Here is a 63,066-nt window from a genome sequence, read left to right as displayed (position 1 = left end):
CCCCCGGCGAAACTTTCGGCGAAATTTCGAGAATTTTCGAAAATTTCGCCGAAATTATCTTGAAAATTTAACAAATAGAGGTTTCGATTTCGACACCCCTAAAAAATCGAAATTTTCGCCGAAAATTTTGAATTTAACACCTTGGATATGGATGCTTTGCCTATCTTATTTTATTGAATTTTAACTTCAATATTTCTATTACAATTTTAATAATTGACTTCTATTTTTTAGTTTATTTTAAATTATAAAGGAAAATTTTGGAATTTCTAATACACTATTAATCGCTAAAAATAAGCCAAAATATATAATCTATTCCGATAATGCATAAGTTGGAATGAGAAAAATTTATCTATAACAGGGATATGAACTGAATTGACATTTTAAAAAATAAATTATGATTTAAAATTAAAAAAAGTGTTATATAATAAAATATAAAAATATAAATATTATTATATTATTAAATTAAAATATTAAATTAGTCATATCACTATTACAAAAAATTTATCCCAATTGCAACTTTTTGGAATGTGTTTTTGTTGGTTAAAAAACCCCTTTACTTTGGCCAAAAACAACAAAAGAACCCCTTTACTTATCGAGTAGGGGCAATTATGGAAATTGGGCACATTGGGTATAGCGTGAAAAGGCAGTGGACTGTGGGACCCACCGATAGAGGGCAGCACTAAAACAAGTCAATGGTTACAATTGCGCGTCGAGTGCGAAGTATTTCTTTGTTTCATTCGTTGGTTGAATTTGAAGTCAAAAGTGGAAGTGGTCCTTCCAAGTCGTAACTCATAAGCTCAGCAGCTCAGAAAGGAAATTACACTTAAAAGTCAAAACCCATTTTTTTCTGACATATAACTGAATAAGTGTACAATAAAAAATGGGTCTTTTCACTCTTTTGTCATGACAGACCTCAATGAATCGTCTCTCTCTCTCTCTCTCTCTCTCTCTCTCTCTCTCTCTCTCTCTCTCTCTCTCTCTCTCTCTCTCTCTCTCTCTCTCTCTCTCTCTCTCTCTCTCTCTCTCTCTCTCATCTCTTTCTTTCTATCTGCCCCTTCCTCATTGGACCACTAGGGTGGCCAGCGATCCCATCTACAAACCAGATTGGAGGCCGGCTAGCTAGGTTGGGTGGAGGTGGGGTAGCTGTTGGGTTTTGCATTTTTTATTTATTATTATATTAATTTTCATTAAGAGTATATATAATAGGTAAGTTGAGGGAAAAAATGAATTTGAAAGTAATGAAAATAGTTTAGGGTGGAGTTTTATGTGCATGTGGAGTTTTAAATGAATCGAATTTTATAAGATTCAACTGTTTAGTTATTATTGTTAAAACTTAAAACTTCAATTGAAAATTATAATATATATATATAAGGGAAAAAGATTATGGGTCCTAATATTGTGTTCCCTAATATGTGCCCTAATGACTTGGAAGTTAATGTGGTTAAATTATTTGTACACCTCACTACTAATTTGCCACGTCACATTAATTAGTTAACACATCATTCGAACAAAAAGACTATTATACCCATTACAAATCAACCACTAATCAAACAGTCCCTCTCATATTCTCAATTCAATTCTCCTTTTTTCCGAATTTATTTCTCCCATTTCAATCCTAGATAGATCTAACTAAAACAAAAAATTCAAAGACAAGAAAAACAAAAACATAAAGCTCCAAATCCATCGTAACAATGGTGGAGGAGGACAATGCAAAGGGTATTGAGACTGCGTTTCGCCACCGTCCAAAGATCTACACAGTGTACAAGTCTTGTCAATACTCAACTCATGCTCTCTATGTGTTCTCGATCAATCTCCAATGGACTTGATTTTTCATAATTCACATATTTGTCAGATCCCACACTCTTAACCAAGGCAATATGAGAAGTTTGAATCAAATACAAACTCAACCATCCAAAATTCTGTATAAACGTCTTTCATTCATTGTATAATTAATTATCTCCTATTTTAATTAGAGGCATCATCTAAGACATTAACTAAACACCATGAAGCATGAAATTACAATTTTCTTTATACTGTTGTTCTCTTGTTTAATCACAACATCTCAATCTTTTTGTTTTTTTGGTGAACCACAACATCTCAATCTAGACCTCCTGTTTGGTTTTTGGTGATTTAAGGGTGGATTCAAGCAATAGAAACAACCTCCTATCGGTTGATTTCTTTGTTTTTTTTTGTTATAATTTAGATTTAGTACATATAACAAAGGGATAAAATCAAATAAAAGTATCAAATGGGTAAAATAGGTTTTGCAAAATCTATGTGTCAAGTAAATAATGACATAGATTTAATAATTAATTAGGATGATAATTTCATGTGATTAGGGTACAAAAATTAAGACGCTCTAGCATTGCCCTATGTATAATTGAAGAATACATTCATAATAAATAATAGACATTTATCACCATCACCGTAGGCGGGCTGGTTTTGAATTTAAAAATATATATGTGGATATCCTACCGACAACTCAATTTATTACCTAATAAAAAAACTACTCAAGTTATTCCAATTTCCATTCATTCTTATCCTCAAGATAAATCTCTCTCTCATTTGTGGGGTAGCATCCACTAAATATCTCTCTCATACTGTCATAATGACGGTATCATTCCAATTTTATCAGATGTCCCTGAATGGACCTGTGATTATCACGGTAGTAGTACATTGATCATTAGGGTTCATCGTTGACTGAATTTAAAGGTGTTTAAAGACTTGGTGCTAGAGTTAGAACACATTTTTCAAATTTTTTGAAGGTTCTATGTTTAATGTTTGTGTGAATTGTGACTTAAAAATATAATTTGTGTTAACAAAATAGAAAATAAGTTTGGATTTAGGAGTAAACAAGGTTGTAATTTGTGGTTTATTGATAAAGAATTCCTTAATTTTTTAAAATTTTACTTAATGATAAAAATAAGAGCAAATTATAATTTATACCTCTGAAATTTGGAGTGTTTCACAACTTGTATTCTATAACAATAATGTTAGTTGTCCCACATTTTTTTTCCCACATTTGTATCCCACATGATGTGTCATTACTTTACTGGAAGAGTATTTCCTTTTTCTTTTTTAGGTTTTATTTTTTAATTTGTAGTGTCCAATGTATGAATGACATGTAAGATGGTATGAAATTGTGGTATAAAAATGTGGTAAGTATAGCATTACTGATTCTATAATTTCAATTTTTTTAATTTAGTACCTAATATTTTGATTTACTTATAATTTTGTCTAATTATACATTAATTGAGGAATTGTCAGTTGTGGGTCTTTCATTTTTGTCGACCTGTAAGGCTAAATGACCTCTATGCGTATGTAATTTCAGTACATCAAATTGATATGAATTTTAAGAGGTCATTCAAACAAAAAATATTCATATCAAACAGCTAAAGTACTTCTTATGGGGCAACTTGAGAGGTCGTTTAGCCTTACAAGTCAGCAAAAATGTTGGACCCACAACTGCCATGTACGTCATCAATAAATGTTTGATTAGACAATCAAACAACGACAATAGTCATCGTAAGTAATCGAAACGTTAGATACTAAATTGTAAAAATTGAAACGATAGAGTGCAAGTTGTGAAATACCCCAAACTTCAGAGGTGTACAATAAGTTGCAATTTGCTCTAAAAATAAACTACCATTCTCCCCTTCATCTAGGGATGGGTATTTTTAGTAGACAAATAGAGTTTTAAATCGGACCAAACTGATCGGTCCAATTTTTTTATTTTTTTTTTCAAACTTTGACATAAACACCGAACCGAACCGGCTTGAATATCTCAAACTGTCAGTTTTGACTGAATTGAACTAATTAGCTTCCTTAAAAACTAAAAAGAAGAAGTCACATGTCATTTACCTATTGGTTGTAGCACAAACATACTATGGTGCTCCCCATATTAGATCTTTCTTAACCCTAATACCATCTTCTTCTTCCCTAGTTGCCGCTGACTAGGGGTGGGCAAAAACCGTCAAACTGTTCAAACCGGTCGGACCAAATTTGAAAAAATGGTTTGGTTTGGAACCAGTCAACAAAAAGTCAACATTTTGGAGAAACTGGACCGGACCGATTTGGTTTTGGTTGAGTTTTTCACAAACTGCCTAGACCGGACCGAACCAGATATATGCAATTTATTATTAATTTAAATATTTTTATTACACACAAATAGTTTAATTGAAGATATTTAACATATGGTTTGATAAAATTAAAAAAAAGGTTTAATGAATAATCTTATATTTAACTAATAATTTTTGTTTAATTGTTTGTTAAAACAAATGGTTGAATTGAATCTTTTAATAATTTAGTTTCCATTTTTTCTTTAAACACACCTATAATTGTATAATAATTTAACTAATATACCTATCATTATTTATGTATATATAATTATGTATACATTAACTAGTTAGTAGTTATATAAACTAGTTAATGTAGTTAGTAACTTAGTAATTACATAAACTAGCTAGTTAGTAATTATATAAAGTTATAAGCTTAAATTGTTAATACTCTAATCCTAATGTCTTTTTTAGTTTGGCCAATCCCTAATCCAAATGTATTTTTTTTATTTGGCCAAACCCCAATTCTAAATTCCTAATGTATTTTTTTTTATTTGGTCAAACTGTCAAACCAAACCGGTTATTAATGGTTTTGTTTACAACTTATTTTTGTGTCAAACCGGACTGAACTAAACCGTTCAATTTTATTGGTTTGGTTTTTGGTTTGATGCTTAAACCGGACCGCGCCCACCCCTACCACTGACCCCTTATTCTTCCCCCTTCTCATTTGCTCCCTGTCACACTCTCTATCTCTCTCTCTCTCTCTTCTCGTTGTAGATTTTGTCTTCCTCGACACATAAATCTCAAGATCCCAGTGCTAAACCATTCTTTGAATGAAACTAAATTGACTAGTCAGCGTACAAAACTTGTCGGTCTTGGCTTTGTCGGCGTCGGTGTCAGTGGCAGTTCTCGTTTATGGCGTACTGCCAAGGTCGGTTTGGTATCACCTCCCTTCATCTCTTTCATCATCTTCTCACTCTCTTTATTAAAACAAAAAACAAAAACATGATTGAGTTTTTTAGTTTTTATTGGCTATGTTTGAGAGTAAGAAGAAAAACAATATGATAAAACTGTCAATTATATTCTAGTCAAAGAAAGAATAGAACAACAAATTATAATGAGACTTAATGCGTCAGATAAACAACGGTTTAGCCTAAATCTGACAAGAAAATTAACTTTATCCGATTTAATTTATCAATGGATTCTTAATAACTAAATCTATATCCAATGCTTTGAACTATCAGATATCTTATTCGAAAATATTTTATTCATATTAAATAATTTAATGTATAAAAAATCAAATTATTTTATATATATGTATAAAATATATGTAATAAATATAGAAAAATAAGTTATATATTATATTAAATCAGATTGGATTATTATCATATCAAATCTACTAAAATTCATATTTATTCTGTTAATTTAACGGGTTATCGCATTATCAAATTAAATCACCAAATCCATCTCCTATTAATTACACCGAATTCAGATGGGTAATAGCTTGCGGGGGAGTACCCCCTGCGCCCCCCTTTCCCCGTTGTCCATTAAAGATTGAAGTATACCGTTCGACTCCTTTCGAGGGAGTCTCACTCTCATTCTGTGTTCTATTCAAGCTAAAAGGAAGGGGAAGTTTATCATAAGTGATCAGTGAATCGGGAGATGTTTCGGCTTATATTCCTACAAATGTAATTTCCATTACAGATGGACAAATATTCTTATCTGCCGATTTATTCAATGCTGGAATCAGACCAGCCATTAATGTGGGTATTTCTGTTTCCAGAGTAGGATCCGCAGCTCAAATTAAAGCCATGAAACAAGTAGCTGGCAAATCAAAATTGGAATTGGCACAATTTGCAGAATTAGAAGCCTTTGCACAATTCGCTTCTGATCTCGATAAAGCTACTCAGAATCAATTGGCAAGAGGTCAACGATTACGCGAGTTGCTCAAACAATCTCAATCAGCCCCTCTTGGGGTGGAAGAACAGATACTAACTATTTATACTGGAACGAACGGTTATCTTGATTCATTAGAAATTGGACAGGTAAGGAAATTTCTTGTTGAGTTACGTACTTACTTAAAAACGTATAAACCTCAGTTCTTAAAAAGGTATTTACATTTTCAATTGAGATGAGATGATTCTTTAAATAAAAAAATAATCAATAACATCAAAGTATATTGTCTCCTGCTTAGACTGATAAATCCAAGAGAAATTACTATATCCTCTATTCAAAGGGGAGAAATGAGTCTGGATATTCTGAATAATTAAGTATTACAATAATTTATTTATATCTATAAATCTATAGAGCAAGGATAAATAATTACACCCCAAAAAAGAATATTTGATATGAATCATAAAGCCCATAACTTGACCCATAAAAACTATTTATTGTAGTTCGGTTATTCAGAATCATTAACCAATTAATTTCCCTGCCTATTCAATGCCAGGCATAATGAGTATAAGTGCCTCAAAAAAACTCTCTTTTCGTCCTATCTTATGAACTTTAAGGTGTATGAAGTTTCATATTTGATTCAAGCAGGACCCAGGATTCTATTTTATCATCAATCCAATCACCGTTCACGTTTTTTTTTTTTCTTATCAATGAATAGATCTCTTTACTTGTATGACTTAGATGTCTCGTATTTCTCGAAAAAGCGATTCGATTGATGGGATTTGGTATGATACTTATGAAATCGATTGAAATGAAATCTTTAGGATAAATCAATGCAATTTAGGAGGACTCAATGAAAGGACATCAATTCAAATCCTGAATTTTCGAATTGAGAGAGATATTGAGAGAGATCAAGAATTCTCACTATTTCTTAGATTTATAGGAAAGGATGGGAGATGCTTGGTTTTATCACTTGATGTTGGTTGCAAATGTCGAAGACATTGGAGCCACCACTTGAGATTGCGTTTATAGCTTTTGCATTCATGCAAGTGTAGAAGTGTAGTGGGCAAACACAATAATGAAAAATCAAACTTGATAACATCAGTTTACAAAAGCCTAGGAGCCAAACCCCAAATCAATTACATTCATGGTAGCCACAAGGCCCACAACCATCGGGCCTTTGTTGCTTTTACTGAATTTCTTTCAGGACCACAAAGTGCTTTTAGGAGTTTGCTTAAAAGAGAATTTATGGCCAGCAAATGTATGTATCTGAAGCTGAGTTTCAAATCCTTGTTCTGTTTAACTCCACTAGAAAATGAGGGGTTGTCCCAAACAATAAAAGAAAAGCAGAATTTGAACAATACAATGAATCCAAGCATTTGAAACAACAACATCAGGTCTTAAAAAGACAAATCAATCTCTCCACATAGAGTAATTACATGGCTTTTTATTACTGGTAAAGCCGATTGGTGCTTCTGTGACTTTCTCTACTACAACACAGCCATCACAATCGAGTCTATACCAAATATCAAATCCTTCTAGAGTCAGATGGTATATTATGTCTCCAGAAGAGTGTGGAGGCACCTCTCTTCCAGGGCTAGAAGGTTCCTCATCGTGGCAATCATCTGAACTATCATTCAATTGCTTACCATTTTCTGACTTAATGAAGGAATGATGAGGTCGTTTTCGTTGAGCCATTGATCGAATATCCCATGAAAGCACCTGCTTTATCAAGTTTTGGAACTCATCTGGTGAAGCATAGAGTGAATTCTTTCCCTAAAACAAAACAAATATGGATAAAAATAATAAGCACAGTGATTAGCACTTCATTATGTGAGAGAATAAAGTTTTTCCCAGTTTAAGCGGTTAAAATTTTAACTGTTTTCATGGCGAAGGAATAACATTTTTAAACAGAAGATTTACATGGCTAAAGAACATGCCTCTCTTTCCTTTCCCCCCTTCCAGGGCAAGTTATTTTCTCTTCACAAGCAAAGATAAATTCTTTACAAACGGCATCCTTGAACTTTTAGTTATACACACTCCAAAATGAACAGAAGTATGTGTTTAATACAGATCAGGTACCACCTAAGAATAAGATGACTAAGGACAAAATAACCAATCTGTCAATTGTGGACTGTTAAAATAGAGAAAATTAGAAATCATTTGACAAACCAATGGTTACAAGGATGGACTGATGGAAGTGAAGTCTGGAGACCTACCGACCCAGATGCGCATGGGCTGCTAAGAACTCCCATGGGGGTTTCGTATAGAATGCAGGTTCAGGACCTAGATTGATGGAAGGATAGGCCAACAGGAATATAGCAGTCTTATCAATTACCCCCAGATAATCCTATTCTGCACAACGAGATAGGACAGAAGGTAGACCCTTTACTAAAATTGCAGAACATCCCAATATAAAGCAACAAAAACTGCCAGAATGAGGATGTCACAGACTCACAGGACAGTAAGTTGTTGAATCTTCTAGGATTTAATTACAGAGGACTTTTCCTACACCAGATTAGGATGTAGAGCTTATGTTCTACCGATAATATAAATGAAGATCTATATAGTTCTTTGATAGGAAAGATAGACCTATATATCCCCATATTTTGCTCACCAAAAAAGATAGACCTATATATCAATGAACTTGCACACAAGGTACAGTAATTTGCAGATAAACTCTATGAATCCAATGATGGGGCGCCTATTTGAAGTCAACAGGAGTCAGTTTCACTGTCAGATTTCCAAATTCTCAAGGTCAAAATTTGGCATTCAGGTTTTTCTATTTTTTATTTTTCTTGGACAGAATGATCTTTGGGTGATCAGTTATATCCTGTTGATTCCTGTTATTATTTCTGGGCCTTTTTTCTGACAAGTCCAGTATTTCTGGGCTTAATTTATTGTATTAGTACTACCATTCCCACTGTAGAGGCCTCCTGATTTGAGGCTTCTTTTTATTTCTTTCCTTTGGTGTTATGAAGAGTTTGGCTATTACCCACGGAGTGTTAGGAAGCAGGCAATTGAAGCAATTTGTAGAGAGAAATGAACAATTAGAAAAAAAAATAATAATAACAAAATTAGTAGGAATCCCCCTAAAAAGAGTGGAACAGGGACTTGATACTTTAAGTAAATATTAGACCACTCACTTCTATTGCCCAACAATCAGCAAGTGTCGAAGTGAAGCCCTCAGAGAAACTAACAGAAGCTACTGCTAATGAACTGTCCACCTGCAGAAAAAATCGACATTATTTCAAAACAAGGAGGGAATCGATGCCACAAGTTACCAGAACAGTTACAACATGTTAAATTAAATAATTAACACAGGAGGATGCCTCAGAGTCAGAGGTAGGTGTGTTTCCTTTAAAAATCACAATACAGTTGAACATCAATATTTCACAATCTCTAAAACCGTAATGATCAGGGAATACTAAACTATCTACAACTAATATACACGTACAGTTTTCCATAATAGGTGTTTAAAAGTTTTGGTTATCTATTCTCACTGCGCAGTTCTAAACCCCAAATGAATCCATGCTGCACACTCTACCCTCAACTGAAGCGGAGAATCTGTGTTTAGCAGCATATGCACTATAGTGTATAAACATTTTATAACTACACAACACTTGACTTTCAACCTCCAAGTTTAATAGCTGAATATGCTCATGAATATAATATAGTTATCTTATTGTGCAAAAAGTAAAATCTTGTATGTCAAGAATACATAATCACAATTTCCTGAAAGACCATGGGAATAATACCGTTAACCACTTTGGCAGTCTTGCTCCTTGGATGCTGTCACAGTAGGGTAGATAAGGTTTGACATCAAGTACTGGCTGTTGATAAAATTAAAAAAACAAGTGTGAATTGTAAATTAAGAAAACCAGCACCAAAGAAAATGGGTGTGGCCCGTAGAGACGAAAAATGTAAAACTTACTGTCCCATCAACCAAATCCACACCAGAGAGTAGAAGTGTATGCCCTTTTACAGCGTCCACCTAAAGTACACAGGTATTCTTATAAGACTTAATACTTTCCCTTTTGACTATAATTTTTTTTTTAAAAGAAACAAAATTTATTAATCTTTTCAAGGAATGATACAATAGCAGCAGACAAGAAATCCACTGATTAAAAGTAATATATCTAACGGCATAAGATATGAAGCTATAAAGAACTTCAACAACGAAAGTATCCTAAAGCTACCTTGCAAGTAGCAGAGTAGTTGAAAGAGATAGATCCTTAAATTCTACTGAGACCGAGGCCCAAAGTGAAGATGAAAAGTATGATTATGATAGTTGATAACAAAAAGTATAACTATCCTAATATTACTTCACAATCGTGGGTATTTCTGTTATTGAAGCTCCATTTTTGACATTCTGTCTTTCTCACAGTGCCCCTAAAATCCTAAATGTAACCTAAGTCTTAAGGAGTATAAATAAGACTTTGGGAGGCCTGAAAACCAAGATTCAAACCCTAAAAGTGAGTGAAAAAATACTTGTATGCTCTTGTATTTGGATTTTCTTTCTAAAACGTTGAAACATTATTTATGCTAGAACAGTCTTGAATTCATTTTAAGTCACAGATGTATGCCATCTTCCTCAACCAGGTTAACTAAATTAATTAAGGTGATTAAGAGCTCAAGAATTCAAAGATGGCTCAAAGCTCATGCTCCCTTCATAAGAGCCACGCAACCTTCCAGTTGTAAATGGGCCTTTCTGAATTCTCCTTTTAGTAGAAGTCAAATTACTTGAGACTGAATTTATACTTACACAAAATATATGTAGGATTATTTTCAAAGGGAAGAAAAAAGAAAGAAAGAAAGAAAACATTAGATGGGTTCTTCTTCTCCACTTCCATAACCGGTTTTAATATTTGTCTAATGCAGACATTGATAAATTTGCTTTTGAGCCACTATAAAAGATGCATCTATTCTTTCTTTCTTTTTTTTATGCCCAAAAATACCCCAGGCAGACCCGGATTCAAAACTGGAGCCCCCCACCGAACCCTACAATCTTTGGGAGCTAGGAAACACTAGCAAACAGGTAGATAGGTACCTTTGAGGAATCGGACCTCAGACCACATGGGAGCACACCATGGGCCTGACCACTTAACTAAATACTTGTTGGTCTATAAAAGATGCATCTATTTAGCAGCAGTATAATCTTACCTTTGCAACAGTGAGCCCAATGGGGCATGGCCTGTGTGGAGATCGTGTTGCAAAGAGTCCCATCTTTTCACCATTCCGTCCTGGCACTCTGACCTATCCATCCAGTCAACCTTTTTGTAAAATTAAAAAGAATAATTAATAACTGAAGTCACTGTCAGCAGTATACCAGTGAGTAGAGGCACACACCTTCGCCTTGAACTTTGATTTAGTTGGATCCGTCCAAAGCTTCTCTAGATTTGTATTTAGATGGAAAAAATATATAACCCAGCAATGAGAATATTCTCCAAGACCCTCAAGTGATGCTGGAGGAACACGAGCTGGATTAAAGATCAAACATGCCCTGGCAAGAGGTACAAGTAAAGGTTGCCTAGGTGTCCCATTCCTGCAGAATTAAGAAGTGAAGGTTCATTAATGGGACATTAAAGAAAGAACTTTGCAAGCACAGCAAATATGCACTTTCTGAAAAGCTTTTTCCCCAATATGTAGACAAAAAAATGCAATGAACTTTTAGCAACCAAAGTAAGGCATAACTTGGAAAATTCATTTTTCCACATTAAGTAATAATGCTGACAAAGGAAGCAAAGAATCTCAGGGAATTGCAGATGACCAAGGAGAAACTCTGGAGAAATATGAGCCCTGTTAAACTAAGCATGCCCAAGCAAGAGGTGCAAACTAAAGATTGCCTAGGTATCCCATTCATGCCTGTGGACCATATTACTCTAACCATATGATAAACCTTCTTGTAATAATTTCAACTGCACTATTTAATTTATGAATGACTTTTTTGACAAATGATGGAACACATCAAACATACCTACCGGGGATTGAACCATTGAACTCAACCTTAACCCTTATTTTAAGAGGGAGGAGGTGCCACTAAGCCCAAAGACCATTCGCCATCTATATGAAATTGTTTTTAATATTACACCAGGCACACCCAAATAAGTGATATATTGATTCAAGTTGAAGTTCTGAACCATTTATGGGGCCAACAAACAATCTAATTTTAATAACATTACTGAAAAATTTCACCATAGTGTGATTTCCGTACACATAAAAACATGTCCAAAAGCATGAAGGGCAGAGCATTTTGAAAAATTCCAATTTACTCAAAAAAATGACTAGCTTTTCCAATTAACTCGATTCTCAATTTTGGAAAATCATATTGTTTTGATATCAGTATCTATCTTCTCTTTATACTTGAATTCCTCAAGCATTATCAGATTTCTTCAACCACTTGACTTCATGAGGGATAAACACTTCCAGCCATCAGATCTAGCTATAGCCTCACTCACCCAACGATTTTGAGTGGCATATTCTTATTATCATCTTGAGAAATGGAAGATATATGACAATGCAGACAAGGAATGAGAAACAAAGATCTCTAATTTGGAATACAAAACATTGCCCACCAAAGTACCTCGTAGAGAAGCATGACTGGATGACACCAATAGGTATCATGGGGTAAGAAATCAGCTCCAATTTATCATACTTAGGTTGTGTTAGCCCTTTCCTCAAAGCCTTCATTACAAAATGAAAGAGTTTAGCAAGCACAATGGAAATGAATAATGGCATATGAAGTGCCAATGATAAGAATCTATAGTACTGTCAGCTCAGCAACAATGTGGAAAGATACTCATATGTAATGGAATGAATACAATTGTCTAGGCATTGCCTAAGCGTACAGAGTATAACATAACCAATGGTTAAGAGACTGTTTAGACACCATTTTTTTTTTTTTTTGGATTAATCAACTGTAGTCCATGAGATTGTAACTCAGACCTCCTCTGACAATGGGAGACTGGCTGCCATCCACTTGGGACCAACTGGCCATTGGCCCAACCCATCAAATTTCCAATTGCATATGTACATGCTATAAATGAATTCAATTAAATGCAGAACCACAGCTCTTTATTCTATGTTAGATCTCTGAGAAAGTGCAAAGAAAATTCTTTTCAACAAGAATTTTTTTTAAGAGCCAACAAAAGCCTAGTACTAATAATCAGCTAAATCTATGTTGAGTTTTCTTTTTACTCATCAGAAACTAACACTTATATCAAAAGGGTCAGTATCTTTTGCTTTCCTTAGTCTGTTTCTTTTCTTTTAGTGGGGGATAAGAGCTGGGAAGCAAAGGTTACCTGCTGAGCCCGAATTCGACCTTGCCTTTCAGCAACACATTTGTTTAAGGAGCCCTTGAGAGATTTCTCGAGCTCTCGAATCTTGGAATCCAAATCCCTCGACTTTCTTTTCAGGAAATACACTATTGAAGATCAAAAGAAAGATAAATTACAAGAACCCAATACAACACAAAAAAGAAAAAAAGAAAGGAAAAGTAATATACACACAGGAAAAGGCAGTGGAGGCGGAGAGAGCTGCGAGTGCAAAGGTTATGGTGGCAGTTAACCATTTTGATTCTGTGATGTAGCCCATGAATGCTCGGTCTTGAGTCTTGTCTGTGAAAGGGTGAGTGTGAAATCAGTTTCTTTAGGTATTTTTGGTTCTGGGTTTGAGAATGCATTGACCAAACTGGAGTTAAGGGTTTAACATGAGTGTTACATCAGTTGTCGCTGTGTACTGGCGTGGCGGCTGTCCAACTGTGTCTGGCTCCCAAACACAGAAAAATAGTTTTGCTTTAAAAAGGTTAGTATTCTACTTCGCCACTAAAAGTCCATACCTTCTACCATAAGGACATACGTCCAATATCATTCAAGAGTGGGAAACTACACCCTACTACAAAAAGATACACTCATACAAAATTTAAGGGTTAGATGGAGTGTGCGTAGGTTTTAAGCGTCAAATGAGTGTAGTAAGGTACTTAAAAGGTTAGATGAGTGTTCGCACCCTATAAAAATCAGTAATGCTACACTTACCACATTTTTATACCACAATTTCATACCATCTTACATGACATTCATACATTGGACACTAAAAATTAAAAAATAAAACCTAAAAAAGAAAAAAGAAATACCTTTCTAATAAAGTAAACACACAACAGGTGAGATACAAATGTGAAAAAAAAAAAATGAGACAATTAGCATTATTGTATAAAAATAATAAAATATTTATGTTCAAGTGTAGAAAGGTTAATAAGAAAAAATAGGGGCAATTATATTCATACCCTTCTAAATACTCGCTATACCATACATCAATTCGCTACATCAATTTTTGTTAAACTTCCATTTTTACCCTCAAATTAGATTAAAAGATAAAAAACAGTAGAAAATAAAGAAAAATATCAGAACCCACCACACCTTGACTTAGCATCCCCACCTCTCCTTGTGACACTCTTATTTTACCGCTCCTAATTTTTCGTGTGTTATAAGAAAAAGATTTTGTTAATTTTAAAATATTGACAACTCAAAAAGTTAACTAAAGACATTCAAACTCACAAATTTAACTTGCGATAACATTCAAGCCCACAAAAAATAACTTCCAAACTAGTAACATTCTAGAAGCCCAATTGCACATTCAGGAGCCAAGCAATCCATTTGAAAAAAGAGGAGCATAGCTTCTTGTGAGTCTGATTCAGGAACCCAGTCAAGAACTCACCCACCTTTTGGTATTGCGCTCAGCAGAAGAGAGTTGCAAATTATGTAAACAAGAGTTTTTATCATTCCATAATGACCCCAGAATAGTTCCAACTCTCTTCATACATTTGCCACTACACAGAATAGTTCCAGCTCCATATCAAACTACACAGCATGCAAGGCAAATAGCCACTTCTAGTTCATTTTCACTAACCCAACCACCCACCCTGCGAAAACTAGCAAAGTTGGGTGAGTGACAATGAACACAAAATGACTATATATTTTGCACTTGAACGCTTGTTCACGGTTCCGTCAACAAATTTGACAGAAATGGATCTCGTCCTTGAATTGCAAACGTCTCAAACGACATGGACGTAATTGTTGACATTAAAACTACAGAGACAAAATTGAAATAATGGCCAAACTATAAGGACAAAATTGGTCATTCGCCTATATAAAGAGTATTTGATAACCATTAGGAAATGAATTTCCTAAACTTCTTGTTAAAAAATCAAAAGAAGGAAAATTGGTGGCTGCGCTGCAGCAATATTTACAAACCTCAATTGATCTGTATCAATAAATGCAAGTTTTAACAACTCTAGAATCAACTCAGCACTTGACGTACTTACATATCATTGTATCCCATTACAAGTTTCTTTTACATACATATCCTTTCTGTAGCGGATGTCTTCTAATCTGTTGGACATTATGGGCCGTACTTGTCAATGTTATAGAACTCTATGTTCTTGTACTTCTGGGATATTATCTCTGCCTGAACTTTTCTTGCAGTGTCTGTTGCGCAACCAACAAGAATGAGAACAGATGTGCCTGCAAATCCCCGAAATGCAGTTAGGTGCGAGACTTGTTCAATCACAGCAGGACCAGCAGCCAGGATTGCCAGAAAGGCTGAACCAAGAACTGAGATTCTACTTAGAACCTACATAAAAGCAAAAAAGGACATTAAAAAATCCATGTTAGTTTGAAGCCAACAAGATGCAACTTTCATTCCAAACTTCAAACGTGCTGATAGAAATCCACAAAATTCACAATAGACTACATGATGAGATGCAACACCTTTGCATAAAGGAACAAATGACATATAAGGTGAAATCTTGGAAGCAACATACTAGCTGAAAGCTGAAATTTTGGTAATACTCACTGAAAGTTGAATTGGACTAGGCATGGTGTGTAAAAAAATGCTTTGAGAATCTACACTCGAAGCCATGAATATATAAGTTGGCACTACTCCACAGAAAAACAAAACATAGTATCTATTATAACATATTATATATTTCCGGGCCAAAAAAAAAATTATATATTTACATAGATGCGAGAGAGAAGGAGAGAGAGTGCGGCTCAAACAAGAAAAAGCATGAAGAAGTGCAGTCTCGCATATTTCGCTCAAGTGGTTTTTTCCAGAGAGCACTCGTTCCAGATTTGGTGAAGTCTCTAGCGATCGAGTGGTCCACTTTCCTTGTAGCCCTAGGTCTATGTGGTCTACTGGAACCTAAAGAGTAAGAATTGAGAGCCCATAAATAGGCCTTTAAAGCTCTTAGCCTCAACACAACAATTTAGAGACTTTTAGAGAGAATTTAAAGTTTAGGGTTTTGTGAGCCTGTGAGATTTGGGTGTAAGTGGAAATTCTATATTGAGAATTTGGGCTGAGAGAAGAGATACAACTTTACTGTGAAGGAAGAGCCCATTTTCTCCAATTTTAATCTTCTTCATCTCTTCTAGTATATCGTCATCATTGTCCATGGACATAACCCACTTTGGTGTGAACCACGTAATTCTTGTGTTCTTGTGGTATTACTTGTTTTTGGGTATATTTTCTTCTTTATTATTTTTTCGTGTTTGGGGTTTCCAATCTTGGGCTAGGAATTTGGTGTGCAAAATTCCTGACAAGAAGAACATATATCAAGGATTCTATGTATTAAAATCATGTTTTTTTTTTTTTTTCTTCACATTCTCACAGCACAGGGCAAATAAAATGAACTACAATGCTCTACTGGGAAGGGGTAAAAAACAGCAGCCCCACAAATCAATCTTGTTTCTTCTATTTCTGTGGGTAAGTATAAAAAGATTTCAACATGTTACCTGATAAGATCCCAGTCACAGCCGGATTTTGAATTAGCAAGATGCTTCAGCGATGACTCACCAACCTTGCTGACTCACCAAACTTGCTAACTGAACATCCAGCTGTGACTGGGATCTTTTCATTACCATTGCAATCAAACTCAAGAAGGTAAATAGCTAAGAGAGTTCAGAAAAAATTGAATATAGGATACTTTTATTTGAATTTCACAACCATTAGCTGAAAAAATAAAAAACCAATATAGAGAAAGCTCATGATTCATGAGCATGATAACTGATTGATATAGTATGCAACAAATTAGACTCTCAATTTTCTATTGTAGACACCTAGATGCTTATAAATGTTCACATTCTAAGCACTACAGGTTGATAGGTCAATGCTACTTCACAGGTTGACAAGTTAATGTCAATTAAAAAAAAAATGAAACAACATTATTATGCACAATAACTCCAGAACAAGATTATGCATGTCTAATTGAATATCAAGTTGACTGATTAAACACTCCAAATTAAGAATGCAAATAATCAGCTACATTCTTTTTTTAACAAAGAAGAAAGTTACCGTCTTAAGAAATGCAGCTGTACTTTTACCCGGTCGAACAAGTGGAATTGATGCACCTTGGCGCTTCAACTGTTCACTTACATCATCAGGATCCAACTGTAGGAAAGTGTAGTAGTAGTTGAAGAAGCCTATTAAAATGATGTTGGTGGGGAGATAGAGAGAACCTACAAAGAGTTGTCAGGTAACTTTTAGGATATCAGATGTTCCAACTACTAAAAATGGAATGTAAGTGCAACTAAAACAGTGGAACTTTTGCTTTTTTATTTAATTCAAATTATTATTACGAATCTAGTCCTTACAATGGATTCTATCATTACAACTTCCACAAATGAAATTCACATGAATTTAAACTAAGAAGACCTAGTTTCATCTCAGATCAGTGCAAAGAGAGGATCTCCTAATTACCATAATAAGACTAAAAGAAAAAAAAAACAATTAATACCAAGTCCAGTTACAAGGGTAGTTGGAAAGAAATGAGTGGTTAAAAACCAAGAAGATCAACTTCTAATACAGAAGCCATTGAAAGAGTTATCTATTTCATGATGCACCAGATGTCTATATACAAAACAGGTGAGTTGTGGAAAATGCAGCAGTTTTTCAGGCCCGGTTGTGTCGGTTGAAATGAAGAAAGTATATAAGCCAATATATAGTTCTTATTGAGCTTATGACCTCTTCATCTTCAACAACTAGCACAAGTAAAAAGTGTGATTCTTACCCCCTGGATTTAAAGCCACTGCAGCCTGCTTTAATGCAGCTAAACCGGTGAAGCGTGCTAGAGTACCAGGAAGAGCCAATGATGATGTAGAAAAAATTATTGGCATCACTCCAGAACTATTCACCTGCTTAGTTGAATTAGTTAGATAATTACAAATATTAGAAGTAAATTACAATCCTGGCATAAGGAAACAAAATATGATATCTGTAAATTTGAGACAATACAAGCAGTATGCAATATAAAGTAAAAAATACATAGGCCGAACAGGAATAATGGTAGGTGATATTTATGATATGGAAATAGAACAACCATCACACTGGTAGGTGATATTTATTATATGGAAATAGAACTTTATTATTCATGATGATTCTAAATTTAGAATACCTGAAACTAAGGTGCTGGAAAAAAAAGAAAAAAAGAAAAAAAGGAAAGATCAGAAAGAAAAGAATCAGTGTATGGTGCATTCGCTAGAAGCTGTAGTTATTAACAGAGAGAATGTCAGTAGAGGTGATATCAAGAACACTTACGAATAATAAATGTAGTTATTAACAGAGAGAATTCAGTTGAGGTGATATCAAGAACACTAAAGAGTAATGAATGTAGGTGATATCAAGAACACTTACGAATAATGAATACACCAGAGACAGGTTGAGTTCATCTTGAAGACTAGAATAATGCAGAATGCATTATGAGAGATTGTATTACATAAAAAATAAACCTAGATATTCCAGATTAGGGAAATAAAATGTTCATAATGACCTTCTTATACAATTTAATGGTTTCTTGAGTTGATCTGTACGCCTTTACCTAGTATTATAGAACGTACATATGTTCATCTTTCATTTGCATGAGTAACTAGAAAAGATGAATCAGAGAACAGAAAGAAGAGGTAGAGGAATTTGACTTTTAACTACTCAGTGTACAAAGGTGTGAAAAAGTTATTTTATTTTTTTGTTTGCTAGAAAGGGAGTTAAAAAGTTCATATGAAAGAAAATTCCCCTTCATAAGATATGAAATCATCAACAAATCGGAAGAAAAAATACATAGACCAAATACTCACACAATGGACAAACACAGGCATGCACATTAGTATATACACGTTTGACTATATAAACGTGCGGACAATATCTAAGAACAGCCAACATTGCATTGGGATAGCAAAGCAAATTATTATAAGGTGCCCACAGTACCCATGGGTAGCAGAAGTGACAATTCATACACTAATACCCCCAACCAACTAAAAGAAAAAAAGAACAAGAACAGCTGCAATCTAAAATGATCAATATTTATTAAGATGAAGCACTCAATAATTTAATAGCAAGGATAGTCCTACATGGAGCAGAATGGTGATGCAGAATCTTATTGTTGAGACTGAAGAGTCAGTGATAGAATTGTAGTTCTACGTCAGTAACACCGCTATACACTCCAGCATGGATACTGTCTCATTCCAGTTGTTCTATTATCTATCTTTTGAAAAGGAACATTACCTTGAGGAACAAAACAGGTTATGAGGAACTGTTGTGCGCAAGGCAGTGAAAGGCTTTATATAACAAATATTCCCTTACATATGATAGAGAATCCTCACCAACTAGAAGCAAATGTAGAAAAAGAAGAAAAGGGATTTTTTTTTTTTTTTTTGAGTAAGACCTGCATACTCAATTTTTGAACTCCTAGCACATCAATTTACTAGGAATTGTGATGAAGACTCTCCAACAGAGTACTCTTTATGTGTAAGTAAGAACTATTAGTAGATCGCACATATTTTGCTGCATTTGTAAGAACTAGTATCATAATGTTGACAACAAGACAGGCAAATGGTAGGCTTGAACTAAATATGGAACAAAATCAAATACAAGATGGCCCATAGCCATGGTGTCAGCTGTACTGTGACCCACACCATTGTCATGGGAAGATGGCGGCAGTAGTTAAAATGCCTCTCTATTGAACTTTGGAGGTCAACTAAGAAATGGTTTATCTCATGAGGAGATGTAAGTGACTGTAATCACTCTGCATTGGCGGGGAAGACAATTATGTTTCCAAAGTGTGTCCAAACGAGTGTTTTCTAAAACACTAAAACATTAAATCACTCTGAATATAAAAGTGTCTGTAACTCTAAAACTTCAGAAACTTATGGAAGAAGCTGAAGTACAAACCTTAAAGGGTAGGTAAGCGGATCTTTGAGGCCCTCCACTTCTGCTGGTGTATCTTGAGGCATAGTTGATTGGAATTTTCCTCTCTGCTTCCTGAAATCCTTTGTTTAAATCATTGTGAACATTCTCCACATCCAGAAAGCAAATCTTTGTAATAAAAGAAGCATTTACCTGAACATATACAATACCAAGGACCAAGAGAAAGAAGGAAATAATGATGGTGGCAAGTCCAACATAGTTACCATCCTGAAATGCCTGTGCAACAGTCCTACCAACAGATGCTGGAAAGTAGGAGATGATGCTTGTGAATATTAAAAGAGATGTGCCATTTCCAAGTTTTAGGTCTGAGATTCGTTCTCCAATGTACGTCGTCAACACTGAGCCAAGTGTCAATAAGGCAACAGATGAGAGCACCCACTCTGTACTGAAGTCATTGACATATGGACGAAGGTAGAATACTTGGCCAATTGCCTTCCAGTAAAAAGAGGCAGATATAAGCATATCTCATCAAATACCTCATAGCAATAATAATTATTAAAAGGTGATGCACAGATTTTTCACAAGTGATTTCTTGATATACATAAAGGAATTTTAGGACAACATGTTCACAGTTCATCATTCCAGACTGTCCAATATCTTACTAGTAGTAGATTCCAGATTTGTCTCAAATATTCACCGTTTGCCCGAATCGGACTATCCAAATCATCACACACCATAACTGCCCTCCAATTGCCCAATTTTATTTTTACTACTAATCAAATGAAACACTCTCTAGTGTAGTGGTTATGAAATAGGTTTTTCTTTCGCATCATATGATCATTCAAGAATTTAATCCTTTTTCAAATAGTTCAGTTCCAATTTTTTGTCAATCCACAACATGGTCTTCCCCTCCTCTGAACAGTGTGTTTGAATGAAGAAATTTAACTCAGTGTTTAGGGAAAAGTCGGGATTTGGAATATGAAAATCTCTAATTCCTTGTTTGGTATCACCAACAAGGAAATCTTGTAATTTTTGCGAAAGAAATGTGGAATTTGGGGTCATAACTTCTGACTTTAAATTCCACCTAAATATGTGTTATTTTCAAAATCCAAGACATGCAATGAGGTTAAAGAACAAAAGCCACAGTCATCATCACCGCAATCACCACCACCGCTACCACTACCATAACCCCTGCCTCCATCACAGTCGCCACCACAACCACCATCCAGCCACCGCCACCACAAACTCAGGTTCAATCAACCCTACCACATACTTTTTTTAGCCACATTTCTACCACTACCACCATCACCTTCATGGTTGTTGGAAGAGTGACGTAATTAGAGGCCAATTTAAGGAAGGTTGTACCGTTGTACAATGTCCTAGAATAGGCACGAATGAAGATGTAATTAGGCTGACTTATTGTACTTTCCTTATTTTTGTATACTTGTACAGCTACTTAAACTCCTCCGTATTGATTTATAGAAATTAATTTCCAAAATTCTCTCTCTCACGTCAATGGTATTGCTCATAAAGTTGATGCAGCACTACTGCCATTAAAATTAAGCTCACAACCTTAACCACCTTCAATTCCATTTATTACTACCTCCCTGGCTACAGATGATGCAACCGCAACTATGAACACTACAACCACCACCACAACAAAATAACATCGACTTATATATCAAGTTTCCATCCTGTTATTGACCACTATTACCATCACTTACCATGTCATTATTACTTGAATTTCACTACCATCACTCTGATTTCTACTGTTGCCAACATTGACACCATTAGCATTGCTGTCAATAATACTGCTATCCAATTATACATATACTACTGTCATTTGTCACTTTCACTGGGATGTCACCAAGACACTGGTCTCACCACACCATTGTCACCTCTACTACCACTACCAGTCTACCACCAATGTTGCCACCATAACTAAATAACTACTATTGTTGTACTACTTATCAATACAACGCTATTCTCTAAGTATTTTACTGAATGATTATTAATCATATTCACTTCCAACCAAGCAACAGTAAGTATGCAAATAGCTATTACACAACTCTATTCTCTAGGTCACTAAAAAATTCATTTTGATTAATAATTGCCCCAACTGAAATTCTATTAAGACTCACAGCTTGTAAACTGCAAGCCCATACTAAAGTTGAAAACAAGAAGGCTCAAATCCCTAACCTGGACTACGGCAAACCCAACTGAAGCATATTGAGTATATCGGAGAATTTTCTTTCTTCCTGCTTCACCTTCTCTTTTCTGAAGATCCTGCAACTTGGGATAAACTTGTGCAAGAAGCTGGAAGACAATACTAGCATTGATGAAGGGAACAATGCCGAGTGAACATATCCCAAGTCTTCCAATGCCTCCTCCAGAAAATGAATCCAAAGTGCCCAATAAACTGTTCTGGTCCAAATTTCCAACAAAAGCCTCACGATTTACCCCACCAAGAGGTATATATATTCCAAGTCGAGATAAGGCCAGATATGCCAACAGCTTCAGAAACTTTCCTGGTAATGGACCTTTGAAGAAGTCTCCAAAATCAATGGAACTGTCCTCTATTGCAGCTGTGAATGTCAAAGTATCCTAATCAACTGCTGAAAACTACAAATATCAATTGCAACTTCAAGAGATCTAAGGAGCTTATTAAATATTTATACATCAACAAGCAAACCTGCCAATCCTCGAGCTGAAGTAGTTTTCTCCTTCTTTGAACTTGAGGCACTCTCTAATGTTTGTGATAATAGGCATAGGAAACTTTCCCAGGTTGCATTTAAACTAGAATGTACATCTGAATTGATGCCCAAGGGATCAAAAACTGAGGCTTCAGAGCTGCAAAGTAACTTAAATCAGCTAGAGGGGCAAAAAAGAATTTGAGTTTCATATTATATATAAATCAGTGTATAACTAGGGAAATGGAATTATGAACTGATACTACATTTCAAGAGGATAAATGTGGGATTGTGTTGCTTTGAAAAATCATGCAATAAAATGAAAAAATAGCATGCAAAACATGATGCAATACTACCTAGCCAGTTCACTTTAACTGCAATGCATTGCAAGATTCAATGGTCAAAGATGCACTACTCACAATATACCTGGTAGAAGAAGATGAAAGAAACTTTGATATGAAACAATCCACAAAAGAAATAGACACGTAGTCATTAGTTAGATGATTCCAGAAATGAACAAATCAGCAGCTTTCCTGTAGTCCTATACTTTACAAATTGGTATATAGAAAATATGTTTCTTCAATTTTATTTTTGGTCCGATATTTCTGATTCTAGATCATCAATGACCAAATATTATATCTTTTCGGACACATCAATGTATACCATATTGGCGTCTTCTATAACCGCAATGGCAGGTGCCTGTCCCAACAATTCTAGTTACTGTCTTTACATCATCTAACCTAGCCTTTCATAAAACTTACAGGTGAATTGGGGTTCACTGCCACATTATATTACCAGCAATTCCCAACGCTTTGACGTCAGTCAAGTTTGCATAGCTGATAGTTCAAGAAAACTTCACTATAAGTATTATTTCGGTTGCATTTAACAAATTGACATTCAGTCTGCAACTTGAGAGAGAATATTACCAATATTTTCGAAACCCAATTCTATCTAATCCAAACCATCAATTTCAATTTCTAGCTTTTCTAATTGCTGCACTTGTATGTGGAAAAGTATAATGTTAGTTGAGAGAGTAAACAGATAGAGATTATAAAACCGTTATAATGCAGTTAGGTATTCTCATAACATACATACCATTACAAAGCCAAAATCCTAAGACCCATTTGGGAGGAAAACTCCAGAGGACCATCCCAGAAGGCCGAATTGAGAAATTAATGAGCAAAAAAATCATCTAGGAAGAAAAAGCTGAAAAGGGTATACCTCTTGGAGAGAACGCCAAGCTTCCAAGATATAGCGCTGTTGGGTTTTCTGTGAGTAGAGAAGCTGGCTTTGCACACTGATCGTTTCAGTCTTGGAGAGGGTTTGGGACTAAGATACGAGAAGCTATGGAGGTTGTTGAAGCAAAGCGGAGAAGAAGAAAAGGCTCCTCTGACCGTTATCAACATTATTATCCCTACTAGACTCACTCACTTTTGAGTTTTGGCCGTGCCTCTCTCTCTCTCTCTCTCGCTGTGTTCGTTGTTGGCGGTTTTAGTTAACCAAGGGAGCGAGTGGCGCTCATTGGTGAGAGTGGGCTCGATTATTGTGTACGGATTTCATTTGCTCCTAATAGGAGGATTAGGAGCAAACCTTTCTTGTAATGTGTCTTTATGGCTATAAACACGTGAAGTATATACATTTGCAATTTTTTTTGAGAAAAAAAAATTATACGGGTACTTTATTTAGAAGGTCAAAATAAAAAGAAACTTAATTCATAGTTTATCTGGTCAAGCGCTCAGCAGTTCTTACCAAACACTTTGCATCTGCATCTGTCGAGCTCTTAGCAAGAATGTTGAGTCCTCGACAGCTTTTTTTACATTGCTGACCACGCGCACACAAAATAGAGTGTCTTTTGGCTTAATTTTTTCTTTAGGTGAATTTCCAATTAAGAACCTTACATTTTTTGTCCTTGCAAGTAATTTATTAATATCTTTAACCTTTTTTACACTTGCAATGTCTAAAATATCCTTGATATAATAGTTTATTAAAACCTAGGAGTGAGCATAATAACCGTGAAACCGAACTGAACCAAGTGTAAAAACTGAAAAATAACTGAGTTGACCAAAATTGGTCAACACAGAGGAAAAATCGAACCGAAATGCACCGGTTCCGGTTTCAATTACACACACATTTTAACCAATCTGAACCGAACCGGACCGGCCTAATATAAATGTATATATATATATTAAAATCCACATGTTTTATTTTTACTGGCCAAGAGGCAAGTTCTATTCTTGTGGAATAGAACCGGCTACACCTGATGCCTTTGTAACTTAAGGGTTTCGAGCCTCAACCCCCACTCTTCAGCCTCCTCCTCACTCATCTCTGAGTCAACCTCGATCTCACTTTCTCATCTCTTAGCTCTCACCTACCATCTTAACTCTCTTAGACTCTGAGTCTCTTAATCTTTCATCTTTCACCTACCATCGTATTAGACTCTAGATAGGAATAAATAGTCCATGTCAGTTGTTTAGTGTCCACTTATATTATTTAATTACCTGACTATGTAAACCGGACTGAGATTTTAATACTCTCCTTACTTGACTAATTAATACAACCCACACACCTAGAATTAGATAATACACGCTTAATTATAAAGAATTGGGAAAACAAAAACATGCTGAAAATCAACAACGTTATTTTCATGTTCTTCTCCCTAGGATTCTTCTCTGCTATCTTCTTCACAGGTTCTTCTCTTACTCTTCTCCAAGTATCCATCTCTCACTCTCTCTCTCATACCCTCTCCGATATGCTTCTTCTTGCTTCTTCTCTGTTCTTCTCTTTCTTTATATATTTCCTCTTCTATGTATGATGTCTAATTATCTCTTCTTATTTTTTCTTTTAAATTTATTCAATAAATCCTTTTATTACATTTTTTTGGGAATTAGGTTATGATTTTTTCTTCAAACTTTGCTTTTGGGCGGTGTTTTTCTATGTGGTTTGAAGTTTAAGATGTTACCTTTGGGAGTTATTTTGCTACCACATTTATTATGTTATTTTGCTTTCAGCTCGTCGTCCTCCATCGCCATATCCATGTGGTTCAGTAAACCCCAATCGGCTTTCATGGGCATCTTCTTTTCCCAAGCTCGGCATCTCCTTCAACTGCAACACAACCACTCTTATTCCTAATCTCATCCGCACTCCCAACAAGGCATGCTTCCACTACTTCGCTTTAACTCTCTCTCTCTTTTTTCTTCTTCATGTTAAGTTTGCTTTTTCTTAAATCCTTATATTGACAATGAGCAAAATGTTGGGAATTCTTCATAGAGCTTGATTTTGTGATGTTGTGATTGTATGCATATATGGACTGAATTGTTTCAATGAGAAAACCGGGTTTTTGTCACCTTTAGTTGAGAGAGGTATTGGTAAATTGTTAACAGCTTCTGACCCAGTTCGATTTTGTGCGGTGTACAAAATGTTATTGTTGGTATTTTTTTAGAATGGGAAGTGCTGCATTAATGTAGCTAAGGTGTTTGATGAAATCAATAGGGGAATGGAAGAGGAAATGTTTTGAAATGATGGGTCAAGTTTGGTCTCCAATAAAATGGGTTTTATCTGATGAAGAAACTGCATTTTCAAAGTTGCAGACTTATACTTGTATGGTTTTATTGTTAACAGGGGCTGGCGGAGTTGGTGGGTTTTATTGTATTGTTCTCATTGTACATGTATTCATGTGATGTTCTTTGTTTTTTCCTAAGCGTTCAATTAATGCATGATTATCTATATTGCTTTTACTAATTTTATTCCTTTATATTATGCCTAGATATGGATGAAAACTATAACAAATAGTTTTGTGCAACGATCAGAACCAAGACCCAACATTGCTGCTGAATTGGCAAAGATGGACTTGTCTATTGATGACCAAATTAAGGCATTAAGGTTGATTTTGGAGAAGGCAAGTGATGAGAGAACATTCCTGACATTTAATGGTGTTATGCGAAAAGCATTTGTACTTCTCTTACTTGGGCGAGGGGGCTCTGCTTAAGTTGAAGTAGTTTGTGCACCTTGTTGCAGTTTAGTTTATAAACAAATTTCCATTTGGCTCTTATCACATTAGTATGTGATCACTTTGAATTATGCATTATTTGTACTGTTTTTATTATCGTATTTGAGTATGTTGAAATTTTTATGAGATATGAGGAGTTGAACAATATGTTTATTATGTCTTCAGTTTGGATCTTGGCAAATAAAGATGTGCTTCTTTTCGGTCAATAAAGATGTGCTTATATACTATGTAAAACGTATGATCCTAAGTTCTACAATTATGAGAATGAATTTCCTCATGTCCTCTTGTCCTATAGATCTTGGCAAAAACAAAAGAAAAAAAAATCTTATCATATGAATCTTGCCAAAAATAATTTGTGTCATATGACTTTTAATTTTCACTAAGTTATCAAAGAATTAAAAAAATAGTTTGATCCCCTGCTATCCGACGAAGTATCAAACACAGTATAACTTAGACTATTTATCCGGAACAGTATCAAACGCCTGATAATATTCTGGATAAACAGTCAGTACTCTCCGGAACAGATTAATACTATCCGACAGAAATTAGTCAATATAGTTCGACGTACCAAACGAGCCCTTCATGTAAGTGTCTTTATGGCTATAAACACGTGAAGTATATACACGTGAAGTATATACATTTGCAATTTTTTTTTAGAAAAAAAAAAATTATACGGGTACTTTATTTAGAATGTCAAAATAAAAAGAAACTTAACTCATAGTTTATCTGGTCAAGCGCTCAGCAGTTCTTGCCAAACACTTTGCATCTGCATCTGTCGAGCTCTTAGCAAGAATGTTGAGTCCTCGACAGCTTTTTTTACACGGCTGACCACGCGCACACAAAATAGAATGTCTTTTGCTTAATTTTTTCTTTAGGTGAATTTTCAATTAAGAACCTTGCATTTTTTGTCCTTGCAAGTGATTTATTAATATCTTTAACCTTTTTTACACTTGCAATGTCTAAAATACCCTTGATATAATAGTTTATTAAAACCTAGGAGTGAGCATAATAACAGTGAAACCGAACTGAACCAAGTGTAAAAACTGAAAAATAACTGAGTTGACCAAAATTGGTCAACACAGAGGAAAAATCGAATCGAAATGCACCGGTTCCGGTTTCAATTACACACACATTTTAACCCTTCTGAACCGAACCGGACCGGCCTAATATAAATGTATATATATATTCAAATCCACATGTTTTATTTTTACTGGCCAAGAGGCAAGTTCTATTCTTGTGGAATAGAACCGGCTACACCTGATCCCTTTGTAACTTAAGGGTTTCGAGCCTCAACCCCCACTTTTCAGCCTCCTCCTCAATCATCTCTGAGTCTACCTCGATCTCACTTTCTCATCTCTTAGCTCTCACCTACCATCTTAACTCTCTTAGACTCTGCGTCTCTTACTCTTTCATTTTTCACCTCTCAATCACTATGAGTCTCTGATCTCTCGTTTCTTATCTGTCGTAGGCTCGTAGCTTCAAAAGGTATGTCTCATATCTCTCATTCTCATATCTCGTCTCTCATCTCTCACTCTCTCATTTAGGGTTTCGAATTGAAATTAGGGTTTAGGGTTTGATTTGGGGATTTGGGGTTTCGAATGGAAATTAGGGTTTAGGGTTTAATTCTACTTGTTGCATGTCTGAAATTGAATCAATTGATCCATTATGCAATTAATTATGGTTTATGAATTGATTTAATGAATGATTTTCAATTATCAATTGAATGAATTAGGGTTTATCAATTTATTTAATCAGTGATTTTCAATTATTGTTAAACTGTTAATTGTGCATTTTATAATAGTGATTTTAAGTTTTAACCGTTTCAATTCATATGCATTATGCAGGTTCTTTTTCGGGTTTATCAAATTGTGAAGCAGCATTTTGGTGCCAACTGCCAAGTAGCTTCTGAAGCATCATAATGAGGTAAGCTTCTCTCTGAGGTTTAGTGCCATGTAGAAATAAATAGGTTTTGATGATACATGCATGCTCTGTTATGATTGTGAATATTTTAGAATTGTGAATGATAATGATTGTGATAATGAGAATGATAATAAGAATAATTTATAATGAGAAATGAGAATGTTGATGATTGTGAATATGTAAGATAACTAAGAAATGTTACATGCATGCTCTGTTATGATTGTGAATGAGAATGATTGAGAATTGTGAATCTAACAAGGAAATGTTTTAGAATCTCTAAGATAGGTAGGTGCAATACTAAATATGTTCTTCCTTTTTTTAATTTAGGGTTTAGTGTGCTTTTAAAGAGGGATTGAACCCCAGTCACAAGAGCAACCTAGTCATGCAACATCATCCACTGCATCTGCAACATCACCAACACCATCACCAACTCAAATTGACAAAACTATACCACCTACCCCAACTAGTGGTGGCCTTCCACTATTACCTCCTTCTACTGGTTCCAGGAAACTAGTAATCGAAGGAGAAATCCCAGGTATGGGATCACTTTGAGAGGTATGATGATGTATGTGAGATTACCAAGGCAGATGCAGAGAGTGAAAAAGAGAGCTAGGTGCAAGTACTGCCCTGCTCACTATGTTGTTGGCCCCATTATAAATGGGACCTCAACCATGAAAAAACACATTGAACAACAGTGTAAGGCTTACCCTGGGAGAGTACAAGTTAAAAAGTAAAAGACCTTGTCTTTTGACCAAACAGTGGGTGGTCTAGTGGCTAGAAGTGTACTAAGGATGATTAGCTCAAGGCTTGTGTGGAAATTGTAATAATAGATGAGTCATCATTTAGCTTTACTGAAGGTAAGGGTTTAGGAGATTTTGTAGTGTTCTCTGCCCCTTTTTCCAAGTATCATCTTGAAGGACACTTGTTAGGCATTAATTTCATGACCATGCATGATCGATGACATGAAATTAAAAATGAAAGGTGATTAAGCATCACATAGAGTATGCCTCACAATCGACACTTGGACAAGTTGTCAAAACATTAACTACATGGTAATCGCTGCCCACTTTGTAGATAATGATTGAAAGCTACACAAAAGAATTCTAAACTTTTGTGTCATATATAGCTAATCACAAGGGAAATTCAATAGAAAAGCTTCTAGAACAATGTTTGTTAGAATGAGGTGTGGAGAAGGCTCTTACCATTACAGCAGGTAATACCACTACAAACACAATGACAATTGCGTATTTAAAAGGTAAGATGAAGCATTGGACAAATTCTAAGATGGTGTTAGGGGGAAAGTATATGCATGTGAGGTATTGTGCTCACATTGTGAATTTGATAGTGGGAGATAGCTTGAAAAAATTAGAAAAGTCAATCTTGGCTATTAGGAATGTTATGAAGTATGTGAGATCCTCTTCTCAAAGGTTGGAGTATTTCAAGGGTTGTGTGGCAAATGAGAAAATTGAGTGTAAAAGTCTTATGGTGTTGGATGTCCCAACTAGGTGGAATTCCACCTATTTGATGTTAAGTGCAGTATTGAAGTTTGAAAAGGCCTTTGTTAGAATGGGAGAGGAAGATGAGAATGCTTATTTGAGTTGGTTTGGTGAAGAAGAAAAAGGGGTAGTAGCTTCTGCCAATCCTAAAAAAAGGGTATGACCACCAAAGGGTTAAGATTGGAATAATACCACTATGTTTGTAAACTTTTTTAAGGTGTTCTATGACATGACCTTGAAGATAAGTGTGTCTTTACAACCAGTTGTTCATGAAACTTTCCATGATTTAATTTCCATTGAAGAGGAAATTAAGTGTTTGTTTAGGGATAATGATATGTCTTTAGGAAATGATGATGTTGATGAATCTGATGCCCAAATGGTTTTGAATGATATGGGAGATGGGATGAGGAAGAAATTTGACAAGTATTGGGGGGACCTTGATAAAATAAACCAATTATTGCTGGTTACACTTGTGCTTTACCCTCGATACAATTTGGGGAACTTGGCATATGTTTTGCAAACATACTGCTTAGATGCAGAAGCTGCCAATAAAAAGACAAATGAGGTCAAAGATATTTTAATTAAGATGTTTAATGAGTATACAACTCCAACTCGCCAAAGTGGTAGTTCTAGTGCTAGTAGTGTCACGCGTCAGTCTGGTCCTACTACTTCAACTAGTCTTACTACTTCAACTAGTCCTACTACTATGACAGGTTGTAAGGAACCTAGAAGAGGAAGAAAAAAGCATGAAATGACTGGAGTTTGGATGAAAAAAGCTACAACAAACAATGTTGTTGTGTTGGAGCATGAAGTTGATTGGTATGTACATTATTGATCCTATTGAAAAAGTGGATCCATACCTAGACTTTGATGTTCTGAAATGGTGGAAACACAATGGGGTTAAATACCCTAGTTTGGCAACTATTGCAAAGGATATCCTTGTAATTCCAGTATCCACAGTAGCTTCTGAAGCTTACTTTAGCACATAAGGGAGGGTAGTTAATCCTTTTGGTGCTTCTTTGACTCCAAAGATGGTTGAGGCCTTAATTTGTTGTCAAAATTGGTTAAGGTCCGAAGACATCTCCTCTCTACAATATGAACCATTCATTGAAGAGATGAAGTTTTATGAACTTCTTGTAGTGTTAGTTTCTAACTTAAAACTATTTTTTGTGTTAGTTACAACTTAACCAATTGAATCATAACTTGTATACTGTTTTTTTTTTTTTGTTTTTTTTTTAACAGAAATCATGTGCTCAGCCACTTCTAATAAAATTGTTCATGTTACATTTCAGTCTTAGGCAGTTAGCATCATTGAGTTGTGGATTGTAAGTTGTAACTTTGTAAGTTCTGCATCATTGTGTTAGGTTGTTAGGATTATTATCTAGTTGAAAATTGAAATAATATTGGTTTGGGTTGGTGCATATCGTTGTATTAAGCTGTTGCATGCTGGAGGGTGGAGATGATGAAGGTATATGATGACTGACTTAGTGTAATTTGAGGCTTTGAGTTGCTAGAGGTTAGAGTTTTTGTTATTTTTTTGGTGTAATTTAAGCTGTTGGTTGGTCTGTAAACTTTGTTATTTTTTTTGTTGGTTTGTAAGTTAAGTAGTTAACTTTGTTATTTTGTCTGGTTGATTTGTAAGTTAGGTTGTTAACTTGTAGACTTGTAGTCACCTCTTCTATTTGTAAGGTTCAAAAACTTGTAATTTTAGTTTTTAACTAGCATGCAAATAAATGGTTCAAAAACTTGGAAGTTGTAACTTCATTTTTTGGTTAAGTTGTAATTTGCTAATCTGGTTAGGCGGAGGCTATTTCGACCACCCTTCATTGCTGAGTAGACCACCCCAACATATTTGGACAAATTTTTCCTATTTTACCCTTTCTTGCAAAAAATTATGGAATCACTCAAACTCATTCAGCAGCATGTGATCGAAATATACTAAGAAGTTTGGCAACTTACGGCCGAATATAATGAAAATGTTCGACAACATACTGCCGAATATCTTTTTCATTTCCATTCGGTGGTTACTCACCGAAAACTTCACCAATGTTTGACGTTAGGTGTCGAATAACTACAAATATTTCGACAGATAAGTGTCGAATGACCCGACTAATAAAATTGAAATTTTTTATTTTAAGGGTAAAATTGGAATCTAAAAATAAGGTGGTCAACTCAGCAATTTAGGATGGTCGGAATAGCCTGAGCCATATGGTCGGGTTCATTTTTAAGCAAATTTTGGGCTTATTTTTAAGCGAATGGTTGGGTTTGCAGCAAAAATTGGTTATGTGAGGCCAAAAAAAATAATTGGTCTTAGACCCAAAACTGAAATGGAAAATTGAACTGAACCAAAATTGGAAATGTTTGGATTAGTTCAGTTTTCTAACATCTTTTCTAGTTTTCAGAATCAAATCGAACCATAATTGCATGTCCGGCTTGCCTCACAGTTTTAGGGGTAAACCGAGCCAAACCAAACCATGCCCACCCCTAGTTTAGGTTGAATGGCACTCTAAAATTAGACCTACGCCTAATTTTTTCCAAAATAAATAAGTTTGCTAATCAAGACCTTTGTGTTGATAAAAAACAAAAAACAAAAATACACCTTTGTGTAAACTTGAAGGGTCCAAATCCAAACTCTGATGGGTCTTGTTCTAGTAGGACCAATAGTTACCAGTTTGTTTTAATTTCAATCTCTTAAGTAATCCAATATGGGAGATAAGCCCATCAGGCCCACCAAGCTTGTCTTATATAGAATATGAGCTCTGTCAACTATATATAACCCAAATCAATGTTTTAGCCCTTGCGCTTTTAAATGAATGTAGTTTTTTTGGCCGGGAATGAATGTAGTTTGTTGGTGACTGAAAAATAAATAAAAAGTAGATGAAAAAAAAAAAAAAAAAACATAAAAATTGATTACCAGTTTATTACATAGACCACAGGGAAATTAAACCTAGATTCGTAGAGCGGTTTACCACTTTACCCCAAGACAATACAATGTAGAAGGCCTCAACGTTGTGGATCAAATTGACTTCACCGTACAATTGACATAATCAAACTATTAACAACGATAATTTACAATGTTCCATTATTAAAAATCTGCTCATGAACTAAACTACTAATAAGGAGCAATCAAAATTCAGACAAAAAAAAAACATAATTAACAATTTTGGAGAGATCCCAAATTTAATTTTTCTTTTTAAATTTAAAAAAATTAAGAAAAATTTTAACTACAAATTCATAGTTTGCTATAAACATTTTAATAAATTATTCTCAAGTCCTGCTTTTTAATGATAAATCTACAAACCAAGCCAATTAAAAAGTAAGTTCCAGCTCAATCTGTCTGTGTAGTGAGGATGAAATATATACTACCGAGCGCTTGGAAGGGTACCGAAGACTCGGCATGGTAGCTTGTAGATGTTTTTTTTTTTCACTTGTAGATGCTTTTTTGTAGGTTGTAGATGCATATTTTTAGATTGCAGATAACACATTTTAGGTTGTGTAGATGCATATTTTAGGTTGCAGATACAGCTTTTAGATGCACGCATATACATCTGCCACCGAGCGCTTAGGGACAGTTTTGGTTTCTACTTAATTTTTGGGTCAATTGGGGTTTTGATTAAATTTATTTCTTATTTTGTGTTTCTAATTAAAACAGCCTAAACTTTTTACATCCTCCTCCCAAACTAATTACTTTGCAAATTGATAACCTAGAAAAAGGTAAAATTAAGAAAGAGAAAAATAATAGAGGAAAAGCTTTTACAAGTGTACATTTGAATCCAAGGTATGCCAGCTCCACCATACAATGAGCAGCGGTGTACAAGATTTGAATTCACTGTACATGTTACAATAGATTCCTTTACAATATATTCTTCATCTCATGCTATTAGCCTAATTAATATTATTAATTGATTTTTAAACCAACACGTTGAGAAAAAGATTGGATATTGTTTGGAAGATGTGTATTTGCCATCCTTTTAGCTCTTGTCCCCTTTCCTAAAAGGTAGATCAACCCAGCATTTTAAAATTCAATCTTGTATGGTTGAGATCTAGTTTGTACATCATTATTATAATGTAAGCATTATCCTCAACATTTTTTTAAGAAAAAATTACTGTATGTGACCGTAATATCATATGACATAATGACGTGGTATTACCAATTCATTAAAATTATAACACGTAGACGATTTTAAGAATTTTTTTCTAAATTTTAAGGTTTTTCTAGATTTTAGGATTTTATAAATTAATTATTATACAGGTGGTATCATTTTAGTGAATTGGTAATACCACGTTATCATGTCACGTAGTATTACGATCACACACAATAATTTTTTGAGAATAAAATTAATATAAACTAAGTTATGTACCTAATTGATCTATTTATTTCACTATGCATGCACCTTTCGAATAAATTGTGGGGTTTATAACCCCAGTAATAATGTTAATAATTATAAACCCCCTAGTTAGAGATAAAATATCTCATAACCTCCACCCAAAATCTAACTCTCTTATAACCCCCAATCTTACACTTAATATTTTCCTAAACCCCCTAGTCAACTAATACCCAGTCAACTTTGACTCCCCATATTTTAATTTTCCAGTTTTACCCCTTTTGTTTTATTTTCATTTTCAGCCAACTAATACTCTCTCTCTCTCTCTCTCTCTCCTATCTGTTGCCTCTCTCCCCTCTGCGTCTCTCTCTCTCCCCGCTGCTGTCGCCGGCGCGTGCGCCGCCGTCTGGCGACGGTTGCCGGCGAGACCGGTCCCATCACACTCGCCTCTCCTTCCTCTTCCTCCCTATGCCCTCCACGTGCCGTGAAACTAAACGTCGACGCCAGATCGCCGCGACTACGATCGGTGGTGCTCGCCGGCGATCTGCCTTTTTCGACGGAGTTGGAATGCCGGACCACCCAAGTCTTCTTCCTCTCGACGTCCTGAGCACGATGGTATGCTCGGATTCTCCATCCGATCAGCCACGGCGGCAGATCGATGCCACAAAGGCCGCGGCTTCTCCGCCGGCGATCTGCCTTTTTCGGCGGAGTTGGAATGCCAAACCACCCAAGCCTTCTTCCTCTCGACGTCCTGAGCACGATGGTGTGCTCGGATTTTCCATCTGATCAGCCACGGCGGCAGATCGAAGCCACAAATGCCGCGGCTTCTCCGCCGGCGATTTGGCTTTTCCGGCAGCCATTTCCGTCGAGTCAGGTACTAATATTCTTCTCCTCATTGTACTCTTCAATGCTATGTGTTTGGATTGGACCAATTGCTGATGAATCAAAAAACCCCAAATCGAACCTCATTGTGTGTTGTTGTAACTGTGTATAGGGAACTTTAAGCCTACATTTATTGATTAAACAGTTTCAGTTCGTGAAACAGTTTCAGCTCGTGAAACAGTTTCAGCTCATGAAACAGTTTCAGCTCGTGAAACATGAGTTTTAAATTAATTTTGAATGAAATTATGGTTCTGAAATATGATGAATCAAATTTGCAGGTAGAAACAGATCGAGGCAGTGGCGACTGTCGTGTACTCGTCGCGCGTGAGATGATCGGACGACGTTGTATTGTTGGCTACTCCTCTCATCTCAATGGCTTATTGTATTGTTATTGTTTTTTTTTTTATAAGATTGCTGTGTTCTTTTTAGTGAAACGGAATTCAGTAAAGGTGTAACTGTTTTAGTGAAGTGTAATTGTTTTAGTAAAGGTGTAATTATTTTTTAATTAAGGTGTAATTGCATTTTAGTCGAGGTGTAATTGTTTCATCACTTAATTCAGTTTCAGTAAGTGAATTCATAACTGAATTCTTCAATTTAGTGTAACTGAATTTCTGAAATTCAGTTTCAGTGTAATTGAATTCTTGAAATTCAGTTTCAGTGTAACTGAATTTTTGAAATTCAGTTTCAGTGTAACTGAATTTTTGAAATTCAGTTTTAGTGTAATGAAATTCAATTTCAGTGTTTGATTTTAGTTTTAGTGAAATATTGAGTTTTAGCAAAAACTTCAATTTCAAAAAAAAAAAAAAAAAAAAAACAGTTTCACCAAAATACAGTTACAGTGACGTCAGCATGTGTCAGCATGCGTCAGCGCGCGTCAGCATGCGTCAGAAGGGTAATTTAGGATTATAAGTTTTAGGGGGTTTTGAAAGAGTTTCTAGATGGGTGGGGGTTTAGACAAATTTTTTTGGTGAGTAGGGTGTTTAAAATTAGGCACTACCAGTAATAAACACATACTAATGCATTTACATAAAAAGATTATAAAGAGTTCGACTTTTACTCTTCACAAACGTCTCTTAAACCAAAAATAATTAAATAAATAATTCAACTATTATACCCTAGGTCACTCAAGTTAGAGGTGCAAACTCAAATACTTCATGCGTAACTTCTAGGACTTCGAGTAATAAGAGCATGTTAATCCTCTGCCCATTTTTTGTGTTGATTTTTATCTAAAAGAATGTTATTCTGAATTTGAGAGTTAAGTGTGTTTTAAGTTTAGAATTTAATATTTAAATTTATATTAAAAATATAATTATATAGAACTTTAAAATCAAGTCTTTACATGATTAACACTACAAATTCAGTAGAGAATCTACATCCATCCCATATTGAATAGGGACTTTGTATGTTGGGAGGCATTTACCCTAAATTAAACCTTTTAATCAAAAGAGGTTGTTTGCCTTTTAATGCATTATAAACTAACTGTGGAATATATGTGTAATACTATTTTTGTCATGATAGGCAATTAATTAGTAAAAGGTGCTGACCAGATTAGTCTGTCCCACCAAACAATCGTGATAAAGAAAAGGTGACAGAAAAGTTAATTATTGAATTATTAATTTAAATTTGTTGAGAGGGAACAGGTAAGCATGCAAGGTGCTCAGAAAAGCCTGCATATCTACAAAAAGATGAGCAAGAAAAGGGGCATGTTCAGCTTTGTCATGTACTTGTCCTTTACCACAAACTACAGTTCTAACATTCCATCTACATTATATATAATCAATTTGATCAATATCTCATCATCTAATCTAATAATTTATTCCCAAGAAATAATTAATTATAGGATCTAAGAATGATCACAATCATATTTGTGAATAAATAAATGAAAAGAATATTGATCACCCATTAAAAATCATAGTATAGAGAATATAGTGGTACTCATGATAAATTAAAGTTGATCCCACTTTTCAGACCCTCCAATTATCTTTTTAAATATTCCCCTTTGAATAATGAGGAGGACTAAGGAAAACTTGAGATGTCAGCATCTTCATTTTAAAGGTAGGTGTGATAAAAAAGTGGATGCATTCAGTATTCCTTCCAAGATAATCCTTTTCTTTTTAGGGGTTTAGGTAAACCCAATTCAAGTTGGACCTACAGGCACTATTTTTTTGGTCTTTTTAATGAATAAAAAAAATCTTTTTTACAAGGATTAGATGGAAAGTTGGGTCATGGGTGGAGCTTATTGTATAGACTTTGATCTATATACATATCTTCTTCTTTCTGGAGTAAATGACAAAAGCAAAAGGATAACCAAAGTAGGTTAAAAGCAAATGCTTAACTAACACAATTTAAAGCATATGTTCCATCCCTTATTGTATTGTACTTTTGTCTTATATGTGTTGGTCTTAAGAAATTATCCCAAGAATTATATTTATAATAATTTATTATTATATGTATCTAGAAGACTAGACCACACTCTTTGTTGTACTTTTCGTCAATTAAAGTAACCATTAATTGCTTATGAAAAAAGGGCTTTTATGATGCCTCTATCTCTTTGTGTTGGCTTTTGGAAAAAGGACTTGTGAATTGTGATGCAGAGCAAAGCATGGAAATTGCATGGGAAAGACTTAAAGTTTTAAGCACCGGCCTTTAGAAATTGAAAGGAATGAGTGGGTGAGGGTCCAATCAATTAATCAAAACTAGCTAGCATCAAAGCGACGTCGGATTGATATGAACCATTCCATTTTTCCACCTTTCCATATTTGCATGCCACTTGAGTGAGCCGCCGACACGCATGGTCTCACCCCCTTCTAGAAAAGTGTCGAGTCCTGCTGACCCTGGTCCCTTCAACACATTCATTTTGACCTACTTTTTAGCTAACAATTTGTGTGAATCGGTTGAAAGAAGTATTCATGTCAAACCTGAGCACATTGGTCTAGGTTGGTTCGAGTTTAAGCCAAGCTTGAGCACAATAGATTTGAATCAAGTAAGCTTGAGCATCTTGATCGATGACTCAACTTGATTCTACTCATTTACATCTCAATATGTACTTTTGAGATAAATATCATTAAAACAAGTTGCAATATTATACAGTATACTAGAAAGAAATATCCCCTAGGACAGGGTAACCATTATGATTAATTTATGAAGTAATTTGCTTATTTTTAATTCTAGTGTATATATATGATCATTTTCTATAGTATGCCATCATTTAATTTGGAATAGAATAAGTTGAATAATATATATATGCACATGATGGTGTTGGTTAATTGAGTCATGCATCAGATGACTTTGAGTTTGTGATTGGATTCCATTGGAACCTTCCTGTGGAATGGAATCAAAACAGAGAACATTGTATTCGTATATATACGTATGAGAGTTTTTAGGTACAAAGTTGTGGTTCACATGCATGCCTCTAGAAATAGAATCTCTTTCTTAAAACAAATAATGAAAAGGATGGCATTCGTTTCTTTTATATGTTTGTAAAAGTTTTAACTTTTATTTTTTAACTTTAGTTGTGTATCTTCATTTTAAAAGTGTGTGAGCAAAAAATGGTGAATTTGTAATACATTTTAGTTTTGTGTAGGCTCAAACTCATAATATTTAAATTTCTAATTAACACATAATTAGAATTGAAAAGAAAAAAATTAAAAAAAAGCCTGCTAGAAAATCCATTCCCTTAGCAACTTAGCAATAACCCCAAATTTAAAGTTGTGCACGCGACAAACCAGTGAGGTAAAGGATGCATTTTGATTATTGACATATATATATAATAATACATAGTAATTTTTTTTATATATTGCAAATTTATATCATATATTCAAACAAGAATCAACCTAATCTACTTTTAAATTCACTGTTTGAAAACACATAAACATCTTATGTTATCATACTCCCATATTGAAGTACCAATAAAAAAAGGGTCCCTTTAGATATACCTCCATTTTTAATACTCCATTTTAGAGTAGGCTCAATAGATAATAAATGTGTGTGGGGTTTTTTTTTCCACGTCAGATAATGGTTTAGGCATGAATCTGTGGATATTTACAAAAAATGTCATTGCTCCAATTTGAGCAATATTTAAATATCCATGATTTGAGTCATTTATTACTTCTAATTTTAAATGTTTTTATTGATAAAATTTCATGATTCATGCATCTAATTCAAAAAACATTTGTTACCAATTCACATCAACATATACAAAAAAATTAAACACCCAATATACATATAATACACCTATAATATAGATTTAAAAAAATGAACACAATAAGCCTCCACTTTGGGTTAAAAAAAAAAAAGAGAAATATCTAATAAAAATATAACAAATTCATCATAATACAAATATAGCACTAAGATATATAAATACAATTACCAATACCTTGGACTCAGGTATATAAAACAAAAGAAGAAAAAGAAGAAGATACCTATCATTGAGGTCAAGAAGAAGATACATATCCCCCTAAACCCAACCTTCTTTTGAGGTATACCAATGATTTCATCATCTCTTACTCAAATAGAAAAAGTGGAAGAAAAATAAAACCAACAATCATGGAGGGCTTGGTGTTGAAAAAAAAAAAAAGATCAAAGAAAAAAAGGAGAGGAAGAAAAAGAAGATCGAAGATTGATGATGAAGAAAAATCAAAGAAAAAGAAGATCAAAGAAGAAGAAAAAAGAAAAAGAAAAAAAGAAGATCGAAGAAACCGCAAACACAACTAAAGTAAAATATTACGTTACTTACCTAGAGATAACATGTGAGGATGGAAGCTTAATGATGTTTGAAAAACATAAATGACTTTTCTTCTTAATCTTTGAATCAATGGTGGTTATAATATTCAACTTCAGAAATTAATGGCAATTAATTACAAAATTTTTAAATCACAATACCTTAAAATAATACATTAATTGTCAAAATTAAAATATACATATTTTCAAAGGTCCATTGATTTTTTTTTTTTGGCCACTAAAGGTCCATTGATTTTAACTACTAAATTTCAATAACTTTTTAGTTTAGGTACTAAAATTAAATAGTATTGTAGATTAGGTATTAGTTGAAAAGTCAAACAAAATAATGAAGTAAAAGGTATTAGAATTTAAAAATATTACATCACATGCCACTACAATAAAAAAAAATATATATTACATCACAAATATTACATTAATTTATACTATATTATATTTTTTAAAAAAAAAATCAATCCAGTCACAACTTAACTGTGACTGTCTTGGTAAATTGAAAGAGACAACTCACACCACTTTATTAGATATTATTTTGAGTAAAAGTATTGTTTTGACCTCTATTATACTATATTGTAGTATAATTTTTCTAAAAAAAAAAATCAATTAAGACACAACTTAATTATGACTGTCTCACAACTTAAATGTGACTGTCGTTTAGTCACAACTAAATTTGAAGATGTGAGTGTCATATAGTCACAACTAAATGTGAAGTTGAGACTACATTAACCAATTTTCAAGAGCAATTTAGTCAAAACCTTATAAATTTTAACTAACACTCATCATATGTGGGCCAAAGGACAAAAATGTCAAATGGAAAAGGCTCAAATCAAATGGATCAACATATTTGTGACATAATCTAAAAAACAACATTTAAATTTGGTAGTTCAATTAAAATATTTTATAGTTTTCATGTTATACTAAAAAATTATTGAGATTTGGTATTTAATTCTAATTTTCTATATTTTATTCTAATTTTCTATATTTTCAACTCAAAAAGTAAAAGTGAAAATCATAAAATGAATTTTCTACATAAAAATATATAATCCTACGTGGCAAATTAAAAAATGAGTGTATATCAAAAGGATGAGATAATATCAAATTAAACCACAAAAATAGATGTATCTCTAATTATCTCATAAAACAAAAATCATTTGTTGTTTTAAAGAGCTTTAAAAACTTCGTACAATAAAACACAATCCAATTCATTATAATTTAACACATTTAATAGAGTTCAATACAATCCAACTCAGTCCCACACTTCTAACAGAAGGATATTCCATCTCTACCCAAAAAAAAAAATTGGAAAATATTTGGGTCACCCATCCCCTCAAAATAACAATTTCGGTAATGTCGGCGCATGATCAGAACCGTTCACTCTTTAGATCACCTATTATAGATCATCTCTGCAAAAAATCAAATCAATCGAAAATCGTTTGGTTATATAACTATTGTTAATTAAGTAGAAAAAATTGATGGTTTTCAATTAAATAGTGATTTTTTGACCAAACCGTTGAATTTTTCTATTTAATCAACAACATTTATATAATCAAACGATTTCCGATTGAATTGATTTTTTGCAGAAATGATCTATAATAGGTGATTTAAAAAGTGAACGGTTCCGATCATGTGCCCGCATTACCGAAATTATTATTTTGGGGGAAGAGGTGACCTTGGAATACCCCCAAGTAGTGACCCAAGTAGTGTCCAAAAAAAAAAAACATTTGGTCCCTTTGAGAATTGTTGGGGACACCTTATCAGCTTAAACCCTTCAATTCTACCAAAGTGTCAGAGCACATGGATGTTTTTAGTTTGGGTTGCCACATGAATGATATGTAATTTTTGTGAATAAAAATTTATGATACAAACACCTATATTTTTATATTAGAGCATAAATTTATTAGTCGTTAAATTTGTTTATATATGATAAAATGTATATGCAAAAGAAGTCTTCCTCAGGTTAATAATTTCATAGACTTAAAAAATCAAAAGAGATTCAAAATTAGAAAAAGTCATCTGGTCTAGGAGGTAGGGAAAGAGAGGAGGAGTGGTTGGGTGTTCTGTTTTCATTCCAAAAGGGTGATGTGACATGAAGAAGGGACACAAGTATAAAGGCATAAAGGTACGTGGGTTGGGGAAGAAAATGCCACCCTGCCTTTTTTTTCATCAACTTTTTCTGCGTATGGACAAAACAAGTGCAGCTTTCCAAATGTGATCAAGTATATTCGATCTGGTTTCTATAACAGTATGACCTTATCTCTCTCTCTCTCTCTCTCTCTCTCTCTCTCTCTCTCTCTCTCTCTCTCTCTCTCTCTCTCTCTCTCTCTCTCTCTCTCTCTCTCTCTCTCTCTCTCTCTCTCTCTCTCTCTCTCTCTCTCTCCTCACTGTAATCCCCAAACTATCCCTTTCTATTATTGTGCTTGATCCCTAATTCCTTCCAAATGCTTTCTTATATTATATAATAATTATTGTTCTTTTATTAGAATTATTATTGTTCTAATTGGTTAAAAAATATACATCATGGTGGTATTTTAAATTCCCTTATGATGTATATACTTTTGAAATGTACAAATATAAATGGTGTGAAAATAAATATGATAGTGAAAGCTCAGTGTGCAATACCGGTCGGTTTGTATAATAAGTATAACCCATGTGTTATGCTGAGAATTTTGATAAAGACCAATCTGAACAAAAATGGTTTTGTTCTTTATGCATATGAACACATGCATGGTTGGAGCCAATGAGACTGCATTTATTTGTTTGAGCCATGATAGGAACATTTTTGTCATGTATGGTGCATCTGCTTTTTCAAATATTAGAAAAATAACAAATGAAATAAATGGACTGGAACTTGGTCAAAAAATTGTCATTGTCATGTAATCATAATTGAGTTGTAGATGAAAATAAAAAAATAAAAAGAATTATTTGGCGGATCAATCGACGAAGCTACCAAATTGTACATCTTTATTGGAAAATAAAAGGGGGAGTAGGAGTAAATATTAAATGAGATGACACGCATACGCGTTGCATGATGCATGGTAGGGTTATATGAAACGCATGATCTTAATTGCATGTTGAATTATATGAAATGGAGTGGACGCCAAGCATCACTTTTTGTCTTGTTAGTAATTTCGCTTTCCTCTTAATTGGCTTGGCTCTTGGCACACTCACACATTATGACATTAATGCCTTTGCGCTCAAACTATGGACACTTATGGAGATCGAGTGGTGGATGGCGTCTATATTGCTCTTTCAGACCACATGAAAGACAAGCATGCATAAACATATGAGAGAGAGAGAGAGAGAGAGAGAGAGAGAGAGAGAGAGGTTGGTCTTGGTCTTATCTTTGAGATCAAACTGAGTTTAATTGAAAGAAACAACACAAGGCAGAGAGACAGATTAATTTCTCAATTAAGAGAGCAAGTGGTCATACTGAACATGCAAAATTTAAAAAGAGAACCATTGTCTGTTGGTGGGTATGGACCATTCTTCATGCCTAAGCGTATGCAGGCCGGCCATGCCACTTTTATGTGCTTGATTTAAATGCATGCCAATACCAATTTGACCAATATTTCCACACTAATTAATATTTTCTTTTCTTTTTTGGTAAATATAATTAAAAAGTTCTTATCATATAATGTGATAAATTATATTATTAGATTATTAATCACAAATGACTCAAACAAGAATTTATTTCATCAATACTTTAATACTTAAGTTCATCTATCGTATAAATAGCGTACGACATATAAAGTTTTTTAGTAAGAAAATTTATACCCTATAATGAGAAAGTGAACTCGTTTAATGGAATCCAAGGAATGTCATACATGGCAGTATAGTAGAAGTATAGTAGAATCTTTGGTCTATGACATATCAAATTGTTTGGCAATATTTATGAATGGTTGGACCAAAAATAGGAGCCAAATTGAATGTGGACTGTTTGATGTTTTCTGGTCCAAAGATCTAAAGTCGCACTGAAAGCCAAAATATGGTACTGATGTCATACAAATACAATGAATCAAGCAAGCAAATGCAAGATGTTTCACGTAATCCTCATGATCCCACATTAAATGGGACACGTCATGTGATGAAGGGTGGTTCCATCATTTCATGTAGGATAAAAAAACTAAAATGACAACAATACCCTCCTTCACTAAACTTAGGTAAACTATGGAGCCGAGAGAATTAACAAAAACTGATATAATAGAGACTTCAAGAAAGAAAATAAGGGAGGAATGCCTCATCTTATTAATCATGTCCATGTAATTAATAAATATTTATGATTATAAAATACTATAAACTTTAGGAGCTAAAAAACATGGGAAAATTTCAAAAAATAATAATGAAAAAAAAAAAAAAGCGGTGAGACATTGTCTGGCTGTTATAGTTTCAGCCAATGCATCCAACGCTCCTTCAGTCCTTCCTCTAACGGTTTTTTCTTTACCCTCCCAACCCCAAATTGTCTTTGACTACCCGCCAAACCGTTGACCATATTTACACAATGTGACAAAATGCCAACTATATCCTCCCCACATCACTGTCTCAAACCATCAGCCACCATCACCACATTGATGCTACTGGGCAGCCAATCTCCTTGGCTCCGGCAATCCGAATCATCGTCGGCTTCCAGCCTAACAACCATTGACGCGTCTGGTGTCACACCGGTGCTACCACCAAGGCGGGACTTCAGCTGTTGGAGGCTCGGAACCAGCACCTTTTCTCCCCATTCGTCTAGGCCAGTCCGGCCTAGCCATATCCCACTGAGGATCTTTTCGACAGCATCCTCTTGCAATTCAAATGAAATCCCATCACCCAAAACCATTGAAAATCTTTTTGTGATGGAGTTTGTGATGTTTTTCTTAATGGGATTGAAGTCCACAGGCTTGAACACAATTGCATCATCAACTGTATCCAGCAATTCCCGGGGTACTGATGAGGTTGTGTGCAAGGGCCTGTTGTTGAGGCGATTCTCATCTTCATGGTCAATTGTGAGATCGCTTGAATTATGTGAGCCATCTGTCCTGTCATCCTCAGCATCAGCAGCTTCGTTCAGATCGAATCCTAGTGCTGAACCCGTCTCCTTCCTAGGCTTTGTGGCTCTGTCTTCATCATCCTGTAGCCAATTGGCTCGGCGTTTTGCAGTCCTTCCACCAACAGATAGCTTTAACTGCCAACCACTCCTTGCTATGCTGGCAAGCTTTCCTTCGATTGAATTGCCATTTGATGAGCGTCTGAGACTTTCTGGCAACCAATTCGCGGTGAGGATGAAAATAACATTTCCAAGACTGATTTCACGGCCATAAGAGTCAGCAAGACGACCTCTCTCCATTGCCCGTTTTATGCTACCACGAACTATCATATCTGCTTCATTAATGTCCTCAAGCATAATTACTGCAAAGGGGTTCTTCCTAACTGCCTCTGCTATTTGGTCCACCACTGTTTTACCACGGAAACTCATATCTGATTCCCAATTACCACGTCGGGAGCTAAGACAGATCATCACTGGGTTGGACCCAGATACCAGCTCGGAAAGAGCTGATGCCATCTTCTTCTTGCCAACACTGTCCGGACCCATGAACAATAGCCACATGTCTCCTCTTGACCCGGCACCACGTCTCTTTCCATTGCCCAACTTGCATTTTGTCATAGTTGCAGCCACAGCAGTTGCTGCTTCCTGCTGCCACCACACCTCCATTAAACCTTTGTAGAGCTTTTTGAATGAATCAGCATCTAATTGGCCCAATTGTTTATTGTCGGTTTGCATTTCAATTAACTTGCTCTGTGGTTCAGAAGGCATGCAGCCCAAAAAGTCTTTGATGCGCTCTTCGTGCGTTTGCTCAGGGGTGGTTTCAGTGACCTCTTTTTGCCCAAGAACCAGATCTGTCCTAACAGGGCTTCCTGGTGGGGAAACTGCTCGATCAGATGGTTGTCTGGTCAGTGGAGTTGTATTCAATTGCAGAGTCCCGAGGCTTTTATTCAGTTGTAGTTTGGGTTGGAATGGTTGGCGACCAAGCAAGTTTGAATTGTACAAGCCTGTCACTGAGAGAGCTGTTGGAGCAATTCTTTCAGAGCTGAAACTATGCTGATGAAAATTAGGATGAAGACGCAAGCATGTATCCCTCCATTCCTTCTGTAATTCTTCGGTCTTCTGCTTCAAAATCAGATCTTGGTCCTTAGTCTATAAAGACAAAAATGGAAAAGTCATTAATTCCCATGTAATAAAGTATATTAGTACCAAGAGAAGTAAAAACAAATCGAACAAGACCACTTTTGAGCAATTTGAGCTCAACTCACCTGTGTCTGATCTAATGTTTTGGCAGAACCATCATGGGCTTTAGCGTTCTGCAACCACTGTGGTAGTGGTGGTTGAGCTGCTTCTGATTTTAATTCAGAAGATGATCTCTCAGAATCCTTGGCAACCAGTTTTGCTAGTTCTTGCTCATAATTCTGTGTGCATTGTGGGCAACAGCTTGTTCTTCGAGCAGGATCCAAGTTCTCAGACACACGTCGTGGTGCAAGTGACGCGGTTGGAAAGCCTTTCAATGGGGACAGAGATTCAACTGAGCTACTGAGGATCCCGTTGGTCGTCCCAAGCCTAAAAATCCAGATATACCAGTAAATACAATGAGAGAAACTCAAGGAAGAGGGGAAAAAGTCCGCCAATTGCATTACATAACAGGTTGAAGAACATCGAAGACCTTATCCTAGTCTTATTCAAACAACTTCAAATTGAAACTACAACTAGGCTTGCCCTAGTAACAAATGTAAATTAAGATTCCATCAGTTACCCACATTCTCCAAATCAAGCAAGTGTCTGAGCTTACGCAAAATCTAAAGTGTTCAATCATAATCAAATTTGCATAGAAGAAAGTCCTAAAAGAGCAGTACTCAAGATTCCATAAACAGAAACAATCGATAGCATCCATCCAACATGGAAGAACAAATCAAACAAACCTTTTCTATTTAGTCGTGTAGACCATGCAAGTTAGTTATTGAATCCACCCAAATACAAATATGTACAGACAACAGAAGAACCAAAATATATAGCAAAATTTTGATGTTCATCTTTGCAAATAGAAAAACAATTTCCATGTATGTCAGGTTATAGATATTCATTCTAATTCGAATGAATAAGAACGAAGAACACCAAACATACCTCTGAAACAAATCCGAAAGAGGCGCTCTTGCTGCAATTGGCACTGCCTGTAGATCCCAATCATTTTCCATTGAAGGGTGATAGACTTGGCACCTCAAATACGTCTCATAATTAGCAGTTCCAATCAACCAAAGCCGGCCGGAATTAACACCACCCTCTCCAAACCTGGCCAAGAGCTTCCCCATTTCCACCACCGCCGCCCGCCCCGCCTCCGAGACCACCTGTTGCTGCTGGACAGGGCCCGAACCCGGAACCCCGCCGAAGCTCACAGGCTGCTCCACAAGCCATTTCAAGTCCCCCAAATCAAGAATCACCCCTCCACCATTCGAATTGGCCATCCGGGTCTCAACCAAACCCCCCAACTCCTTCATTCTCCCCACTATCTGGGTCCTCTCCGACGAAAACTCCTTCTCTAAATGAATAACCTGAACATTCTTGAGCAACCCTTCACCCAATTCTTTGCTCTGAACCCTCCTAAACAGCTCTTTAGTGACCGCCTCGGGCTCCGAATCGCCGACCAACACCGGATTCCTCTTCTTCGTCCTCAACAAAATATCAGCAACCTTCTTAACCTCCTCCCCTCTATGTTGTCCCGATTGCGCACCTGCTGTCCCTTGCAGCCGGGGATTCAAATACAAATTCCGCCCAGGGGGCGGCGCCGCCCCCGGGCGGAAAGCCAACCCAATTGGGGAGGAATTGATGGAGGCAGAGGCAGCCGCCGCTGCAGCCGAAGAATTGAGAGATTGCTCAATCGTGGCCTTAACAGCCGGACTCGAAAAACTAGCCTCGCGCATCACTCTACTAACACTTGGGTCATCGAGAATCGAAATTATGAGCTGCTCGAGCTCAACTTTGACAGCTAAGAGAGGCTGTTGCTGCTGTTCCGGGCAGCCTCGGCGCTGGTGAGCCTGAGCTCGCTTCAGAGCAGCCATAAGCGCATTGGAGATGGGTGGCTCCATCCCAGGGCTCATGTTCTGGGCGGTGGGGAGGCGCTCGAGCGCGACGCTGAAGCAGAGCTCCAGGGCTCGGCACTGCAGAGGGTGAGAGGAATTGGGGTGCGACTTGATGCATGCCTGGCGGAGGAAGCCGGTGGGCGAGGACAGGAGGGTCGCCGCCACGTGAAGCGGCGTCGTTTGGCCGTGGTTCCGACGACCCGCTTCGGCGATCGAGTGGTTCAGCACGCTCGCCGCCTCTGGGGTTAAGGTTTGCTGGATCGTGCTCAGGCCCGCTCTCATTTCTTGATGAATTCAAAAAGGGGTTGTGCAAAGACCCAATTCCCAAAACCCAAAATCCAACAAAATTATCTTCTTCTTCTTCAGGATGAAGTGTGTGGTTTTGAGTTGCAGGAGCTTCACAGCTTGGGTTCTCTTTGGCTTGGTTTTGAAAATTCTGAGTTGGGTTTTTGAAATTCAAGCTTATCAACTACCCCACAAGCACCACCAGCCAGCAAATGAAAATGGTGAGTTGGGTCTGGGTTTTGGTGTGGATGCTTCTTGTTTCAAATTGGACAAATTTGCATTTTCAGGGGGGTGAGGGAAAAACCAACCAATCTACAAAAATAGCTTTTTACAAGCAAAAACAAAAAATCAAGAAAGCAATAGCTCCTTTACTAAGAAGTCCTTCTTAGCTTTAGCTTTCCTAAGCCTAAAGGGATCTCTCTATCTATCTTCTTCTTCTTCTTCTTCTTTTCCCTTTCTTTCTTTCTTTCTCTCTTTCACCAAGTGTGTGTATATGTGTGTGTCACACAAAAAAGCTAGTAGAGAATTCAACGCGAAAAGGAAATATCAGATCCCCTCCTTTCACAAGAACCTCCCCTCCTTTCTCTTATTTTCCCACTCTCTCTCTCACTTTTTCTATCTCTATCTATATGAATCAGTAACATTTATAAAAATGGTAAAAGAAAAAGGAAAAAACAGAGACCAGGTTAAAAAAAAAACATGGACCCAACTTTTTGAAATGTTACAGGGAGCATGGCAAGGGGGCGTGGTGAGTAATTACCAGCCTTGTTGTTGTTGTTGTCTATGGATTATTGGGGGAGAGATAATTTATGGAAAATAGAGAGAAAATTGCGAACTTGGATTGGAAGTGCCAACAGTTTGCAATCTACATAGTAGTAGTGTTTAACATTCAATCTAATTTGCACAAACCGACTAGTTCAATTCACTTTGATTAATTATCGTTCATTGGAAACAATGATGATCTAATTTAAATACCAATTTGATTTGATTGGATTCTAGCTTCACGTCGAATTGGAATGGATTGTAAAATATGTGATGCAATTTATATGGGATCGAATGTAGGTTTGCTAAAAGTTAAAACCATTCTAAAAAATTTTTAAATTTTTATTGTAGTAATGAACTAATAATGACCAAGTAATTATTAATTTAGTACTAGTAGTATTTCTCTTAGAAGAATAGTTTTAGAATTTAAGGAAACTTTTATGCTAAGTATGCATGGCAAACTAACCCAAGTAGAGAAAATAAATTAGCTAGGGTTGTTTCTGGAAATTTGGGATAGAGAATTTCTGGAAAATAGAGAGTTGGAACTTGGAAGTACCATCACTCTGCAAGGATTTCTGGAAATTGCTGACCTATCATTTTTGTGTGTCATCTTTCGTTTATTTTTCAGTTAACTAACTTTGATTTTTGTCGCATACCTTTTTTTAAAAATAATTCTTTTAAGAAGATATGAATTCTAGCTGTTTATTTTCTAATAGTAATGTTAGGATATGATATTTTCTAATATTACTACTATTACTATTTTGATGTAATTAGAGTAATTTTACTATTATAGTAAGAGTGTTCAAAACCTAACTCAATTTTTTCAAATTGGTGAATTCAATCCAATTCAAATTAGTACCATATGATCAATCTTGACCAGATTTGTTATGCGGTATTTGCTTTTTGAGTAGAAGAGGAATCCTAGTTACATTCTTTTTTTACATTTTTTTTTTCTACTTATTATACAGTGTAGTCGCATAATTAAAATAATTTATCTTTTAGATTACTCGTTAATGATCTACAAAAAAATTAACTAAATCAAAAATTATTTAGTTATTTAACTTATATCAAATAAATAGACAGTTAATCTAACTGTTACAAAAATCGTTTATTAATTTGATAACAGATGAAAAAAAAAACTTATCTATTACGGTTGTATATATTTTCTGTGTCTATCTCTCTCATTATATGATCTAGCATATGATGAGAGAAGTAAACACAATGGTATATATGCATGTTAGATGAAAGTCTTTCTCGATATATAATAGTTAGATAACTAAATAATTTTTAATTTGATTGATTTTTTATAGAAATAATTTTTAAAAAATAATAAAAAATGAATAGTTTTGATCATGATATTACACTGTCAAATGCTATACAAAGAGAAAATGTGGAAGAGAAAATAACAAAGAGAAGATAACTAAAAAATTAACAATTCTAGGAGTGATACAAAACCTCATATAATTAGATTGGTTGATAATTTTCTCATAAAATTTTAATAAAATAAAAGTAAAATTTTCATATAAGAGTGTAAGTACTTATTGTGTCTACTACTCGTTAATATTAAAGATAATTTTGAGAAAAGAATATTAAAAGATAATAAAGAGAGACAGAGACACACTTTTTCTTTTTAAGAGAGAGAGTAAAAGAGATTCATGACACTGCGATTGACTGACTTTTTATCTCTCACGAGTCATGACATTGGATTGACTGCCTTTTCATCTCTACTTTTTGCATTGTTTTAATTATTTTAATCCAGTAACGGTGAATAAATCAAACTCCACGCGCTCTCCATGCCGCGTGATACAAAGCGCCACAATATCTATGTTTTGTTTGTCGTAGACAAATGGGGAATTATATATCACGCTGCTTTAAGCCTTTTAACTCCGTATCTCTCTCTCTCAGCCTTTGAAACCAATTTTCTGCTTTTCACACGCAACTGATGCAAAGCCATCGCGGCTTCAACCTTTTCACAGTTACTCTTCCTCTCTCCACCTTTATGTAATCACACTCTTCTCTCTCTCTCTCTCTCTCTCTCTCTCTCTCTCTCTCTCTCTCTCTCTCTCTCTTTTTTTATGCATGTATCATGTATGATGTATCACTTTAAGTTTTTTAACCACCTTTATATATATTGGGAAAATAAAATTTCCACTTCAAAATTTCAAGTAGCTTCAAGTCTCTTTTTTTTTTTTTTTTTTGTTAGAACTTAGATCCATTTTCGTTCTATCATATTTAAATTCAAATTTTTTTTTTTTGACAAAAGAAGAATGAATATAACTATTAGATCAAATGGATAAATGGTACTTTCGTCTCCATAGTTTGATAGTTATTTCAATTTGATTCCTACTGTTTTATTTTTTTAATCAAGTTTTTTTAGTTTACATTTTATTACAATAAAGTCTAAAATTCAAATTTCATCTAAATTTAGACAGTAAAATTCTTAATTTTCTCAACGTGAGTGTAGCTATATGAATTTTATGACTGTTTTGCTCCTAATCTTGCAAAATCTAACATTGCACGTGGTGTTCATATAAAAATTTCATTTAAAATTTCAATAAAATTTTAATTTAGGACTTGATTGTAACAAAATATAAATTATGAGTTCTTCATAAAAAGAAAGATATACATGTATGCTGTAAAAACGGTTGGATAGCTGTAAATGCAAGGATGAACTGAAACTAACTGCATTTAGTGGGGAGTAAAACAGTTCATTAGCCAATTCAAATTATCTTCTAATTAACTAATAATAAAGATCTCTCTCTCTCAAAGGACAAGCAATAGTATGAGCTACCTTATTACACTCTTCTAACATAAAAGTTACGAACATCACATTCATACCAAGAGATGGCGCGACTCATCCACAAATTTATATCTAAAACAACTTGATTTGAAGTCAAAGTTAACCGTATTGAGTTTAGGGTTTAATATATATATATAATTTACATTGAAGAAATAATTATATACACATATAAAACAACTTAAGTCGTCATTGCCATTTTAATTGTTGGATTTCCACCAAGAGTATGGTTATATGTCTTATTAAAATAATTAAATGTTTATGCACCCCTCAATAGTCATATTACTCAAGCAAGTTAAATATTTAATTACCTCTAAGTTGGGATAGATATCGAGAGAGATATAATAAATAAGTAGCATGATAATGGACAATAATTAATTTTAAAATTAATTAATATCATCATTTATATCTTATATATGTGAGTTGTTAATTCAAGAGAAACAAATGTGATTGGTTAATGACAAAAAGGTGAACCAAAGATGCGTGGTTCGTGCTTTTGCTACAATGATGTGATTTGGCAAAGTTTTCAAACTAGTGTGGTTCAAGCTAAACCACAATCTAGTAGCTTTGGCCTAATTAATTTTTAGATATATGTTTATTTATCACGAATAATACTGTTATTTGGATTATCTTAATTGATTATATACTATACTATATTTTTAATAGAGATGATATTCATATAAATGTGGTTTCTTTGAATTTTACCTTTGTTAGATGATGGATTTATCGCAAAGCGACCGATGAACTAGGTGTAGGTGAGTAGAAAAATGAGTTTAGAAATAAAAAAACTCAGGCATGTCTGGTTTGTGATTTCTAATTAGGGTTTTAGACTTTTAGATCCTTCAATTACCATGTGCCACATCAAGGAGATAAGCATGAAAACTGTAGGGTCAAATTTGCCTAGAAAGGAAATAGCTCATTCAATGCAATTGATAACTGTACAATCCTACCCACATCTTACTTCACGAGTCACAATCACGCAATGAAATCTGACATTAATCTGGTGCAGTTCAGCTTGGTTTAAATGGATCAACTTGGTTTGAGCTAGGGACAGGTCAGGTGTTAGATTATCAACTTTTCATTTTCATTCATCAATTAAATGAACATCAGCTACCCGTTTAGTTAAAATGGAAAGCTGTGAGGGACAGCAACCAATTAAAACCCCCATCGCTTTAGCTAACAAAAACAATTAAGACCCCTGTCTAGACACTATTTAGAAGTCAGACTCTGTTTTTAGTACAAAAAATATCAAAGAGGAAAGAGAAAAGAGAAAAGAGGTGTTCGAACTTTGGATTTGGTTTTGGAGGTAAATACTCATTATATTTAAAACTAAAATACATCGTGTCACAAATTGAAATGTAAAATGTAGTCATTAGCTACTACACAATTAGACAATTCAGGCTTTTTTTATTAGAGGAATGCTATTCACTTTATTCATCGATCTTCTTCTTCTTTATTTTTTATTATTCTCATTTTATAGTGTATATTGTATTTTTATAATCAAAATCGTTCATTTTTTAGATAATTATTTGAAGACTATCTCTGTAAAAAATAAACTAAATTGAAAATCATTTGGTCATGTAATCGTTATCAAATAAACGAACAATGAATCAAATTGTTACAAAAACCGTATGTTTATTTGATTACAGTTACATAACCAAATGATTTTAGATTTGATTGATTTTTTACATAAATGATTTTTATTGTTAGATCTAAAAAATGAACGGTTTCGATCATAAATTTACACTACAAAATAAAAATGATAATACAGAAAATAGATAACATTCTTCTTTTTAGGGTTAATTTCATTTATACACCTCAACTATACATCACTTATCAACTGGATACTTCTAGTTCAAAAACTTTCATTCAGGTAAATCAACTTCAATATTTTGTCAACTCAGTACCTCCGTTTGTCTGACCGTTAGGAAAACCGTTATCTGCATATGTGGCGTTGACGTGGCACACGCGAACCCCACCATTAAACATTGATTTGTCTTTTAAAAAAAGACACATATACAAAAATTAATAAAAAAATCAATAAAACACGTAAAATTATATAAAATTGAAAAAAAAAAAAAAAAACCAACCCCCAGCACCTTCCTTCCCCCACCCTTCCCCCCCAAACCGAGGCCACCCCTTCCACCTCATTCGCCCCTCCCTCCCAAACCCAACCCCCCTAGCCCGTCGGACCCCCTCCCACCTAACCCCAACCTCTCTTCCACCATTTCCCAAACTCTCCCAAACATAAATCAAAAACTCATTGTCAAGATTGAAAAAATTAATTATTTAAGGAAAACCCATCAATCAAAACCATCAAACATCCAAAACTCATCTCCAAAATCGATTTTTCTTCCCCAAAATTTTTTAGCTAAAATCAACGTTGATTTGAAAAACAAGAACTAACCATCATTCAAGAGCAAGCCCAGAAACCCAGCAACACCTCCGCCTCCCCTGCACAGCCACCCAACTGCTGCCTCTCTCACCGACCGCCACCCTCCCCCATGCGTCCTTCTGAACCCCTAGCCCCAACCCCAGGCCCTCACTTTCTCTCTCTGCCTTACTCAATCTCTCTCTGCCTCACTCTCTCTCTTCGTCCCTCTCCTTTCTCTCTGCCTTACCCCAGCCCCGACCCCACATCATCACCGAAAACCAACTCAACCCATACGCAGCCCCTTCCCGCCCCGCCCAGCGCATACCCAGGTCCCTTCCCACTGAGCCGCATAAACCAACCGAAAAGCCCCTAATAACGATGCAAGACCTCTTCGACATGGTCCGCGAGTCCCTGGTGTTTCGGACCCCAGGCAGGGACGACGGAGGAAGGGGGTTTGGTGGTGTTGCTGGGTGTTTGGGCTTCCTTTTTTTTTTTTCTTTTTCAATTCAATTATTTAAGTTTTATATATTATATTATTTTAAAGGTTTATTAGTTTTTTATTTATTTTGGTTTAGGTGACTATTTTTAAATGCCAAGTCAATATTTAATGGTGGGGTCCGCGTGTGGCACGTCAGCGCCACGTATGTAGATAACGGTCTTCCCAACGGTCAGACTAACGAAGGTACTAAATTGACGAAATATTAAAGTTGAGGTACCGAATGAAAGTTTTTGAACCAGAGGTACCTAGTTGATAAGTGATGTATAGTTGAGGTATATAAATGAAATTAACCCCTTCTTTTTATTATGTTGGATTGGGTCGGAGTGGACTGAACTACACTATACTTTAAATATAATAAATTTAGAGCTATTTAACATTGACTTAATCGTTATAGATAAAAGGAAATATTAATTTTGTGAAATAGTCTTATATGTTGGATTTTCAAACTATTCCCTAATTTAAATAGTTTATTTGTAAATTATTTTATTTAATGACTAGGTAATGACTAATGAGTAATGAGTAATGATGATGATTATATGTAGATGTGTCAAACGGGTTAGGCCGGCCCGAGCACGACACGGCACGGCACGATTAAAATAGGCACGGCACGGCACGACACAATTAAATGGGCCGGACTAAAGTTTTTAGCCCATCGGGCACGGCACGAGCCAAGCACGGACACGAAATGAGCCCAAATTAGGCACGACGATTTTAACAAAAATATTCAATTTTCATGAAAAATAATGTTAATATTTATTATAAATAAGAAAAAATATCATAAGATTAGTTTTATCACCATAAAAAAAAAAAAAAAAAAAAAAAAAAGGTCTGTGGGCCGGCCCGTTTAAGACATGGCACAAGCACGAATGGCCCGCGAGCCGTGCCGGACTTAAGTCTTAACTATATGGATTGATTCGAGCACGACATGAAAGCACGATAGACTCAACTTAAACAGATTAGACCAGACCGGACCGGCCCGTTTAACACTTCTAATCATATGCATTAAAAAAAGTAAGCAAAAATGAGAAACATTAGGTTACTACAGCTTTTTGGGGATTCCCAACTTTATACTTTATTATTATTATGTCAAAATGTGAAGGAGAAAAGTGTGTGTGTGTGTGTTGCATAAACAAAAATCATCATCATCATATTCCCTTTTGGTAACGCACGCCCTCTCTCCCTTGCCTTTTACGCGTTTTTCGAAACTACAACCACAACTACTACCCAGTACCCAACCCACCACCTTTTCATTCACTTTTTTTACTTTTTTATTTATTTTTTTTGGTTTTCACCTTTTTTAACTTTTTTACAAACACACTCCCTCCCTCTTGTCTTTTCCCAGTTTTCTACTTTCTTCTCTTGCCCTTCAAATTGGTTCGGGTCGGTCTTTAGATTTTAAGGATTCAAATCAAATTATAAAAGTGGAGCCATTAATCCTTTATATCAAAGGATGAGTCAAAAAATTTTAATGAGAGAAACTAACTATAGCATTACCTTAAAGCCTAATGATTGTTTTTTTTAATCTACCTACAATTATATTATAATCGTCATATAAACCAAACTAGCTAGTTGATTAATTTATTTTGACAAATTTTAACATAAATAAACTACATATTAATTATAATCAAGCAAAAATATGTTTAGCAAGGTGATAACAAGGACTCAAAAGATTGGACTTGGATTTAAGAAATTGAATTAGATTCTTATTGGGCAGGCAAAATTAAAAATAGATGGTAAATATGGGGTGTGCTAAATTGAAAATAGATGATTGGGTGGGCTAAATTTATTTTTCCACAAAATCTACCTGGGCTACGTCTCATGTGTGGCTCCAGGCTCCCCCATTGATTATATACATTTTTTGGGTGTAGAATAAAATTATTTAGACCGTTATAACTGACCATTTTGTGGATCATCACCTCTTAACATTTGAAATTTTGATACTTGAATCCATTCATTTATAAGGAGTCCAAATCCTGCATCTCTATTTTTGAAACAAGTTTGAAGATAACATAATATTTTATTTGAAGATAGCATAATTACATTTAATAATTAACAGTGTTAAAGTGATTGTTAAGTAGTGTTAAGTAGAGGGATAGTTGTAAGATATAGTTAAGGAACGGAGGGGGGACAACAAAAATAGAAGCAAAGGATATTGATTTGTTCATAAGGTTGTGGGGTGTTTTTCTTAATTTCTTAATTTTTTTTTAATAGTTTCATTTACAACTCCTTATTTTATTAGACTATTAAACAATAGGGTATTTTAGATAATTTTATAAAGTATAAACTCTAGTGGATGGTGATCATCGTTGCTAGATTGAGTTTTATTTTTAAGAGTTTTTTTATTTTTGTTAAGCCTAAAATGGAAAATACAATGATAGCTCAGCCCACCTTTAAAAAATTGGTGATAACCCAACTCATATAAACCCTTATCATGTTTGTTGTTGCAAAATTATTATCGAACAAAAATTATTATTACATAGTTACTGTCAAACGGTAGCTATCGGCATTTTACATTGCTTCATATTCACTTATAGCTTTTTTTTTGGGTAAATTTAAGCAGTTTTTTTTTTAAAATTTTTTAAGTGGATTAATTTATCATTAGGTGGACCTTTCAAAAGTTATTTACATTTATACTTTCTAAGATTTATCGTATTTTCACATACATTCTTTGTGGTTTCAAAAACACATTCACTCTCTGAGCTTAGACGAAAAATGATGAAAATATATGCAAAAAAGCATGCTAAGGAGGTAGAATGACCTAATAACATTACTCAAGGTGTAAGGTCTAACTTTAATACAAATATCTTTTTATTTGTTTTTTTTTTTTTTCAGAGTTATATGTAACAATTTTGAAATCTTAAAAGGTGTATATGTAATTTTTAAAACTCTAAAGGACATATATGAAAAGACAATAAACCAGAAAAAGTGTAAGGATAAAAAATTCGACATTTCAAATGTTTGAAGACATTAATTAAATTAAATTAAAAAATGTAAAGTGAACTTTAAAATTGGATCGAAAAAGCTGACGCGTGGCGTGAAACTTAGTCCTTTCTTTTTTCGGTGACCGATAAAAAAGCAAAAGTATGAAAGAGATGTAGAGAAAGGGATACTTTTAACTTTCCGCATTTATTACCAACACGTATGGCCTTGTCTCTTTATCGGCCTTCTGTAATCTCAATTATGCCCCTATTAAAATAATTACCCACCAGTCCACCAGTCCAAAAAAATATAAATAAATAATTACTTACAGTAACTCACACCGGCTAAACAGCCTAAACCTATTCTACTGTTTCATCCTTATTAAATATCCACCATGGCAAATTGGCAATGGGAAAGTGGGAATGCCCAATACGATTTTTTTTTTTTGCTTGAGGAAAAAAAAAAAAAAAGCTAACACAAGCCTTGCAACACAAAACTATGAACATCGCTTATATGGTGAGAAATTTTTAATTTTTGCACTATTATGATTTGAAATTGATACCAAGGTAATTAATTTTGAGCTAATAGTTACTTGCCATGAACTTGAAAGTACATAGTCCGCTAACATATATTATTAACATGTCACAAAAGTGTCAAATATAAGTAACTCAATTTTAAGATGAGAAATATGTGTAACTCATTATATGAAGAAAAAGTTCTTTTTTCTTTTTTTATTCATTTTTTATTTCTATAGAGGTTTTTTCTTTGAATTAACTAATATTTGGATTGAATGTTTATTATATGGGAATGTATAAATTAAAAAAAATGTTAGATGTACCATCTAAGTGTATCATTTAAGTGTATCATCTTTCTAATAGAGGTGGGTCCTACAAAGTAAAACCCACCCAAGTGGGGTCCATATCTATTAAAAAAATGGTATACTTAAATAGTACCCCTAGCATTACTTGTAAATTAATGATAATTTAGTTTACAAATAACTCATTATAAAAGATAGACATGCATCAAATTTCAAAAGTCATAAAAGATAGACATGCATGCTTCTATTAGACTGTAACTTGCAAGGAATTCAACTTGAGAGATGGTTTGACTTTTGAACAATTCATGATCATATCGCTCATGGCAACTTTTTTCCCTGGTTATCATTGAGTTCATGCATTCAAAATTATCCTTCCATAATTTAATCATATAACAAACAAAAGCATTTCCACGGTCAACGTCCCATCATTTATATTCTCACATATGAATTTTTCCTGCTATTAAAATTGGAATCTTTTAATTAGCATTAATTATTGACATGCATATGTTTTAAAAGATGCAAAGTCTCAATTAATTTTTATTTTATGAAAACCCCTTTGAAAATAATATTAACTAGGGAAAATACTAGGGGTATTATGTCTTGGTACCATCTAGAATACCATTTTTTTAATAGAGGTGGACCATATTTGTATTGGTGGGTCCCATCTTTATTAGAGATATGATACACTAGATAGTACAAAGACATGATATACCTAGCACTATCCTATTAACCAGATATGTCAAATTCATGAAGTCTTATGAACCACGACTTATAATATAGTATGTTTAATTTGTGTAATATAGTGACATGTTATAATAAAGATGGACACATATTTAATAATTTTAAAATAATATTAATAAATATATACATATTATAATACAGTAATGCTACACTTATCACATTTTTATATCACAACTTCATATCATCTTACATGACATTCATATATTGGACACTAAAATTAAAAAATAAAACCTAAAAAAGAAAAAAGAAATACTCTTTCAGTAAAGTAATGACACATCAGGTGAGATATAAATATGAGAAAAAAAATGTGAGACAACTAGCATTATTGATTATAATATTAGTGAATTAGTAACTCGATCACATAGCGGTGTTAAGACACCCACCCAAAAAATTACTCCTTTTAATGACATGACATTAATTAGTGTAATCATAATATTACAGAATTTATGTAGGTAAAATCCCATGAAAATATATCTCTCTCACAATAAAGGGGAGGTCTAGTTTCAACTAATTAACTGAAGGCAAGAGGCTTAGAAAAGGAAGGTTACGCTTTGTGTAATCTACAAAATTCTATTTAATTATAGAACATCAAAATAAATATTTACTGTGCAGAACTAACAGACAATAATTGCACATGCATGTGTTGTAATTAAACACCTCATTGAAGTGTATGATAAACTGATAAAGAAGAAAACACCTCAATGAAGAGAAATGTAAGCACTTCACTATCAAATTTGTGTTTAGAAAAAGAGGTCCATTTTTTGGGGCATATATATATATATATGTTGAGTTTTCATTGTCTACCTGCTGGTGTTGGAGTATGAATGTATGAGGATCTTCAGCCATGGATATTGGATGATATAATTTTCCTTGATATGTACATGTTGAGAATTAATCCAAAATCAGATGGACTAAACGTCTAAACCTTTAATAAAGCCATAAATGTTTATTGTGTCTTTTCATTTCTATTAGCTTAAACTTTTAGGATAAATCTATAAAATAAAACTGAACGGTTTTTGAATTTTAAAATTTATTTTCGGGTCCGAATGGCTGAGATCGTTTCGGCTTAAATCCAATGGTCATTTATTTATTTCTCAAATTTACTTTCCCTCCTATGAGAATTAGTTTGCCGTCTCTTTCTTTTTAATTAATTTTCTCTTAATTTTCTCTTCTTAATTAATTTCTCTTTAATTTCACATATTCAATTTTTTTTAGTCTTTCATTTAGGTTGAACAACTAGGTTTATTTGTATTTGTGATTTGAGAATAAAAATATGAGAAGTCTCTTAAACGGATTACGCTTACCAAAATATCAATTTTTGCACAATAAAAGAGCCATTTCACACTCACTCTCGGAGAGATTAGTATTTAATATAGTATCAGAGTTACTAATATACGCTACCAATAATATATATGAACGGCCACATGTACTAATTATTAGATTACTCAAAAGGAAGATAATTTGTTCATATATATAATCACCTAAAAAAAGGGATTTCAGTGAGTGAAGGTGTTGAACATTAATTACACGTTAGATGAGTTAAGCCTCTGATAAAATAAAAAAAAGACTCATCTATACTATAGGATGAATATTTTTACTTTTTTTTTCTTCATGTTTATTTTTGGGCTTTGCTTTGTATTCTTATTATTTTCTTGTCATTGACATAAACTTATTTATATTTCAGTAAATATATATATATATATACAAGTTCCTTCTATTGAGGTATACCTCAACTTAATTATGTTGAGGAATGACCTTGTTGGGGCCCACGCGAGTCATTTTATGTCGATCGGAACCGTTCGCGAGGATCATCTTTATTGATAGATCATTCTTGCAAAAAATTAACCAAATCAAAAATTATTTACCTATCTAACCTTCTAACGAGGGATTGCAGTACATAAGCTTATCTACATTGCAGTACATAACGAAGTGTATATATATATATATATATATATATATGACACTAGGGAGCTGGTGCATGGGGAATATATTGAAGTACTGGAGCATGTCATTCATGTATGCTCCACTTAGGGATTGCCTCCCATTTGAAGTGAAAGAATATATTCTTAATTTATTCATGATTCAATGGTACATTTCACAGAATTTACTGATCAATTAATAAAGGAGAATGACATGATAATAGATTTATTACCATTGACATTAACAGAAGTTCATGCATTGATTTAATGATTTTAAATCAGAAAAATTCTAGTAAGTAGTATAACTGGTAGAAAAATAAATTAAGTGGAGGGACCCCAACTAATGAATTTGGTCGGCAAGCAATAGTGCCCAAACACATTTATATTCTTGCTAGTGCAAGAAGAGAGAGATATGAAATTAGCTTACAAATATATCTTAAGAAGCACGGATGACATTAGTATTCTTGCACTTTTTTAAGGAGAAATGTTAAAAACTCCCTTTCTTCTTTCCATTAAAGACTTTTTTACTCAATATTTATAGAGTTTTAAAGATGTAACCCTCAAGTGGTGTTATAATTCTCTTCAAATTGTGTTCGATCCCTGTTAAATGGTATTCGAAGGAGAATCAAGCACTATTTGAGGGGAATTTGAACACTATTCGATGGTTAATTGTATTTTTAAAACTCTAAAAAAAGAGCTAAATATTTTTAAAGAACACAAATCTTGGTTAGTATTTCATATTTCTCTTATAACATTGATATAATGACACTATGCTATTTATACTTCTTCAAAGGAGTTCAAAATTTTGTTAAGAGATCAATTTCGTTGAGATTTAATATATAAAAAAAGGTAATGTTATATTGTTAAACTGTAAATTTGAATAACATATTTAATTAAAAGACAATTTGATTAATAATATAAATATAGAGTACGACAAGGAAATATTGGATAAAAATAAATAATTTATCTAGCAAAATACCTCGTAGCTTTTGTCTCTAGCTAGCTAGCTAGCTAGCATATAATTTTTTTTCTCACACATTCACACTTAAGCATGCATGATAGCATAATAATTTCTTCCACTTGAAAAAGGCATTAGATGAACCTCGTCACACTCCTAAACACTTTTTTTCCCACTTTCAGAACAAAGCTAGCTAGCTCTCCTTTTAGATGATCACGTTCTATCGTCCTACTCTTCTTTCCCTCGATTATCAGTTTGAATTAAAACTTCCTTTCCTTACCTTTCTAGATGATTTTGCCTCATGAGCATCATTATCAAAAGGTGTTGCTTTGTAGTCGGTTCCTTCATAGGGGAAAAAGGCTTTTTCCCTCTACAACCCCATGCCTTTTCAATGCCTCCCCACCCCACCAATAATAGAGCAACCATAATGAAAAAGAAACTTTTCTTTTTCTCTTTTGTTTTGTTTTTGTTTTTTCCTTAATTTTTCTCTCCAGGTATTGGTAGCTAGATTGACCAATGGCACCATTTTAAGGATCTTCTGAGCCTTCCCTCCTATAATTTTTTGACACAAACATTCATTTACTATATAATTTGTCATACTGTATTGTACATTAAATTACTTGTTTAAACGGTTAAGTTAATTAAGTTATGTTCAATTTTATGGTCCGACAATATATAACATATCAAACTGTTCATTA

At 34.5% G+C, this 63,066-nt stretch overlaps 3 protein-coding genes across 4 annotated transcripts; all 3 read right to left on the bottom strand.

Annotated features, from left to right (window-relative positions):
• Positions 1 to 7,210: 7,210 nt before the first annotated feature.
• On the bottom strand, positions 7,211 to 13,754 carry LOC147293441 (tRNA-thr(GGU) m(6)t(6)A37 methyltransferase). Its single transcript, XM_086232852.1, has 9 exons — positions 13,457 to 13,754; positions 13,250 to 13,371; positions 12,532 to 12,632; positions 11,298 to 11,493; positions 11,112 to 11,204; positions 9,883 to 9,942; positions 9,707 to 9,781; positions 9,095 to 9,175; positions 7,211 to 7,724 (listed from the first exon to the last, which is right to left on the bottom strand). Exons 1-9 carry the CDS (start codon positions 13,539 to 13,541, stop codon positions 7,362 to 7,364), a joined length of 1,176 nt encoding a protein of 391 aa, XP_086088978.1. The 5' UTR covers positions 13,542 to 13,754; the 3' UTR covers positions 7,211 to 7,361.
• Positions 13,755 to 14,935: 1,181 nt separating this feature from the next.
• Positions 14,936 to 24,329, bottom strand: SCY1 (SECY homolog 1). 2 transcript variants are annotated; one of them, XR_015120430.1, is made up of 9 exons: positions 24,050 to 24,329; positions 22,831 to 22,988; positions 22,338 to 22,723; positions 20,331 to 20,630; positions 20,163 to 20,252; positions 18,010 to 18,133; positions 17,295 to 17,458; positions 15,798 to 15,880; positions 15,435 to 15,575 (listed from the first exon to the last, which is right to left on the bottom strand). XR_015120430.1 is itself a non-coding variant. In XM_086232667.1 (8 exons), exons 1-8 carry the CDS (start codon positions 24,232 to 24,234, stop codon positions 15,345 to 15,347), a joined length of 1,638 nt encoding a protein of 545 aa, XP_086088793.1. In that variant the 5' UTR covers positions 24,235 to 24,327; the 3' UTR covers positions 14,936 to 15,344. The 2 variants fall into 2 exon arrangements, 1 of the variants encoding a protein (XP_086088793.1); XM_086232667.1 differs by lacking the exon at positions 15,798 to 15,880 and having other exon boundaries at positions 14,936 to 15,575; positions 24,050 to 24,327.
• Positions 24,330 to 44,650: 20,321 nt separating this feature from the next.
• LOC147293439 (Double Clp-N motif-containing P-loop nucleoside triphosphate hydrolases superfamily protein) lies at positions 44,651 to 49,123 on the bottom strand. Its single transcript, XM_086233692.1, has 3 exons — positions 47,345 to 49,123; positions 46,483 to 46,783; positions 44,651 to 46,366 (listed from the first exon to the last, which is right to left on the bottom strand). The coding sequence occupies exons 1-3, from the start codon at positions 48,577 to 48,579 to the stop codon at positions 44,723 to 44,725; spliced, it is 3,180 nt and encodes a 1,059-aa protein (XP_086089818.1). The 5' UTR covers positions 48,580 to 49,123; the 3' UTR covers positions 44,651 to 44,722.
• Positions 49,124 to 63,066: the final 13,943 nt, after the last annotated feature.

The sequence above is a fragment of the Dryas octopetala genome, chromosome 2, assembly GCF_963921425.1.
Source record: "Dryas octopetala chromosome 2, drDryOcto1.1, whole genome shotgun sequence".
Lineage (NCBI taxonomy): Eukaryota > Viridiplantae > Streptophyta > Magnoliopsida > Rosales > Rosaceae > Dryas > Dryas octopetala.
The sequence above is the reverse complement of the archived record's forward strand: the minus strand, read 5'-3'. Positions and strand labels throughout refer to the sequence as shown.

Coding starts and splice junctions, on each gene's coding strand:
- SCY1 (XM_086232667.1), bottom strand. CDS start 24,234: ATGTTGATAACGGTCAGAGGAGCCTTTTCTTCTTCTCCGCTTTGCTTC. Junction 22,989..24,049: donor CTTGGCGTTCTCTCCAAGAG/GTATACCCTTTT, acceptor GTTACTTTGCAG/CTCTGAAGCCTCAGTTTTTG. Junction 22,724..22,830: donor TTCAGCTCGAGGATTGGCAG/GTTTGCTTGTTG, acceptor TGACATTCACAG/CTGCAATAGAGGACAGTTCC.
- LOC147293441 (XM_086232852.1), bottom strand. CDS start 13,541: ATGGGCTACATCACAGAATCAAAATGGTTAACTGCCACCATAACCTTT. Junction 9,943..11,111: donor TTGGGCTCACTGTTGCAAAG/GTAAGATTATAC, acceptor TGTGTACTTTAG/GTGGACGCTGTAAAAGGGCA. Junction 9,782..9,882: donor TGGATTTGGTTGATGGGACA/GTAAGTTTTACA, acceptor TTTTATCAACAG/CCAGTACTTGATGTCAAACC.
- LOC147293439 (XM_086233692.1), bottom strand. CDS start 48,579: ATGAGAGCGGGCCTGAGCACGATCCAGCAAACCTTAACCCCAGAGGCG. Junction 46,784..47,344: donor CTTTCGGATTTGTTTCAGAG/GTATGTTTGGTG, acceptor CTGGATTTTTAG/GCTTGGGACGACCAACGGGA. Junction 46,367..46,482: donor AAACATTAGATCAGACACAG/GTGAGTTGAGCT, acceptor TTGTCTTTATAG/ACTAAGGACCAAGATCTGAT.